The sequence below is a fragment of the Lontra canadensis genome, unplaced genomic scaffold (genome assembly GCF_010015895.1).
Source record: "Lontra canadensis isolate GAN:19392208 unplaced genomic scaffold, GSC_riverotter_1.0 scaffold15, whole genome shotgun sequence".
Taxonomy (NCBI): domain Eukaryota; kingdom Metazoa; phylum Chordata; class Mammalia; order Carnivora; family Mustelidae; genus Lontra; species Lontra canadensis.
The window spans coordinates 23,196,177-23,267,804 of NW_022631009.1; the positions used below are offsets into that span (position 1 = coordinate 23,196,177).

Sequence of the window (71,628 nt, forward strand, 5' to 3'; positions counted from 1 at the left end):
GAGGTGAGCCCTGCTCTGCAACAAAGCTATGGGACGTCTGGAGAGTCTGATGCCGGGAACAGTGTAGCCTGGCCCTTGGGAGCCACGAGCTTTGGAGTCGCAGAGCTAGACTGAACCAAGGCTCTGCTCCTCACAAGCCGCGGAGCACTGGAACTTCATCTGACAAACGGGGATGATGACAATATGTCCCCCATAGGTGAGAAGTAAGATAATACAGGCGACACGGTCAGAATGGTGCCTGGAACACAGGAAATGCCAGCCTTCATCTTTTCTTCTTGAATAAACGATAAAGAGGGGGTTTCCAGAAAGAGAGGAGAGGCTGGGACAGCATTCTAGGCATCAGTGAAGGGAAGGCAGAAGTACAGAAAGGGAATGGGGTGTCTGGGGTCGGGTCTAAAGGACATGGCAGCAGTAGGGGACCCGGGACATGTAGGGGGAGCATGGGGAACTGGCCTGCAGAGGCAAGTGGCGCCAGGCCTTCACAAGCCCTGGGGGTGCTCCGAGGGGTGTGGGCTCCCCCCAGAGCATCAGGGGAGTCAGTCATGGAGGTGAAAAGTTTGGAGGGTTAGAGCACAAAAAAGTCTCCAGAAGCTTCGGGAAGGTTGGGCTGAGGAAGGGAGACAGAGGAAGGGAGACCCTGGGGGAGAACTCTTGCTGTCCTGTCCTGGGAGGAGATGAGAGGGTTGTGGCAAGGCCCTGCCCGTACCTGTGTGTGGCAGACTGCCGCAGGCCACAGGAATGGCAGATGAGAATCCTCCCCAGTCAGCCCTACCCTACCACCCCCCCATATAGTCTCTTGAATGGAAGACTCCTCAGAATGGCCGTAAGCAGACTTAGAATGACGTTGGCATGGGAGGTGGCCTAGGCTTAAATATGCTGCTCTTAATTACGAGCCCTGTGCCTCAGGCAAGTTACTCAACTTCAGCCTCAGTTTTCACAACCACAAAATGGGGTTACTGAGAATGCCTGCCACATAAGAGAGCTTTGAGGATTAAATGAGTCACTCTGTGGAAAGCACTAGCCCATGGTGCTGAATAAGCCTTTTTTTGGCTAAAATATGTAAAATGATAATAATTGCACCTACTTCAAAATGTATCGTGAACATTAAAGGATTTAAGGCAACATCTGGAACATAACAAACCCTCAGTGAGGTTAGCTGTGACTATTTGTATTCTAATGGATGCCCTGAGCCCAGGGAAAAAGCATGGGGCAAAGTAAGGGTGTGAATGGAAAGGACATTTCCCCCCATTTCAGTGAATCTACTTGCACATGAGCCTTGCCTTGTTGTATTTCTAGTTTACTTTGGAGATGTTTCTTTGTTAATCGCTTTCTGCGTGCGTAGATTCTCACCTGTACCATCTTTCTCCGAAGAGATAGGAAGCCCCCGCTCCTTGCATCACATCAGCCCTGATCCCAGTGGAGTGCCCTTCTGTTGGGAGGCAGAAGGATGGGCTACATGATCTCCTCCTGTCCTAAAGATTCTTTTTCTAGAAAGGACAGGTCAGATTTCCCTGGCTATCCCACCCAGAACCCTACCTTTCATCCCATTCATCTCAACTGCTTTGCAAGATCAATGTGGGATTGGGTCCTCAGTCTCCTGGGGCACCCCACTCCCCCCCAATCCTGCCACCCCAGCTGGGTTTGGAGAGAGGAGCCACAGGGCTAGAATCTCAAGAGAGAAGGCGGACATTTTGCAAAAGGGCAGAGAAGAAACCAGGCACATAGAAAGCTGGGAGACTCAGGATATCCATGATCCTCTTCTATGCTGAACAGTAAGGCCGCCCAGAGGAACAAAAGTGGTTTAAGGGATTCATAAAGTAACAGTCTTCTTTCTGTTTCTTAGGTGTGAGAAGCTTGTTCCTGGGGCAGCTGTTCCCAGGAAGACCCTCCCCCCAACCTTTTGTGTGACTACTTTCTTTTTAGCATTTAGGCCTCAAAGCAAGTATCTTCTCAAAAGGTTTTTTCTCACCACCTGATCCAAAATAGCCACCCCTGACAACCATATCCTGACTTCACTTTATTATTTACATTTGTTTGCTTACTGGGCTAGCAGCTGTCTCCCCAGACTAGCATGTTAAGTCCCACAAATACACACTCACGGCCGTGGGTTACATGCTAGGTGCACCAGATTGGTAAATCATTTATTATAAGCACCTGTATATCCAGCACCTAAAACTCTGATGTTATTCTTGTTACCTTGATTTTCCCAGGAAAAGGCGTCAGTTTTACCGTTCTCTTGTTTTATTTCTGACAATCAAAATTCTCTAGGTTTTTATCATGGACAATAACTTCAAACTGCGTACTCTTTCTAAAAACCCATCTTGGATGAAAATTACCTCTAGAAGCATGCTGTTCTGTCATTTTCCTAAATATTCCAGATGCTATGCCCTCAGGAAAACTCTAAACTTGCCCCATTCAAAAGAGTGGTTTAAACTGGGTTAAATGTTTATGCTCTGCCCAGGGCTTTCACTGAAGAATGCTTTGAGAAACTACCTTAAGAATCATCAGCTATTTGAATAATACAAGAGAGATAATACATTACAGCCCTAGGAGTCACTATGAGAAACCCCAGTGTGAGAAATTCCTTTCAAGTTTCAACCCTTTGGGGAACTAGTATGTATTTTGTCTTCAAGAGTGGAGTCCAGGCCAGGTTTCCCTTTTCACTTCAGCTGCCAGGAAGCTCAGGGCCAAATTTTCAACTCTTATAGCAGCTATGTAAGTTTTCCTGGTCTGCATATTTGCCTTTCTCTTTTTCCTCAGTCTTGTCTTCTTGCTTTATATTCATCTTCGCTATGTTTAATCTCTGAGAAGAGAAAAAATTTGGCTTAGAAAAGGGCAGGTATCAATGAGGCTGGGCTGTCAAAACTACAGCCTAAACATAAGAAAGGGACAACTTGGGGAGGACACTGCTGCCAGAGCCCCCAGACGTGGGTCTCTGCCACTGTGGATACAGAGTCCTGAGTGGGAACCCCTGCTTGGACAAGATTAGTCTCTGGTGGAGAGGCTCACAGCCAGGGGAGCAGGGCTAAGTGAGTCTCTGGCCTTCTAGGCATCTGTATGAGGCATGACCCTGCCTCCCTGCCAGACTCCAACAGTAGGGGATTCCTCAAACATGGCAGACAGGTTCAGATCTTAGATAGCTACTCTGCGCCGCCCCCCCAAATAAATATTCACTAGAGTTTGTTTTTGTTTGGATGATTTTTTTTTCTCATATACTTCAAAACCTTTGTGGAATGAAGTGGGATAGGAGATATCAATAAATACATAAAACAGATGTGAATTGATCCAGGCCAATAGGCAAAAGAAGCCTTTCACTCCCTTGCTTTTGTAAATGAAAACCTGTTGGGGTGGGGGGGTGGTGCCCATTCTCCAATGTCTGTGAGAAGTTCATTGTCAGTTCCTGATCATGGCTCCTTTCTCATTTCTTGGACCACCAGAGCCCAGGAGTCATATTCTCAGAAAAACTGAGGGGATGGCATCCATTCTCTCTTGTGGTTGCCAGGGAGATGTCCTTGTCCCTCTGCCCAGGCGCTCAACGGGGGGTGGGCAGTTCTCCCTGTAACAGTCACTCTCTGGGCCGAGCCCCTGGGCTGCCGTGGTTGGTAGCTGGGCCTCTCTGAGGTGAAAGCACAAGTATCTTCCATCCATCTGAGGGTAGGATCCCCTCTGGGTGGGAGGAAGTCAGGCTGTTCAAGCCTACGGAGCCCGGAACACCGTGGTGGCACCTCCATGGTGCGTTCTTCTCTCCCCACCCCACCCCGGTCCCAGTGTCCCCACGTTCAGCCGTCTTCCACCCAACAGATTGGCGCCCCCCTCACACGTTCTCTTCACCTTCTGCTCCATCTGTGTATGGGGGACACACTGAGTGTGGGACAGAGGGCACTGTCCTCCCCAGTGGGAAGAAGAGGGGGACGGTCTCTGTTTTTAAACATAAGGGGAGGCTGATTTGACCAGACTCCTCACAGCCAGCAGATTCCCACGGCTACCGGCCGAGTTTCCAGGTCAGCAGTGGGCGAGCCCTCCCCACTCCAGGCCAGAAGAGCTGCTCTGCTGGCGGGGGAGTAATGTGCCCTTGTCCCTCCCTGGAGCTCCCGGGATGCAAAAGGCTCACGATGCCGTCCGAACACCAGAGGGCGCCATTAGTCCGGTTTCTGGATTCCTGTCGCTGTGCTGACCACAATAAGAACCTGACCCGTGTGTGGTGGTAAAGTAACACCCAGTATTTTAGATCCATTTTATTCCATCTCAGTTTTTTTAGATTTTATTTATTTATTTGCGAGAGTGAGCAAGAGAGAGAGCCCAAGCCGGGAGGAGGGGGCAGAGGGAGACGAGGAAGCTGACTCTCTCGCGGAGCAGGGAGATAGACGGGGGCCTGGCTCCCAGGACCTGGAGATCATGACCTGAGGTGAAGGCAGACGCTTCATCAACTGAGCCACCCAGGCGACTCTAGGTCCATTTTAGAGCCAGTAATAGGTTACCAACAATAAAGTAGGACCGAACCTCCTCCATTCCTTTCTGCCTAGCCTCAAGATGAGTAAGTAACTGTGGTGTAAATTATGGTTTAAATGGTTTCCAAGGGAATGATAATTCCAAGCACAGGGGCAAGTAATAGTGATTCTGGGCATGAGAGGCATCGGGCATTCTATGAAAGATGAAGAAGGCTTCCCCCCCCATTTTATTACCATATAATTGATATACAGCACGGCTTTATGTCCTGAAGGTGGACAGCGTAAGAAGAAATCTTTTAACTAATTTCAGTGAGAAGCCTTTCCAGGTTCTGCCCTTGTTCATCTTAAAACCAAGTGGTAGATCTTCCTTTCTCACTCGGTAGAGCCACAGCTCCCATCAGGCCTCCCCTTGTCCAGTATTTTCCTCAGAGCTTCCACTGGCAGGCAGCCATCCTACGGGGACAATATACAGCCATCTGGGTCTTCCATGGGCAGTCTGTCACCTTTTTGAATCTGGCCTGAGCCAGAGTAGGCTTATGGAGGAAGTGCTTGGTAAGCCAATGAAAACTGAAGATTGAGGGGGTGGGGCTGTGATCGAAGCTTTTGGTCCGTGGCTTTTTTTGCTGCGTGTAAATAGACTGAACTTATTTTAAATGAGTCTCGTGGGGCCATAAAAGCTGGTCTCAGCAGGGCATTCACGTGAAAACACTGGTAGCGGTTATGGTTTTGAAAATAATAAAAATGCACTTTCAAAAGTGTGTGAATTGTAAGAAATGCACCTGTCCTGATGAGCACTGAGTGATGTACGGAAGGGCTGAATCACCCTACTGTACACCTGAAACTAATGTCACACTGTACGTTCAGTAACTGGAACTAAAATTAAAAACTTAAGAGAGAAGACAAAAATCGTAATTCAGACTCTGTGTATTCGTTCATCGTTCGGCTCGTTACAGGCTCTTTGCCACCGGGTCCCACAGGTGCCCCACAGGGAGATAAATGCAGGGTGGCCCTTTGCCCTGGGGCTGTTCGCTGTCTTGTGGGAGATAAATACAGGTAAAAGGTCGTTGCTGTCTGATGGATAAGGACTGGGATTTAATAGTGTCCCAGGAACCTAAGAAGCAAACCTAAGGAGGGTTAAAGGTGGTTTCTCCTTCGATAGTTCCCGATAGTTCCGTACGTAGCCGTGCACCCCTTCATTCCCCACGGATTCATCACGAGGCGTCCAGGGACCGACCAGGCACCGTGAGGCAGCGAGGAACTGTAGGCGTGTGCAAAGCCTTCCAGTACAAGGTCCCCATAGCCTGGAGCAACTGGGGTCTGAAAGCTGGACAGAAAGCAGTCAAGGCTCTCGTGTAGGATGAGGCTCACAGCGAGGAGAAGCTTCTGGGAAGCTCTTCCCACCTGCAGGAGCTGGCACGCTCTGATTCTATATATCACCAATGGGATTTACAACAAAATGCAGCTCGGAAGAAGCCTGGAAATCTGGGCACATCTTCCCTTGCTCAGCAAACTCCTTCAGCCTGGTCGGTTTGTACAAACTCTAAGTGCGACGTGTTCTAAAACCCGGTTTCTGGCGCGCCTGGCTGGCTTAGTGGGTTAAGTGTCTGCCTTCAGCTCAGGTCATGATCTCCGGGTCCTGGATTGGAGCCCCTCATTGGGCTCTCTGCTCAGCGGGGAGCCTGCTTCCCCCTCTCTTCCACACTCGTGCTCTCCCTTGCTACCTCTGTTGCTACCTTTGTCTCACTTTCTCCGATAAATAAATAAATAAATAAATAGATAAATCTTTTTAAAAAATCAGTTTCTGAGTCAAGAAAATTTAATAGATGAAATTTATTCCTCTTCTTGCCTAGTAGCGGGGAGAGGAAATATGCGATTAGAAGCCAATTTTTGCAATATGATATCTATATCATTTCTGCCTTTAAAGTTTGGGCAGCGTGTTTCAGGTCAGGGTAAGGATGCCTCACCCAGGAATGTAGCCTGATTCAAAAAAAGCATAAGCTTCAGCATCCCCATGTCCGCAGGCTTCTCTGTGTAACGAATGGAGGCTGACCATCATTGGTGACTTTGTTTGCAAGACATTGTAATGGGGCTCATGTCTTTCGAGCACCGGGAAGGGAAGAAACAGGAGGTGATTTGATTTATATAATAAAGTGGTATCCTGAGATTCCCAAGACATTCTGTGGGGAAAGGGGGAAGGTGGGCGAGGAAAGTGTCAGGAAGTCAGGGGGATGATGAGGAGAGAGGGCCAACAGGAAGGTCTCTGAGGTAACGCCAAAAGAGGACCCTTTAAGAACAAAGACATCTGATGCCTTATAGGTCGTCTTGTGGGCCATCTCTGCACCTTTAGTACCAGCTGCCAGATGTGGTGTCCTTGTGTACCGCAGGGAAGTAGAGGTCACAGGACACTATTCAACTCAAGATGGCAAGAGACAGTCCCAGGACACCAGAAAACTGAGACCTCAGCATAAATAGGGTATTGGAACAAGAGGAAGCTGGGGGAGACATACTCCTCCAAGACCCCCAGAAATGTCAGGAGCAGGAACGGTGCTGGTTTTCCTATGTAAGATGCAGGTTCTAGATATTTTAAGGTTAATTACTAAAGAAAGGATGCCCGGGGCACCTGGGTGGCTCGGTGGGTTAAGTGTCTGCCTTCAGCTCAGGTCATGATCCCATGGTCCTGGAATCGAGCCCCACATCAGGCTCCCTGCTCAGCGAAGGAGTCTGTTCCTCTCTCTCCTTCTGCTGCTCCCCTAGCTTGTGCTCACTCTCTTCTCATTCTCAAAAAATTAAAATCTAAAAAGAAAAAAAGAAAGAAAGAAAAGAAAAGAAAAGAAAAAAGAAAAGAAAAGAAAAGAAAAGAAAAGAAAAGAAAAAGAAAAGAAAGTACGCCCCCACACGGCTGCAAGGTGAATCAGCACCCAGATGACTGGTCTGTGAGTCACACCCCCACCCTCTCTCAGACTCTATGCTAGGGTTTCCTATGGGCTTTTTAATTCATTTCCTTATAAATATTCAACTACTTGGTTCTGAAGCACGTTGGTGTCCCATAATAAATGGCATGGACTGAATTTTTCTAAACTAATAAATTTAAAAAACTGATCTGATGGGAGTGAGGGAGAGGGCGAGGAATCATTGAGTTGAGTTTGCTTTCTATGTATTTGAGTTTCATGAAAGAGAGTTCTCAAATGGAATAATCGCACTGAACAGTGGCCGTGAAGTGCTCTTTGTGGGGGAGAATGGTAGCTTGAATTAAGTGGTCCGTTTCAGGGTTTTTCTTTTTCTTTCTTTCTTTCTTTCTTTTTTTTTTTTTTTTTTTTTAAATCTCCAGCCATGTAAGAAAGATAACCACAGGACTGTGGTAATTATAGACTAACCAGAGTGATTTGTTAAAGATAAACCGAACTGGTGGTACTAGGGATTCTGTAAACACTTTGTCACTTTGCACATTTTGCAGACAACTTTTCAGGGAGCATCGCTTATTTAACGGGCTTCCTTCAGAACCACTGACTTCAGCTTTTAATCTCTCTTCCATCTGAGCTGATGCCTTTCATATTTCTTCAGCCATCAATTATGTAGCCAGTGCAACCTGTCCTGCAGCCACTGTTCCTTTGCTCCAGCTTTCTCCCGGTTCTTCCGCTGGGAGAGACTGACGTCACTGCAGGAGGTGGGCACGTGGTTGTGGGGTGAACAGAAAGGGCCTTTGCTGATGGAGCCATTTATTCCAAAAGAATTAGGGGGGTTGTTATTCCTCACTGGTTTCTTATTTTCTAGCTAGACGTTTCTTATATTCTAGCTAAACAGTGTGAGAGAATCTTTCTGCAGAAGAGGATTTTTAAAAAACTTTAACCGCATCCCTTAGTATGTTTATGGGGGCAACCCACAACGTACACACACGTACATATGTACACATCCGTCAAATAAGTTTTCCAAGAGATTTTTTTGTACAGAATTCTGATATTCTATTCTATTCTATTGTTTTTTCCCTAAGATTTTATTTATTTGAGAGAGCTGGAGTGAGAGGGAGTGAGAGCATAAGCAGGGGCAGGGGCAGGGGGAGAAGGAGACTCCCCACTGAGCAGGGAGCCCAATGTGGGGCTCTTGAGCCCAGAACCCTGGGATCATGACTTGAGCTGAAGGTAGATGCTAAACCCACTGACCCACCCAGATGCCTCTATTCTATTCTACTCTATTCTATTCCATTCTTTCAGTTAAAAAGCTTCTGGTCATTATTTATTGTTCTGATGTCACTACCCACAACAATATACTGCAATCCAGAGCATTTCATATTAGGTCACAATAGTAAAACTGTCCGTTTGTTTTTAATACGACATGCTTGGAAAGTGGTTAGAAGATGGCATTAGTAGTAATCTCCACTCTCTGATCAGTCCTATTTCTGATCTATTTAACTATCCTTAAAAAAAAAAAAATCACTATGAACTTCATGAAGGGGCATCCGCCCTTCTCTTACCTGGTTACCTGGGGGTCAGGAGGACAAGGTTTTTCAACCCAGGTCTTGTCCCAGCTGTACCACCAACTGTGAGAGCCCTTTACAGGATCCAACTCACCCTCCTATCTCTTGCCTATAAAATAATACTACTAACAGTTAAGATATTTCTATGTACCAGGCATTATTCTAAGTGTTTTACATGAATTCATTCACTTAATTGTCCCTGCAAACCTGTGAGTTTGATGCTACATTGACTCCACATTGTAGCCCAAAGTCAAGACCTGGAAAGTTACATGCTATGCCAAGGCCATAGACCTCCAATGCTAGAGCCAGGATCTGGGTCTGGGTAGCCTGGACATTCTTCTATGCCACCTCTCCCGGGCCAGTGACGCTGGGCGATCTCCCAGACCTTTCTCAAATCTGAGTTCCTAGGATTCTCTCTGTCATGGTGGTTCCGAGTTCCTCAAAAGTGAGTCTTGCTGCATGATTCTCCCTGGGGCTTCTCAGGAAAAGTTCTGTGCTATATGGCTGTAGAGAATTACAGCTTCTCTAAGAAAAACCCCAACCAGTGCTTCTACTCTAGCAAGAGGTTTGTGTGTGGAAACGGTCAGAGAACATGGAAGGCCTGCAGCTTGATAAAAACACCCAAGCAGGGTTTTTCCTTTGTCCTTCACACCTACATATAGCACGTGCTCCCCCCTTTCCCCTCCCAGGACGCATCAGGAACTGTGGGGAGGCCGGCACCATCAAACCTGCCTGTTACAGCTAAGAGGTTAGGGACGAAGCAGGCAGGTCCAGAAGAATGCAGGGCACACATAAACACTGCTGCCAGGCATGCGCTCAGGAGTGATGGAAGACAAAGTTAAGGCTGAACTGTCACAGGCCTTGAACGCCAGGAGAAGCGGACACGCCTCTTGAAAGGACCTTTAGCATTAAAATGATCCTTCCAGGTACAATCGTGTCATACTCCTGCAGTGATACTCTTGGCACGCTGGGTACGGCCTAATATTGCTAAAATATGAACTAACTTCTAAGAGAGGGTCAAACAATCCGTGACAGCCTTTTAAACCTTCAGAAATAACGCAGCAAGGGAATCATAGTGTTGGCTCCACACAGTCGTAAAAATGCCCCCCATAGGGAAGGAATCAGTATTTATTTGATGCTATATTTAAACAAATATCAAATAATAAAATCCTTATGGGGAGATAGTTTTTTTTAATACCCGTCTATCAGGGCCACTGTGGAAAAATAAATCTATCAAGGGACACATTTAAATAAAAAGAAAAGTAGAGTAGTTTCAAGTAGTAGGGTTTGGGGATTTTTAAGGAGGAAAATATAAGATTCAATTCACTTGGTGCTTGCATTAGTATCAATCTGAAAGCAAAGTTTTTAAATGAGCTTCAGTCCCAAATTATAGCTGGTTAAAGGAGAGGACTAGAAAGAGAGGTGGGATGAGGTGGGGGGGGGGGACGGAAAGAGAGGATAAGGGACCAGGCCTGGGGACAATGAGAGCCAGTTCCTGAATAAACTCTGAAGGTTGCTGCGATCTCAGTCTCAAGGAGTCCGGAGAGCGGGAATGACTGAAGGTGAACTGAAGGGAATCTTATCCGAGGAAAAAAAAATAAGAAGAACCGAGGATGGGTCACGTGATATCATTGGAGCAGTGAAGAGATGGATTCTAATTCTCAAAGGACTAATACGAGTTTTCCATTTGACATTCGTGTGGATAGGTATAAGTTGACCCTCAGTTATGCTTACTAACAGAGACGGTACAAAGGGGCTAAAAAACTATAATTGTCTGGGCACCTGGGAGGCTCAGTTGGTTAAGCGACTGCCTTCAGCTCAGGTCATGATCCCAGGGTCCTGAGATCGAGCCCGAATCCAGCACCCCATCGGGCACCTGGCTCAGTGAGAAGCCTGCTTCTCTCTCTCTCCCACTCCCTCTGTTGTGTTCCCTCTCTCACTGTCTTTCTCTCTCTGTTAAGTAAATAATATCTTAAAAAAAAAAAAAAAGCTAAAATTGTCAACAAAGTTGTCTAGAAGTATCTGTCTTTAAAATTATTATTTTACAAATGGGCATTTCTTGAATTGTTTTATTAAATCTTTGTACTTTTTTTGCAGTGGTAAAACATACACAACAAGAAAATTGGCCATTTTAGCCATTTTTAAGTGTACAATTCAGTGGCATTAAGTATATTCGAGATGTTGCACAATCATCACTACCGTCCAACTCCAGATCGTTCTCATCTTCCCAAATTGAAACTTTGTATGCATTAAACACTAACTCCCCAACCCTCACCCTGCCCAAGCCTTTGGCAACCTCTATTCTACTTTCTGTTTCTGTGCTCTTTTTTTTTTTTTAAAGACCAATTCATTGTAAATGTGACATCTCTCTCTCTCTCTCTCTCTCTCTCTTTTGTAGCTGTGACTTTTCATCATCTCAGCATTTAGAAGCAAAATCATGGAGAGAAGGCTTTTTGAGGAAAGGTAGGTCTTAACACTGCCTGTTCAAACCTTAAATTTCGTATTTATCAATTTCAAAATGAAATTTCAACCATTTCTCAGATTTAAAGTGTTCACTGAATTAATTCATTTGTCCTTATTTTTACTGATTCCTAGAAACAGAGATGTTGGAGAATTGTTTTTAAGAAGTCCATGAAAGTAAATAGTTGCATTGATCACTTCTATTTGACTAGAATATGTTGAAACTAGTCAGTGTAGGTTCATGTCCTAAATATTAACATAAAATATATGAAATTTTTTCTCAAATGATTGAGAAAGCATCCACCACTTTTGATGGAGTAGTTAGCTCTTCTTTGCAATTTCTTTTACAAGTTAAACCTGGTGTATCAACAAATTGACAAGAGAGCAATAAACAATAGATACTGCAATCATTTAGTTAATGCTATTTAGAGAACTGAAGCAAAAATAGATTATGATAAATTGATAGTAAATGTGATATTCTCAGTGCATGTAAATAAACCCTGAATTTGAGAACCTTTGTTTTCCCAGAGCCCTAGTAAATACACTTTTAACAGAGATCTCATGTAAAGTAGCCATATGCTTATAATTATCCAAATATTGTAGATCCCCTGTGTGAAATTTCACATCTTTATTGCTTCTATTTTAATGTTTACAAAGTTGGTAGTAATTTTTAAAACCAAATCTGATCCTAAACAGGAAAGACAATTTCCTACGTAATTGTAATTTTCTATGCAAGATTTGGCAAGGGTCAAATCAGTCCTAGAATTTAATCGTCTTTACTCTTATAACCATCCTCTACGCTTATTTGAGAAGGCACTTTGTCTGCTCAATTTAAGTATCCCCATACCTATTAGCAAACTGCAATGTGTTTTTAATCTAGAATATTTGGACAAACTTAAAACATGTCGAATCATTACAGAAGAAAAGCGTTGCCACAAATTCACAGTGAGATACAGTAAAAGCTCACTATGTCAAACAAATTTAGCCTTTGGAGAGGAGTTACTTAACAAAAAGAAATTCTTAAGAGGGTAGGAAAGCTAGTTAGACTGAAGTTTTAAGACATAATTTCAGAGCAAATGTATAAAGATTGAGAACTACTATAATTGGCAGAGAATTCTTTGATACTTAAAAAATCCAAATTGTCAATGATTAATGACCACTATAGTTACTAAATATCTGTAATAAAAAATACATATGCTGTTGTATATGTGACCTGCATTAAAAAACCTAGAGGCACGGGTTTTCACCTCCATCTGAGGGGACAAAATTTGAGTTAGAAGATTATGGTTTCATGTAGCTAGAGAGTGAGACAGAGCTGAGATCCAAACCAACAGCTCCGACACCCTCCTCCTTCTTTCACACCCGTATGTAAGATGTCAACAGCCCTTTTTATTCTGATGCTTTTTGTCTCCCCTCCAGGTCCAAACAGGCCCAGCCCTGCTTTGAAAGAGATCTGACCAGATGAGGCACATTTGCCTGTAGGCAATTAAATACACCTGGTTTGCATGGGGAATGAAAATTATTTGCTCATTAGGAATAAGAATCACTAATTTAAAAATAAAATTGCATACTATGCATTTCCTTTACAGCTTTCTCTTAAAAATCAAAGCATTTCTTAAAGTTCTTGGCAGGTAGATTGCCCCTATCTCAGGGTGCAGACCAAAGGTTCTCAAAGCCCAGCATGCATCAGAATCCCCTGAGGGCTCACGGACGTGGGGACACGTTGGTGGCTGGGCCCCAGCCCCAGAGTTTCTGATTCAGTAGATCTGGCTAAAGGCCTAGGAATTTGTATTTCTAATGAGCTTCCGGGTAATGTTGATGCTGCTGGTCCACGGGAGTCCCTTGGAGAACTACTGGTATTGGCAAAGTATAACATAGCTGGTCATCTATATGCCCCGTGGTGCCACCAACAAAGGAGGGTAGTGATTGGGTTGATTGGATGCCCCAGTGGGTCTTTGTGCTTCTTTCAATATTCAGAACAGAAACTCAACATTCCCGGCCAATCTCAGTACTGTCACAGCGGTGGCAGGATGGGACTGACCAAGTCGGAGGGAGCTGATGGAGTGGGGAAACCGAGGCCCAGAGAGCTTGTGAGTATTAGATCATCAGGCACTACCCTTCATTCCATTTCATTTGATTTGTCTGTGCGTCCTTCTGTGAAAGGATGGGAGTGCCAAAACCAACAAGCAAAGAAACAGAGGAAATGGAATTATCAGTCTGCATACAACTGGAGGAAAGCGGGAAGAATCACAGAGCTGCTACCTCCCCGTCTGAGCTGTGAAGGAGAAGTGGTAGTGCCCTTCCCTCAGCGATGTCTTTCGTTCTTCCCGTTGTTTAGTGTTTCCTTTGTTTTTGTTTTGTCTTTTCCTCTGCTTTTCCCAGGCAGAGTCCTGAACTTTCTTCCTGCTGCAGCATTTTTCACTCTTTTTGAGGAACATGGCCCAATACAAGAAACCAATGGCTTCCTTTTTCCTTTTAGAGGGACCTTGTCTGCAGATACATTTTTATGAAAATGTCAAAACCGTAAGAGCAGGGCTGCTCAGGTTGGAGTAAGGATGGGCATCGCGAGCACTGCCTGGTTGGCTGATTGGTCTCCTCAGAGAGGAGTTTTAAACCTACTGCTTGGGTCCTTTCTGTGATTTGCTTTCTCTTAATCAACATCTACCAGTGTTAAGTCTCATTTTTCTTGGTCCAATAGGCGATGATTTGCTTGTCTTATCAAATCACCACATTATCAATTTATTCAGACAGTGTAATGGAGGTCATAAACCATGACTGGGGATCCTAGTCAAGAGCATTTGTATTTTAAGTAAGACTTTATAAAGATGGTACCTCAAACAAAAGCAGTCATTTCATTTGTGCGAATATTTCACTAGACTGTATTTCCAGAACCTTTAAAGAATGGTCACCTCCTCTACAGGTAGGGCACACACAAAAAGTCAGATCTCCTCATTCACTTCTATAAAAGCTGCCTTTAGAGTGGTACTTGAATGAAACGTGGCATAATAAAAGAGATAAACTCCTTTATTTCTTCTAGAGAATCTTTGTCCCTGGGTAACTATGAAATAATAACTTGAAGATAGTAGGAGCATGGATTTCAGATAGGAACAAGGCAATGCTCTTTGCTTTGGGTCCAATATTTCGGGCAGGTTTATCTCTCATATACGGTTGTTTTGTGGTCGACTGCTCCACACATCTCCTAGGGACTCTCTAGTTTCTTAAAATCATGCTAATGGATGTCACTCTCCCTTGCTCATCTTGGCAAGCTCCTGTAAACACTGAGTCCAGAACTGGTTTGGGGTTTGGTTCTCCACCGATAACTCCCTCGTTGTCCACAGGGGGGCAGGGCATACCATACTGCTCAGTGGTTCCTATTGCCTTCTATGTGGGGGAAAGATCCAGCAGAGGACAGAAAGCCCAGGGGAAGCAGTCCTGGTGCCTATGCAGGCCTCAGTTCAGCTCAAGAACCTCTCAGCCTTTTTTAAAGGTTCTTCATAGTTGAAACTATTCAAGAACTTATAAGAGAATCAAAGACTGGACTGAAAACTTAAATTCTATATCCTAGTTCAAATTCTCAAAGTGCGAGAAGATCTGAAAGCATATGTTCACTTGTAGTTTTTTCTCTGTGTCTTTATTTGTAACACAGGCATGTGTGCACGCACATGCGCGCGTGCACACACACACACACACACAGAGCAAAGTCCTTGGCAAGGCCTCGTTAACATTGGGGTGAATTCCTATTTGAAACATTTCCGTGAGGGAGGAAGAGATGAGGCTTTACACATTGCCATGGCTCATTGTCACAATATCGGAAATATTTAAGTCAGAAAGCCTTGCTGCCCCGTTCCGACTGGACTACTGACCAGAATTTGGGCCTTGGGCCCAGCCGCTGAAGTTTGTTTGCTCACCTGCGAAGCGAGTGGCTCAGCCCGTCAGGCAAAGGGCAGTGCGCTTTCCTTGCAGAGACCAGAGGCTGATAGCCATGAAAGGGAGGAGTATCTGCCCTAGGGGCATCCTGGATGCCCGGACAGACCACATCCTTTGTGGTCCCTGTCCCAGTGTCATTTACACTAGCACATGGCTCTGTCTAGTGTGCAGAGATCCCCAGCCACAGCAAATAGGCTCATTACTTTGTTTCCTGTTTACCGATAACTTGTAGCTGATAATGATTGCTGCGAGCTAAATGAAGAAAAAACACGCTGGGCCACAGCTGCGGGAAGGAAACATTCGTATTGGACGGACACTCTGAAACCATGAATCATCATTAACCAGACTCCATCCTGATAGAAATTAAAACACTGATAACACAAACCACAAGTGTTCATTTCCCCGAGGGAAGGGATGGAGAGAGACCACAAGGAGGAAGGCTCTCCTAGATGACATTGGGGAGGCAGATGAACGGAGCCAGAAGGCTGGGCCATGTGCATCTCAGGGGTGACAGGTAGACAGAAGGGGAAAGGTTGCTTGTGCTGGTGAGCAAGGAGTTCTGAGCCTGTGGTTAGGCAGAGATGGCCTGTGTGGGCTGGGAGGGGGTGGTGAAGACTCACAGAGAGGGGCACAGGGGCACAGTGGAGAGATGTTAAGGACAATGGACTTGGCAGTAATACAAAACCAAACCAAAAAAACCAAACAAACAAAAAAAGAAAGAAAGAGAGAAAGAAAGAAAGAAAGAAAGAAAGAAAGAGAAAAGAAGGGCCAGCAGACATGCTTTGGGCATCGTATTAAGTGACAAGGGCAGGACCCAGAATGGTATCTATCCCTGGATAGCAAGGATAGGGAAGCGATGTGCTTGACAAATAAAGAAGGAATGGAAGCAAACCCACAAAGATCAAAACATTTTGATTTGGTGACTTGTTGGAGTAGTAAGAATCTGAGAAACAATTTTGTCCCATTTCAGTTCCATTTCCTTTTATGTTGTTAATTTAGGAAATAATAAACAATTTTAAAGCAAAAAAAAAAAGAGCACCTTTGAGTGTAAGATCAGAACCTGCCAATCATGAAATCAAAACTAGGGGGTATACATGGGATTGGGATAGTTCCACTGGGGCATCCGTGGAGGAAAGGAGGAAGACAGCAGCCAGCACAGACTCTGGAGCAGTGTGATCTTGGGCCTCTGTTTCCCTACCTGTAAAATAGGGATAGTACAACACTTATAAGACTGTTTTGAAGATTAAGTGAAATAATGTATGTAAAGGGCTTACAACCCTGCCAATACACAAGTTCTCTTAGGTGTTTGCCATGACCTGGTGTAGGCCTAGTGTCTAAGACAGAAGGCATAGCCTAGACATTAAGGAATTTAAGCCATGAAGAGAGCAGGGACAGGGAACTTCCTTCCCTTGCAGTCAGGTGAGTGGACCCTGCAGGGACAGGAAAAGGGCAGAGAAAAGCAAAAGTAAGAGGGAAGGGGGTAGAAGACTGGGAACACACACGCATGAAAAGCAGTGTGGGAGGAAATCATCTGAGATCAAATAAAACCATAAAGAAAAAAAAAAGGCAAGAATGAGGGATACTGGGTGGGTGATAGATTCTTCTATGCTGGAATGGGAACCCTCGATTTAGGGGCAGAGCCCTGGGCTTTGTCAGGGCTGAATATCCTCTTGGCTGAGTGTCCTTGGAAAAGTCATCTATCCTCTGTCTCATTTTTTAAATCTGCGAAGGTGAAAACAGTAAGGCCAACTTCACAGAGCTGTAGGGAGAGGAAAGGAGAGCATTTTATGGTTGGTGGCTGGACACCCAATAAACAAGGAGACTCCACGTCTATAGCATTCCAGGGCACAGAGCACTGTGGAAGAGAAGCAGCCCTCCGCCTTGACTTCCAGCGCTCAGGCCCAGGAATGAGCGAGACAGTGGGCGGGGAAGACACGCACGGGGAATCTGGGGACAGATAAAGGAAACTCGTGATGGGGCGAGGCTGGGCTGAAGAGAAACAGATTGGGGAAGAGCTGCAAAGGGAGGGGTCCACCGAAAGAGGAGGGGGAGGCCGCAGAGGGAGAGGGTGGGAAGGCAGAGATGGGAGGGCAGTGCGAGAAGAAAAGCAGGCTGGGGAAAGAAGGATTGGAATGCAGAAGGAACCTTGGGAAGGAGAAAGTACTGAAGGCGGGAGGGAAAGAAGAGAGGGAAAATGGGGATGCCGTGGAGGCGGGGGCCAGGCCGCGAGAGGAAGGAAGACCCCGGGAGCCGACCGAAGAGAAAAGCGGCTAAAGCCAGAGTCAGAAGAGGCTGGGGATTGCGCGAGAAGAGAGGCTGGGGCCTGCAGTAGAGTGCGGCAGCTTTTAGCATCCATCCAGACACCAAAGACTCGTGGCCTTTGCCTGACCTCGAGGGTCGGGAACAGACGCCCTGTCTTTGTGGAGAGCGGTACCCCACCGAGAGAATGGGGCTGTTCTGGGCTGGGCCCTGCGCCTGGGACGTCGCGAGGCTTCGCTGGCCCCGGGCTGGCCCTTGAAGGCAGCGAACGGCCGGCCTGGAGGCTGGGGCCGAGGAAAGAAGGTACCACCACCACCCGGAGCCAGAGCGCAGTCGGCTGCAGAGGCGCCCGCCGGGAGCCGTCTCTGGGGGGGACGCCGCCGCCGCTTCCCTCCTCCCGGGGCCGCACGCTCCCGGGACAGGGGAGGCGACCGGCGAGGACCTAGGGCCCGCGCGGCGTCCCGAGGCGGGGGGGTGGGGGGAGGGAACCGAGCTTCGGACAGTGCTAGGGGGACTCTGGCGCTGTGGATGCTCCTGGCCTCCTCGCCGCCCCGCGGCCGCGCTCGCCTTCCCCCGCCGGGCGGTCCCGGCCAGCTGTGCTCACGCAGCCCGGCAAACCCCCGCGCGTCCCGCGGGGGCGCTGCGTCTCCCAGCCACACCGACACACCACGGCCCCTCTCCCCTACACCTCCTGGCCGCACCACCGGCCTCTCCGCCCACCCTCCGCTCCCCTCCTCTCCTCGCCTCTCCCCTCCCCTCCCCTCCCCTCCCGGCGAGGGGCGGGAGGGGGCGTGGCAGGGCCGGAGTTTGTGTGGCTGGGACCCGGCTCCCTGCACTCGGAGTCCGCGCGAGGAGCCGGGCCCCGGCCGCTGTCCAGCCGCTCCGCGCCCCTCGCGCCCTGTGCTGCCGCCTCTCTGGGAGACGCTGCCAGTCGCTCGCCATGGATACTCCTAGAGTCCTGCTGTCGGCCGTCTTCCTCATCAGTTTCCTGTGGGATTTGCCCGGTTTCCAGCAGGCTTCCATCTCATCCTCCTCGTCATCCGCGGAGCTGGGCTCCTCCAAGGGAACGAGAAGCCGCAAGGAAGGGAAGATGCCGCGGGCGCCACGAGACAGTACCACGGTCCGGGCGCCCCTGGAGCGCCAAGAGCCACTACCGCGGCCACAGGATGAATCCCGGCGGCGGCTACCGCAGGAGCCCCAAGCGCAGGAGCCTCCTGGCAGGGGCCCGCGCGTGGTGCCCCACGAGTACATGCTGTCAATCTACAGGACTTACTCCATCGCCGAGAAGCTGGGCATTAACGCCAGCTTTTTCCAGTCTTCCAAGTCGGCTAATACGATCACTAGCTTTGTAGACAGGGGACTAGGTAAGTGGCAAAGAAGATGCCCCACTCCTCTCTCCCTGGAGCTCCTCAGCCGCGGCGCTGCTCCTGCTCTGGCAGGAGGTTACATTCGAGAATTCCCTTCCCGCTCTGGACTCCTCGCCCTTTCTTTTCTTAAATTGTTTTTCTCCAGCCCAATAAGTTTCTGAATGCGGCTGCACATTTTATTCCAGTTTGCAATCTTCCCTTCCTCGCTTCCTTCCTCCCCTCCCTTCCTTTCTCTCTTCCTTCCTTCTTTCTCTTGTCTTTTGCAGAAAGCAGCGCGGTGGCCGCTCGTCTGGTGGCTGGTGGAGGAAGCGTGGAGGACGGGAGGTGGCAGGCAAATGACTGGGTCTGGAGAGGGGACGCGGCGGGGACTGACCGCACACTTGCCACGGGGGTCTCGGGTTGTGCGCGGTGCGCGGTACAAGGCCCGAGTTACCGTGGCGGACCGGGGCGGAACCGCGCGGGGCGAGTGACCCTTTGAAAGCCCGGAGTTCCCATCCGCTCGGGGCGTGGGGAGGGGGTGGGAGAAGAGGGGAAGCCGGCAGTTGCAAGTCCCGCGGTCTGAGGAACGAGTCCGCGAACGGCGTCTGGCTATGCCCTGACCCAGCCGCTGCACTGGTTCCCAGCTCCTCCCTGCGCTGGATGTGGGGATCATCAGCCCGGCCGGAGTCCCGCGCCCTGGGGCGCTTTTTGCTCCTGCAGCGCGCTCACCGCAGCTCTGAGGAGGCAACCGAGTAATTTCTGCTAAGGCAGCGGCAGCAACTGGCAGGGCGGGGCAGGGACAGGGGCAGGGCAACTAAGTTTAAGGATTTGTTGGTACTTAATCCATATGGGTGCGTGGATATGCTCATCCACCTTTCCCAGCCAGGCGTCGCCCCTCTCTCTGAGCTTCTCCCAGGGGCCCTGTCCCTGGTCCCCTCTGAGGGCGTGGGTGCGAGCCTCGGTGCCCGCGGAAACTCCTGCACTCGCTCCTTGCCACCCGCCTTGGATCGCGTGGTGAATGCCTTCGAGAGACCCTCGCGCTCCCCTTGGTCCCAGAAACTGAGGAGGGATGCACAGGCAGGAGGAACTCCGTTCCTAAAGAGGGGAGACAATAATGTGGAAGGAGACAGGAAAGGAAGAGAGAAAAAGGAAAGAAAAGGGAAAGGGGAGGAAGGGGACGTGAAGAAAGGAAGGAGGAAATTAAAAAAAAAAAAAATTAAGGCAGCTGTCCACCATCCTGCCCAGACTTAGGTTCTGGGCTTTGACTAGTTCCCCGCCTCCCACTTCCAGGTCAGTGAAAGTGGGGTCGCTGGAAACCCGCGAGCTCCAGGGTTCAGGAGGACAGGGCTGGTCCCTCCCCGCCTGTCTTGAGTACACTCTAGCCCTCGGACCTCTTCGGAGGACGCTAACTGCCCCTAAACTCCGGGCTCTTCCAGGGCTTCAGACCCCAGCCTCCACCACCTTCCTTGCGGGCCAGGGTTCCAGCCCACGCTGTGTCCGCCGCTGCAGCCGAGGTCAGCGAGGTTCATGAGCTGCTGAAAGGTCCGTGCGGCAAATTAACGCCTGCTATTTTATGGTGATTTTAGGACTCCTAAAGTCACCTCTGCAGATACTCATGGCTTCTTCGTAGCGCTGCAGCTGCATCCCCAACCTCCATACAGCCAGCGCAGCTCGACCATCCCTCCCACTCCCCAAGCACAGTCTCTGTCCTGCCTCGGTTGTCTCCCTCCCTCCAAATCCTGTTTACCGTCCCCCTTATAGTCAAAGTCTAGTCTAAGACTACCCTACACATCCCTAGTGGAGGGACTAAGGAAGCTCAGAGAAAACTTCTCAAGAGGCCTTTTCCCAGGGGAGGAAATCCCGGAGGCCCAGGCTGGTGGGCCGTTGGGCGCAAGTTTTCTTTTCCCCCAAAGGAAGTGGCAAGAATCTCCGCCCCTCCCCCCAAGCAAGCACCCCCTAACTCGTAAGCTTCGCCCTGCGAGTTTGGCACGGGACCAAGAGACCCTGCAGGCTGTTGGGAGGTGTCTACGGAAGCCTGAGGTGTGCAGGCAGGAGAGGGAGGTTGGGGGGGGGGGGGGGTTCAGGTCCTGCGCAGACGCGGGCTCGCTTCACCCTTGTCGGCCCTGCAACCTCTCCCTGGGCACCGCGCTGGGCATCCCTGGGCGCCGGAGGTGGGGAAAGGGACTGGCTGCGAGCCCAGGCCCAGGGAGCCTCTGTTCCCGAGCCAAGGTTTCCAGGCTAGCCCGACCAAGAACCAGACGTCGGCTTCAACTCTGGTACGCGGTCCCCAGCCGGAGGAGACACGGAGTGACCACTTGGACCGCAGCTTCGAAGGCACGGTCTCCTCCACGCTCTCAGGTTCCCAGACAACGCGAAGGGCAGTTAGTTGACTGGGAAGGCTGCGCGGCTCGCCGCACGCCGCTCGGGGGTGAAGGAGTGCGGAGCCCAGAGCAGGAGGGAGCGCGCAGAGGAGGGGGTTGTGTTGCGGGCTACAGCGCCAGCTTGATAAAGGGAAAGCCTCACTTTCCCTCTCACTGATTTTGATTTGATGTGTCACCGGCGGTGACCTCGGGCTGGACCTTCCGGGGCTTGCTTAGCATCGGGCCCCTGATTGGAGTGTTTCAACTCAGCGATCTAATTGAGGGTTCATGTCATAACACATCAAACGGTGTCTAGTCTCCCGTGATGGAAGGGACCCGCCAGCCGCGCATCCCCGGCTCCTGGCGAGGACTTCCGCCCCTCTCACGTGGGGACTCTGAACCGCGCCAAACCCGCCTACGTCCCCTCCCCCACCCAGTGGATGGCGGGGCAAGGAGGAAAGAGCAGAGGCCAGCCGAGAGCTGGGCCAGCCGCGCTAACTTGGCGCCTTGCCTCGGGGATGTTTAAATCGCCATCCAGGGCGGCAGGCTTGACTTGGCGGAGCAGGGGACCCTCAAGGGGGAGGAGCAAAGAAAATGGAAGGAATCCTGAAGCCGGTTCAGGAGGCATGAACTCCGTACTCACGTACAGTATTTGTAAAAAGCCTTCCTCACCCGGGAGCCCCGGAACCTCAAAAGTTGCCCCTCAGGCTTGCGATTAAGAGTGGGCGGGCAGGGCTAAAAATCAATCGGAAGTGAATGAACAGCGCTTTGGGTCCATAAAGATAGCACGTCCTCTATAACCTCACCCTTGCCACCTTCTCCCCGCCTGACACCTCCCCCCGCCCCCGCCAACACACTGCCATTGGGGAGACTTTAATGCAAGTTTTATTTTTTAAATGTCCCTCCTTTCGATTTGCTCTTCAAACATCCAGGGGTGATACTAACCAACATATATTGAGCATTTACTGCATACCAAGTACTGTGCTAAAATCTGTTACCTGAATTATTTCATTTAATTCTAACAACCACCCCTGGGGAAAGCACTGTTTTACAGGTGAATTAAGGAAGACAAAGAGGTTAATAAGCAAGTTGCTGAAAGTCACACAGAGGGGCAAAGCACATATCCAGTTCTAGATCTTGCATGCTTAACTATGGCACTACACCGGTAGGGTAAAGGGCGAGGAAGCAGAAGTTTGAAAAAGGAGGGGGAGGGCAGATTTCCCACCCGGTCTAATATTCTTCTATATTTTCTTAAGACCCAGTTTGGAGTTGGAGCGGAACTTCGGATTGGAGGGTCGGAATCCATGTTGCGCTTTGCTTCCTCTTTGTGCTCTCTGTGAAGGCACATGCTATCCCGATCTTTAAATATTCCTCCATATTGTGCTTTTCAAAGGATTTTGAATCCATAGAGATAGAAAGTATGTGCAGGTGTGTGTGGGTGCAGTTATAAGATCAGAATAGATCAGGTTGGATATAGAGAAATTACAGTTAGCACATCAAAAGGCCACTAGTACTGGAGCCCTAAGTCCCCAACTCTGGGGCCTGGGAAAGGCAGACAATTGGAACTTCTGTGAATTCAACGTGGCTGAGAGAAAGAGGGGGAGAGAAAGAGAGAAATAAACCTCCGACTCTCCCTGTCCGGAGTGAGAAGTGATACATAATTCCAACAAGGGGTGGAGGGAACCTCCCCCTTGGTTTTGGAAGAAACCAAAATGAGTCTAAGAATACTGCTCTGAGTTCAGTTTTCAGATGATTTGGAAATAATAAGACTCCTAATTTTTTTTTCTCTGTTTACTGTTGTTGTTAGAATAGCCTATTCAGAAAGGAGGCAGTAGGGAAGAGATAAAAACCAAACACGAGATGAGAACATCCTTGAGGAACTTGACACCCTAGAAATGAATCACTGGAAAGTTTGCCATGGCTGATTGTTGGCTTCTTGGTTTACCTTCTGGGTCGTGGTTATCTGGGAGCAGGGCAGGACAGTTGGGCTAGCCCGTGCTGTGGGGAGGATATTCTAAGAGCTGCAGAGTCGCCTCGCGATTGAAGTTCGTTTGGAAAAGCATGTTTATGCAAAAGAGCGAGTTTCTGGGTGGACCTGGGCCGCAGAGTGGCGTAATCTACGCAGCAGTGCTTTTGCCCCGACCCTGTTGTCGTTGGCAAACGGAAAATGAAATATAAGCAGGGAAGTATTTTAATGGGGACGGAGGGAATTCACAACTGTTAATTATTTGGTGACCTTGTATTCGATTTGTTTGAGTCCCTTATAAAAACACTAATGCAGACCAGACGGCCAAGTGAGGAAGCCGGCAGAAGGTTCCAATCTAGGCTTTATTTCCCCGGAAAGAAGGAACAGCCTTGGAAAAGGATTGCTGAGCATTCAAGTGTGCGTGTGAGAGCGCGCCCGCGTGCGCGCCGGCGTGGGGTTTGCAGTGCTGTCCCGGTTCATGATCTTCCATCGGGCGGGTAGACTGGAAGGTCCTGGAAAAAGGCCTGGGGCGAGGGAAGGAAACCTTAAGGAAGAATTTTGTTCTTCTCTTCGGGTTGGAATGATTAAAACATTTTAAAGGCCACAAACCAGAAACGCCTTAGCCATTGTCTTGTTCAATATCGGTTACTGTCACCCCCATCCCTAAGGCCTTAAGGGTTGCTTACAAGACTCGTACCATGGCCACCTTAGCAAGTGAGCTAAGAACACCGAGTGCGTTCTGCAGCGAGAGTGCAAGCGGGGCCAGAATTCAGGGCGAGCTTCCTCTGCAGGGGAGGCTAATTTGAAAAGGACTCTGAACATTTTCCCCAGCGCGGGAGACACTTGGGCTCAGGGAGTTTGCGCTGTAGAGTTGCTGGTGGGGGAGGGGATCGAAAAACGCGCTCAAACATCCTTGTCTTTTCACCAAATTAAAAAAAAAAAAAAAAAGTCACCTAAGCCGCAGCCCACGACAGGCCTTGAGAATCCCTTCTTCCGCAAACTGAATGAAGACATGAAACCTTCCCCCACCCCGCCCCCAAGACCTGCGAGTTTGCGCGCCGCGGGAACCCGCGGGGATCTCCGGCATTGCACAGGAGGAGGTCCGAACGCAACTGGTTTTTTGCCCACTCGGAGTTCTCCGGATTCCGCCGCACACCTCCTAGAAATGGGGCAGCGTGTGGGGGAGGTGAAAAGAAGGGGACGCAGAGGTGGGAGACAGATGATATGATAGAGACAGGACAGAACGAAAACTGTCTCCTGGCACTACTGCTGCGTGCAGTAAACGGCGCAGAGCACTCCAACAATGATCCCTGGGGGCTTTTAAGTAAAGTGAGGGGCATTAGTTCAATAAATCGTCGGGTATGGACTAACCCTGGACAAACGATGCTCTCTGGACCTGGGGACCGTATCCCAGCCGAGGCCGCGAGGTGCGGTCAGCGGGAATGTGGATCCTCCGCGTCCTTTCGTTGCTTGGCACCAACCGCCTCCCTGCCTGCCCCTTCCCCCTCTCCCCCCGCCCCTCTTAAAGCCCAGGCTGTTTATTTTTAAGCTCAATGGCGGTTAAGTGGTGTCTTCTGTTTACAGGAATTAAATAGGTCCTCGTCGGCCTAATGCGTTCCAGGGTTGCTGTTCTCCGCCTTCCAGGACAGTCCATTAGCGCTGCTGGGGGCGGAGGGGTGGGTGCGCGTGGCGTGAGCCGCTGCAGGCGCTGGGAGGGACTGGCCAGGAGCCGCTGGCCGAGTTGGCCCGCTTTCCAGAAGATGCGCGCGCCGCGCCGCCAGTGGCCCGGGTGTCTGGGGGCGGGGTACGGCTTAGGGACGCGGTGGTGGGCGTGATGGAGGGGAGAAGGGCGGGCTTCTGGCCCAGTCTGAAGCGGCTTTAGCTTACCGAGCCCAGCAGAAAGTGGGGGCAGCGCGGAGAGGTTTGGGATCCCCGTGGTTCACACGGTCCCCTGCCCTCCCGAAAGAACGCAGGAGCCAAAGAAAATCCGTGCGCCTGCTTTGCAAATCGGACTTCCAGGCCCTCATCCCACTTCCCAGCCGAGTCTTGGTCCCACGCCCCGTGGGAGGGAAACTGAATGATGTTAGACGACGGTCCACAGCTGCCACCGCGAATCTCATTTTGCTGCGACGTTAGTCAGAAGTCAGCTCAAGGTGAGCGCAGCGGCGCGGAGTTTCCACTATCCCTTCTTCAGAAGCCGCGCCCGGCCCAACACTTTAAAGAACCCACCATTGAAGTTTCTCTGGCGCAGGACCCCTGGGCACTGAGGTCCTTTCCTATCCATACATCGCGCCAATTTGAACCCCCTCTCCGCACCTGCAACCTGAGAACTGGTCGGGGAGGAGAAACCAAATAAAATGGGAACATTTTCTTCTACTTTTGATCTCGAAGCTCTCTAGTCAGAAGGCCCCATCCTGTTCCAACCCTGAAGGCTGCTTCGAGGCATCATTTCCTCCTTTCCTCCGACCCTGGGCCTGTGTGGCTCCAGTGGGCTCCCAGTGACCCTACTGGTGAGCAGTGCAGCAAGAGCGGCACTGGCACGTCACCCCATCCGGGCCCTGCACGCACAGCTCCCAGGTTAAGGCTGTGACCTTCAGAGGACATGGGCCCGCTGCGGAAATGTGGGGAGAGAGGGGTGCAGCATTTGGCCATGGTACCATTCCATTTGGATTTCACTTGCAGTGGTGTCAAATTAAGATTCTGGATGCCCAGGGGTAAGACTTCAGTGAAAAGAGACCCCCGTGAAGAGTTCTTGATCTCGGCCTCCAATCACTGGTTCTTGAACCCCCCTCTAAGAACGCGCGGCCACCAGCATTCGCACTAAGATCTTGGTCACCACTTTCAAATGAATCCATTTCATCTTAGAGAAACGAAAGAATCTCCTTGAAGCACCTTGGGAGTCCTTCTGCGGGTGCACAGTGTTCAGGAGAGAGGGCTGGCCTTCAGCTCCTGCCAGAACTGGTCCTTACTGCCGTGGAAGGCTGTGCTGAGGCTCCGAGGCCATGGGAAGCTCACCTTTCACTCCGGTGGCATCTGGGGTTTTCCTTCCTTCCCCTGCCACTCTCCCTCATTTGCCTCTGGCTGGGCTGGAGCTTGGTGCAAGAACACTGGGACTTCTGTGTGGAATCCAGGCGGGCCACCAAACCTGCTTAATCATGTGGGGTTCACAAGGCCCAGGCTCTTTGCAAGGAGGACAGTGTGGTCTGCCAGGCTTGGGAGAGAAACTAGAAAAGCCTCTCCAGGTTCTGTGGAGGACCCGCCTTGGGGCTCTCTGTGTTTTGAAAGGAGGAAGGAAGCTGAGAAACGCAGGGCATGCTATTGGAGAAAACACTGGGGAAGCCAAGAGATCCAGAGAGAAGTTGGGTGGGTGAGTGTGTGGTGAGAAGACACACACAAACACCTACGGACTGACTGGGCCTTTTCAGGAGACTTGCTATGCATGGGGCCTTGTGCTCAGCCTAAGGGGCCATTCATTCCTCCTTCCCTCAGTCCTCACCTCTCATTGTGGAGCCCTTTTGGGGCGGGAGGTGGGGAGGCACCATCTGTCCACAGAGCCAATCTGGGGTGGAGATGAGGGTGACATTCTGGGCTAAGCGCTGGCCCTGAGCCCACAGAGGAGGGAAACTGCAGGGAAGGACCTGTCCTTAATAAGGTTCTGGCTGGATCTTGCTTGTTCACCTGGAAGTTGTGAGAGAGATCTCAGTAGTGGATGATGTAATGACATAAGGCACTGAGAAGGATCAGTTTGATGGCGGTGAGGACACAACCCCTATGGGCCTTGCCCTTCACTGACCCTCAGGTGAATAGGAACTGGAGGTCCTCGTTTCTCTCTTTACCCCTCTGCCCAGCACCTTTCCTTCATTCACTTCTGGAAATCCTGCAGAAATAAGTGGGTTGCCTGTCCTCAAAGTAGGCCAAGAGGAGTACAGGTGCGTCTTCTGCCTACCTGGATATAGGTAGTTATGCTGATAGTGACTGCATTTATTGGGTGCTTCTGTGTGTCATGTCCAACCAGCCCTGGGTGCCTTGACTCTGACCTTTCCAATGACTCAGCAAAGTGAGGGATGGCTCTCCTATTCTACAAAGGAGGCTGGAAGAGATTATGTGACCTTGAGTATCCAAGGTCCCAGCCAATACGTCACAGGTCAGGATTCAAATCTATGTCCCTTAGACTCTAGATTCCTGTGCTAATTCCACGTTGTCAGTAGTAACCAATATTTGCACACGTCTTCAGATAAATGTCTTTCCTACTCTTTCTCTCATTTGCTGCTTCTCCTTCAGTGACTCTGTGAGCTGGCTGGCGTTATCTTCATTTTGTAAATGAGAGAATTGTTTCCCTGTAAGTTCTCTTTCAAAAGTCCAATTGTCAACATCCCCTCAGTTCTGCTGTTTAGGAAGTGATTTTCTTTAGGGGACCAGAGATTGATGCCTTTCCCCCAAGCATGGGTTGCCTGAAAGAGCAGGAACCTTCTCAGGGTTTCTACCAAACACAGTTCAAGGCCAGGATGTCCAGGGTGGTGGCACAGATATTGGAGTGGACTGTCATGTCTACCTCTTAGTATCTTGGGCAAATTACTATTCAGCAATCTGTATTTTAGGCTTTCTGGTCTGTAAAATGAGCATAGTAGTGATATCTTTTTCTTTTCCACAGTTTTGAGGCTTAAATGAGTTAATGAGAACTCAGCTCATGCACAGCAGCTGGTAATTGCTACACCAGTGTTTGCTATTATGATTTTTATTCTGGATGGTCAAGCAAGAGCACCCTGTAGAGGCTGAGTTGTGTAGACTGCCTCCTGAATCTGCCCCTCAGTGAGGATGCTTAGCGAGCTCAGCAGCTGGCACCAGATATCGACAGAGGCAGGACTCAGGACAAGAATACAGGCGGAAAAAATACAGGGGGATGGTCATGTTATTTCTGTGGCCCAGGAGAGGGTAATCGTTGGAGCACAGATTGCTCTTAGGCTTTCACACCCCAAGGGAGAGGGCTGATGGTTCCTTTTTACTCATCCTGTACATCCGACTTTATTTCCAACCTGTAGACTTTCCCACCTCAAGGTAGTGCTGAAGCTGGGTGACATAGGGAATAAGCGACTCCAAATTTAGCTATGAAATCCCTGCGTGGAGGTCTTCTTCCTTCTAGTAAAGGAAGAAAAAAGAAGATCCTGCGAGAACCCAGATGGCCAGAAGTTGATGGCATTGGTGATGTACGTGTGTCGTGTGTCCTCCCTCCCTCAGCACCATCGCCCAATCAGAGCCATGGGAGAGGGTGTGGCCGCGGGTCGGAGGGCAAAGGAACTAAGACCTTCAGATCCTGCCCTTCAGTAGCTGCAAGACATTGGGCGAGTGAAGATACCTCGCAGGACCCCAGTTTCCTCATCTATAAATGAGTCTAACTCTAGAACGGGCCTCACACCCCGCGGTGAGGATTCGGGGACAGAGCCCATCGAAGCCCGGAGCACGTGCCTACCGCAAAGACGCGTCCCAGAAGCTTGCGTGCTGCTGTTGGCTCAAAAATGACGCGGGTTGGGGGGAAAGGCTTAACTGCGAAGACGTCCGGGAGTTTTCTATGTAAAGACGGGTGCCGATCCCGCCCCTCCCATCCCTCTATCTGTGGAAGCGGGCGTGGGAAAGCCCATTATCATATTGGCTCTCTGAGCCACTGCCTTGTCGCAGGATCTGTGTCTTCGGAGGACGTGGGGCAAGACGCGTGGAGAGGTGGCGGGCGGGTGCGGGTGCAGGCCTGCCAGACGCTTGGCCAGTGGCCGTCCAGGGTCACCGAGAATTAAAAGGATGGGAGCCTGACACGCACAGGGGAGCTCTCTGAGAGACCTGGAGCCCCGGGGGAACCCTCAAGGCGAGGATTCTCAAGAGGGACCTCAAGCTGCCTGCATATCTCAGAGATGTCTTGGAAAAAAAGGCAGTGCAAGACCTTCTCGCCCCAAACCAAATGAAGTTGAGGGTTTTCGAAAACCCTGGAGGGGTGGCCCCAGCAGGGATAGCCCTGGGGGACCCTGGAGGCACATTTGCAGCCGCTGAATGTCCCTCGATAAGGCTGTCCTCCTGGGACTCAGGTTCTCTGGTGTCTGGTCTTTGGTGCCATGAGCATCCTTTTCCTTTCCTGTCTGGGTTTGTTTCTTAGCTCCCTCCAGTCAAGCACTGTAGCTCCAACCTGCGCTGATGACTCTACCTTCCTAGGCCAGTTTTCTCATTTAAATGGGTGTTACAGTCCCTGCCTTGGAAGTGACTCCTTCTTTTTCTCCTGTCCTCATTGGCTTCTTTTTAAAATTGTTTATCAAATTCCATACGAGGTGTGCATATTTGAGGTGTCCTCACCTCAACCTTTTGCCAACTTACTCTTACTTCAAAAAAGGCTGACCTATTTATGAAGACTTTTCTTCAAATATGCAGATGGTTTGCTTCTTCCTTCTCCATCTCTCCTCCCCCTCCTTCCTGCATCCACCTACCTGGGAAAATTGATAAGGGCAAATCCAGCCATTGTAACTTGAAAGGTTTGTACCTCCCTCTACTACTCTACAAGCCCTGAGGTAACTGGGTTTGAGCCAAGTGGTAACAAACCGGGTTCATGCAAATTAAGACCAAAATAAAAATTCTCCCCCCGATTTATTACTGACTGATTTCAATATAAAGGCCTAAAGCTTAGGATTCATTTCCAAGATGTAAATAAAATGCCACAGACCCAATGAAAGGTGCATGTTTCTAGGGAGGAGGATGGGAGAGAGGGTCATCTGATGATATCAGACCTCATTTATACCGGACTTAATGGGAGAGGAGACCTGTGGAAGAGAATGTGAAGGGCTGGTTTCCTACCTACAGGTGGTCTTGGTGGCAGAGCCAGGCTTTTTGATGCCAGGTCATCAGGCAGAGTGTCTTCAGGGTCACAGGGGATGGTGGTGTTTGCACTCCCCAGGTCGGATGCCTCCTCTGGGCTATTTCTGTGATGCATGGCTCCAGAGCAGGTCCAGACAGGTGGGGAATGTGGTCTGTAGGAGGGCCACGCAGAGTAGCCACTTTCTTGGACCCTCTGTTAAGGGATTAGGGATTAGAGTTCGCAGAGACCTAGTGGGAGTACACGTGGCTGAAAGAGTAAAAAAAAAAAAAAAAAGTGGGGGTGACTGTGGAGGGGGGACAAAAAGGAGCTGGGAGAAATAGTGACTTGGTTCTGGTGAGTACCGCCTTAGACCCTGCCCTGGGTCCTGTGTTTTGGTGGACACTGTTTTGCCCCAGCTCCAATGGTGCCCTAGCCAAGGGGACAAGCTCATCTGGGATTAGTGGTTATTACAGTGGGATCCCAGACCAGCAAATCAGCATTACCTGGGAACTAAGACAAATGCAAATTCTGGGCTCCTACAAACCCCTGGGTCCTGAGAGAATTTCTGTTTCTAACAAATGTGATGCTGTATGATGTCACATTGATCTTGCAGATTTAGGGATCTTTAGGTTCAGTGGCCTTGAGAGCTACTACTCTACTGTGGTGCCCCAACCATAGAGCCCTTCCCCAAATAGTCCCCTTCCAGGGCCCGGCCAGCTGCTTCATTGGGTCTGTCCTCCTAAGAGTGTATCTACACCACTGATACACACCTGGGAAGCCTGGACCTGTGGTCGAAGTTGTCCACAGTCATGTGGGCGCTGCTAAGTGGTGGGTTGGAGCTGGTATGGAAAGAGAAGGGAGCAGGTTACTGACTGAAGTTCCCATTTGCATCCTTTCCTTGAGCCTTGGGCTGGCTGGTCTTGCTAGAAAGATCATCAGAAATCCCAAGGCTGCAGAATCAGTAGAGCCCTCTTTCTACAGAGGCTTTCCTCTGTTTTGACCATTCTTGGGGACCAGAGAAATGTGACTCAGCTGTAGAGACTAACCATGACTAGCCCACACTTTTTTTTTTTTTAAGAGTAAAAACCAAAGAAGGCGGATTGCTCCATGTTTCATGAGGGAGAAATAAATAGATGACCCATTACTCCTTCTTATGCTCTCCAGCCCGTGACAAACTATCTCAAGAGTTATGTAAGCAGAGATGGAAATGATTTCCTTATGGCATCCATGTTTGATTCCCAGCAAGCTCTGTAAATACAGTTTGGACTGTATCCCCCATCCCTCATCCCCCAGCCATTGCTGGTTGCTTTTAAACTCTAGTACCCGCACTCTATTGGAGAGGCAATGGGGCTAAATGCTCCAACTCTGGAATTAAATAGACTTAAGTTTGGATCTCAACTTTTTTCACTTACTAGCAGCCAGCCTTCGGTAATTAACTTCATTTCTCCAAACCTCCATTTTCCCACCTGCAAAATGGGAACTACCTTACAGAACTGGTCTGTGCTTGTGGATAAAGTAAGGGTGAAAACTGTCAGCCCTCCCAATACTTAGCTGGTGCAGCAAATGCCTTCAGTCCCTCTCATTACATCCTTAGTTTGGGGAGCGAGAAATATGAGAGGCAAGAAAGTGAAGCCTAAGGCAATAGGTTCAGAGAGCTGGGTGGTGGCTGAAGGTTGTCAGACGAAGGTTTCTTTAAAGGAGGAGAAGAAAGTGTGCTGAGTTCCCACTGATTTTAATGTGACCCTGGTCGGTTTGAAGGTCTTGGCTTCCATAAATCAACCGCCTCCAGCAGCTTTTCCCTCTTCACCTCTCTAACCCTTCCCACAGCTCGATCTCAGGTTGGGACATGTGCCTTCGAGGGAGGTAGCCAGCGCCGCAGTCAGCCCAGAGAGGGGACTGGGTGTGGCTGAGGCTCCAGGTCCAGTGCCCTGGGGCTACATCTGAACAGGCAGTGAGGGTTGGACTCAGGACCCAGTGACACTTTTACCATTGAAATCGAACCAAACTTTACTAGCTTCTGGGGAAAGCTGGGGGCTTTGGGGATTTTTGTATTTGCTGGGTTGTAAATATTTTATGAGAAGGCAGCCCAGGAAAATCTGGTTAGCTTTCCGCCTTGCACATTGAAGTGGGGCTGGTTTCATGCACAAATGCGTCAAAAAAGAAGTCAAGTTTTGCCTTGGTCCCAAAGAATTCATCTTGGGTTTTAAAAGCCCATTATTCCCTGCACCCCCCCAATTATGTTCCCTAATTTTTTTTTCTTATTTGTAACCCAAAATTTAATCTTCAAGATGAGCTGCAAAGCAAGATTTCAAGTTGGGTGGGTGGGTGGAGGGGAGAATGTCACTGTGTGTGTGTTTGAGGTTTTCTGCTAACTGATGTATTTCTCATTGATTGCAGGATCTTCTCAATGGATAGATGCCTGGGGTGTGTGTGTGTGTTTATTCATTTGCCACCCCTCCCCCCCCTTCTGAAAGCTTTGTTGCTCTTTTGTTTGTGGTTAAAATGGTGAATTTGAAAAAGCAAGGAATCAAGCAATCCCACAGAAGACCCTCATTCTGTCAGCTTTGTGCTGGGCCTAAATACTTCAGCAAAAGTGTCTAGTGGGCAGCAACGTTCCCCCAGTCTATACTAGGGCTGCATCTTCAGTCATCTTGGAGCTTAAAAACAAAAACAAACCCCAAAATGAACAAACAAAAAACTAGCAAAAACCCAGTACCCAGGCTCTGTTCAGAGACCTTGTTTCCGTTGGTTAGAGCAAGCCCTGGCACTGGTAATTTTTCAAGTCTCTGGATGATTACAAGGGACACCCAGAGTGAGAATAACAACTCTGGAAGTTTCCAGCTTACTGACCAGCATGTACTCGAGGTCAGGCACAGCTGTACCGGCTGCAGTAGGATGGACAGGACCGGGCAGGGTCCTAGCTCCTATGGGCCATTGGGGCAGGGTGTTGCTGGGAAAGACAGACCACTAAGGAGACAAATATAAACGAGGTCATGGTAGATAGTGCTAAGTGCCCGTAAGATAATAAACCCGGGTCCTGTGATAGTGACCGAGGGAGGCTACTTTAGATCAGGGTGGTCGATGATGGCCTCTGGGAGGAGATGACATTTGAACTGAGACGTGAATGATGAGAACGAGCCAGCCAGCCAAAACGAGGGCTAGGGGGAGCGCGGCCCAGGCACACGACCACAAAGGGCACATTAGTGGTTACGCAGGCTCCTGGGGGAAAACCCGGGAGGCTGCCGGCGCGGCCGCCTCTCCCGCAGCCACCAGCCACCGACTTCCGCCCTCGGAGTCCCGGGCTGACGGGGAGGGCGGGAGTGGTGGTGGTGGGGAGGGCCCTATCCTGGTGCTCCCCCTCTCCTAGCTGCGCACCGGCGGGGCGGGGAGCCGGGGTGGTCAGGCCCCCGGCTGGCCGAGCTGGACTCCCAGCCGGCCTGCCCCGCTCCCCGCCCTTTTCCTCCCGGGGGCGGCCGCAGAGCACCGGGCTGATCTCCCCCTTAAGTGAAACTGACTGTAATTATTTTTTATCTCGCAGACGATCTCTCGCACACTCCTCTCCGGAGACAGAAGTATTTGTTTGATGTGTCCACCCTCTCAGACAAAGAAGAGCTGGTGGGCGCGGAGCTGCGGCTCTTTCGCCAGGCGTCCGCAGCGCCCTGGGGGCCACCGGCAGGGCCGCTCCACGTGCAGCTCTTCCCCTGCTTGTCGCCCCTGCTGCTGGACGCGCGGACCCTGGACCCGCAGGGGGCGCCCCGGGCCGGCTGGGAAGTCTTCGACGTGTGGCAGGGCCTGCGCCAGCAGCCCTGGAGGCAGCTGTGCTTGGAGCTGCGGGCCGAGTGGGGCGAGCCGGGAGCCGGGGAGGCCGAGGCACGAGCGCCGGCGCCCCAGCAGCCGCAGCCCCCGGACCTGCGGAGTCTGGGCTTCGGCCGGAGGGTGCGGCCCCCCCAGGAGCGCGCCCTGCTCGTGGTGTTCACCAGATCCCAGCGCAAGAACCTGTTCGCCGAGATGCGCGAACAGCTGGGCTCGGCCGAGGTCGCGGGCCCAGGTGCCGCTGGCGCCGAGGGGTCTTGGCCGCCGCCGTCGGGCGCCCCGGACGCCGGGCCTTGGCTGCCCTCGCCCGGTCGCCGGCGGCGGCGCACGACCTTCGCCAGCCGCCACGGTAAGCGGCACGGCAAGAAGTCGAGGCTGCGCTGCAGCAAGAAGGCCCTGCACGTGAACTTCAAGGAGCTGGGCTGGGACGACTGGATTATCGCGCCCCTGGAGTACGAGGCCTACCACTGCGAAGGCGTGTGCGACTTCCCGCTGCGCTCGCACCTGGAGCCCACCAACCACGCCATCATCCAGACGTTGATGAACTCCATGGATCCTGGCTCCACCCCGCCCAGCTGCTGTGTGCCCACCAAACTGACTCCCATCAGCATCCTGTACATCGACGCGGGCAATAACGTAGTCTACAAGCAGTACGAGGACATGGTGGTGGAGTCCTGCGGCTGCAGGTAGCGGCGCCTTCCCCGCCGCCCTGACTGCAGAGAGGTGGAGGAGGAGCTGGCCTCGGAGGAGGCCCGGGGTCGGGGAGCAGCCTGGATATGGCAGCCGGGTGGGAGAGGAGGGAGCTCAGCCTTCCCGGAACCTTCCACCTGCCAGCCCAGAGGGAGATACTGATTTTCACACCTTGCCTGGCCACCCCGGAAAAACAAGCCAAGGAGGATTTATTTAGTTTCCCCCCCCCCCCTTTATTATCGTGGCTTTGGATTTCCGTGTGTGCCTCACAGGTTTTGATAGGAGGTGGGGGGGCGGGGAGACTCTCAACAGCTCCATGGATTGAAAAATTTATAGTTTAAGAGGAGAAACAGTGTGGGAGGAAGAATCACCTTTGACCACATCTTGGTTTGATTGTTTTCTACCCATGTAAAGAAGGTGGTTGTTTTTTTGTTTTTGTTTTTGTTTTTGTTTTTTCCTGGCCATGTCATAGCCTGTGCCTTGTGACCTCCCAAGCAGAGAGTGTTCAAATAGAGGAACTAGCAGCGAGAATAGGAAAGCCAGGAAGGGCCCTGCCTTTAGAAGAACTTGCTCCTGTACGGACTGGGCCCTGGCCTCTCCCAGTACAGAGAGCTGGCAACCGGCATCTCACTGTTGGGGGCTCAGGTCACTGCCTTTACTGTTGCTTTTTCTGGTAGGGGAAAGGGGAACTGGTATGGATGGAATGACAAGAATGAGTCCAAATGGAACCCCCCCAAAGGATAATGAGAAACCACAAGGTCTGCCTCTGAGGGGGCCTGACACTGAGGTGTATGAACCAGGATAGAGGTAACCCAGGAAAACCCCTTCTGCGGTGTCTGTTTCTAATTGATTTTTCTGAGCAGAGTTTGCCAAAATTCAGACATCCCCTTTTAAGGGGAAGGTGATTTTCCAGTTAAACAAAAAGCAAGTAGGGGTGGGAAGGTGAGATAAGAGGTGCAGAGAAGGGGAAATGAGCCCAGAAGCAGAGGATGAAGTCAGGAGGGAAGGTGGTGGCCCCCTTGGAAGGATGGGGAGATGGGGCCAGTCCAGAAGCAGGCAAGGGAAGGATGAAAGGGGACTCTGGTCCCTGTGCCCAGAGATTTCTTTCACATCTATGTTCCCTCCCCTCTCTCTAACATTCCTGAAAGATTACCAACCAGCAATAGCCCAGGGCTCCCCCCAAAAGAATTGTTTCAGATTGTAATTACCAGTTAGGCAATGTTTTTAAAACTTAGTAATGAGAAACTGTGAAAAGAGCAAAGTGTTACATTGAGCTCTGGGTGGGAGATGGGGAAGGGACAGTGAGGAGGGAGGCAGGGGTGGCATTCATCTTCTAGAAGGAAGCAGGAGAGAGCACAATGCAATTAAATACCCATTCCCAGATTGTTGAACCCATGAACTCCCCCACCCCCTGCACCAGTATTATTTTCAAACATTGTCCATAAGTAGGCCCTTTGCAGAGTTCGTTTCCTTCTCATCTTTGACCATGAAATGGTGTACATAAGGGAACTTGTACCAACCATTAAAGAAAATTTTTGTTTTTCTCAAGTGGTTTTGCTCTCTCAATCTAAACCTGTTGCTTGTTTGGTTCAGAGAACTACAAACTGTCCAAGAAAGGGTGAGAATGATAATAAATGCTAATATAAAATGCTAAGTAAAAAAAAAAAAAGACTTGGCCAGGAGAAATAATTTAAAATGCACATTTGCTTTGGATGCACTGTTGTTCTGTTAAGGCTGTATATATTTGTTTATTTAAGGTGACTGAAAGTGCAAAGAGAAAGTGGATAGCATGCAATTCATCCTAATGTACAAACGTTATATGCACTCAAATGTTATAATTTCTAATATTTTTAAAGTTTATATTCGAGTTGTACAAAGTTAAGCATTAATCAGATATTTCATTCTTTCATAATGTTATCATTTTCTTAAATATTATTACAAAATTTTAAGTCTGTCTAATGGAGAGTTTTTTTAAACTGTCTACCTCACTATAATACAAGTATTACAACACTAAAGTTATCAGAGGTCGATTTTATATTCAAAGCATTTTTTACAGTACACTTTTCCTGGATGATACTCGATCTAATACTGTATTATTAAACTCATTTTCCCCCTTAATCACGCAGCCTGGTTTATATGGATTTATTTAGAAGAACCCCTTTCTCGAAGAACTACTGTCCATGGTATTTTGGTCCAGTACAGGACTGAATGTCTGAAAAGGCACTCATGATTTCAATGTCCATCCCTGAGAGCATTGCACTTTTTCTTCATAACTCTTGCATGAGTCTTCATGAAATTTTCCCTCACCAGATTAAAGCCAAATCCTTGCCAACTATTCGAGAGCAGTGCTGATAAGCCTGTAACTCATTCCAGCATCTCAAGACCCCAAGTAAGAATTGGATTATTTTCCTGGTTTCTTTAATGTTGAAAAAAAGCTGTAAATCACTTAAGCCAACCAAGCTGCCAGGAACTCCCATTCCCATGAATGGCATACAGCAGGCGGAAGATAATGCGCTCTTTCTCTGTTCTTGCTGTAAATTAGGCTCAGACTTGCTGTACAAGTCTGAGCCTTCCCTATATGTCAGGTCCAATGATGTACATGCATTATTTCACGCAAACCCGTCAGAAACTCCAAGCGGTAGGTGTTATTTTTACCCCCACTTCGCAGACGCCGAAACTGAGGCTGGGAGAGTTTAAGTAACTTGTTGGTGGTCAGCCAGCCAGGGTATGGCGCTTAGGTTTTAAACCAGCTCTTTCAGACTCTGGACCTTTTGCGGTGTTAACCACTGCACAGTTCTGCCCCAACATCATCTACCTGCTCTCCACCTGGTGCCGAAATGTCAGCGTGGGGAATTTGCAGTTAGTCACAATCATGGGGTGAGGGGGGGTTGGGGTGGGTGAGCTGTCATGGGGCCACCAGTGTCACTTACGGTTTTGGGATATATGACTGCTGGAAAGCTGAAGTACAGGTATGGATTGTAAAGCTCAGTGAGCTCTTCCCTTAGGCTCGCCTCCGGAAACCCAGAGTTTTAGGTCATTGCTGGAGGTCTGTAGAGTCTCTGCAGTTTTCTGGAACTGCCTGGGTGTGGTTTTGTGAGTTCGGGTTCTCAGAATAATGATCAATTTACAAATAAGTTGTGTTTCAAAAGACTGGTTGTAAGGCCTCTGTGTAGAACCGAGAAACGTTTTCCTGAGGAAACAATGTTGGTTTGAATTTCCAGGTCATTTTGCATAAGTTTTATTGACCCAAATGGAACTTTTTAATAAAGCAACTTTGACTTCTGGATTTGGGGAACAGATAATCACCTGGGAAAGAAAAAAAGAGGCTCTCGCTCTTCTTTTTCCTGGGTTGAGGCGGATTTTGAAACAGTTGAGAATTCTTTGCATTTTTCTATCACTCTTTCTATATCCCTCACCCAATTCCCCAGCCTCCCAACTGCCCCGGGGACTCCCAGCCCTACACTATAAATCCAGATTTCCCTTTTCTGCATAAGTATTTCCAGCCCCAAAGTTATTTTCCTCTCTTCCCTCCATCAGAAAGTTTATTCCTTCACTCAGATGGTAGAGGAAACACAATCTGGTTGAATTACATGAAGATGTAAATATCTTCTAGCTCCTTAGCCTTGGAGACATTTGCATTTTAAGCAAAGAATCTTGGTTAACTCAGATTTCTTGTGAGTGATGTGAAAGACAATATGGAAGATTCAACACTCAAGCCACACACAATTTGAGGAGTTGAATGCGATCTCGGCTCCAGTGGTACAGGGTGACTGGAGAGCCTTGCCAGTGTGAATTTTTTGATGTCCCCTAGGGTATATTTTGAAAAGACTACTTATAGCTGACCTGTTTTAAAAATTAATATCCAATATATTAAAGCAAAACATTTAATGACTTAGTTGCTTTTTTCTAAAGCTCTTAAATTTAATGAATCTGGGCCCCATAAAGAGTTTGTTGTCCTTGATTTTGCACCCAAAAGAATGCCCAACACACAGCATAGGCTCAGTAAATATGCTGAATGAGTCGTTTTACAAATCCTATTTTGCTTGTTAATTTAATCATTTTAACAAGCACTTTGAAGGGAGGCTTAGATTTATGTCTCTTCGCCTCAGGTTGAATGGATCAATCTCCCTTAATCAATTCTGGTTATAAACCTAGTTAATAAACTTCCTTTAAATATTGTACTGCTTTTATCAATTTACTATATTAATTTTTCTTTTAAAGCTCTTCAAATTTCTCTAAGAGAAAAACCTTCCTATGTAAACCACTCCAGGTAAAGCTAACAAATTAAACTTTATAAGATGGTGATTCTTAAGTTCTGGTAAGCATTTCAGTACTGTTTATGTCATTTAGCTTCACATTAGGAATCTAAAATTGATTACTCAATTACACATTTAAATTGATTTCAGAGGCTAAGCTGTTAGATACTTAATAAACATTTTTTAATGCTTGTCAATGTTTTATATACCAAATATATACAGATTGTATTGTGGATTTAAAAAGCAAACCTATTTTTGAACTTAGTACAACAGCGCTAATGATTTAGATTCAATTTACTTAATCTTTGTACTCTATTCTGAAATTTCTATGGGTTAAAAACATTAACCCGGTCCTGAAAACCATGGTGTCACACACAAGTGGGGAGACCATTTCAGCAGACTGTGGCTGTAAATCTACCGTAGGCTTCAGCTGAGAAAGGAAATGGATTCTCCCTGGGACACTGACCACATGCCAACTCCCTTTTAATACTTATTGTACAACATGAACCCCAAACTCCTATATTTTATGAGTTGGTCTCTCTTGGTTTCGAGATAGGTCATTAACTCATTTTTCCTCCTGATTTGAGTACATTGAATTCCACATTCCTCATTAAGATTATGGCTTTCTTCATTGATCACTTGGATTTCACATTCATTTAATGATCTTAGGACACATCTTTATTTTCACCTTTGGCCTTAAAATTACTTTACGGTCAGGGTGCCTGGGGGGCTCAGTCACTTAAATGTCTGACTCTTGGTTTCGACTCAGGTCATGATCTCAGGGTTGTGAGATCGAGCCCTGATTTGGGCTCCAGGCTCAGCACGGTGTCTGCTTGGGATTCTCTATCTCCCTCTTCCTCTGCCTCTCTCCCTGCTTATAATCTCTCTTGCTTTAAAGTAAAATAAAAAAAAAATTTAAAGATTTTTATTCATTTATTTGACAGACAGAGATCACAAGTAGGCAGAGAGGCAGGCAGAGAGAGGGGAAGGGAAGCAGGCTCCCTGCTGAGCAGAAAGCCTGATGCAGGGCTTGATCCCAGGACCCTGGGATCATGACCGTAGCTGTAGGCAGAGGCTTTAACCCACTGAGCCACCCAGGCGCCCCTAAAGTAAAATAAAATCTTAAAAAAAGAAAAAAAAAAGCCCACTTTACTGACATTTTACCGAATTACCCTGCCCTTCCATAATTCTTTCATAACCTCTTCCAACCTTATTCTCTCTGGTAAACAGAATTCTGTATTTTTTTTTTTCTTGTAATGTTCCTTTGTGGAAGAGCTACAGCTCTTACAGATATTAAAATGGTGTCTGACGAAAGCTGCACATGTCTTATTTTGGTCTAGTTCTGTAGTTATGGTACTAAAATCGTATTAATGAAAAGACAGTGCCTATGTTTGAGGAGTTCACGGCAATATTATCATTATTACTACTATTGTGTTATGAGGTACTTTATGAAAACTCTAGTTATTATCACTCTGCTTGACAGATGAGAAAACTGAAGCTGAGCCAGGGTCAGTCACTTGCTTGAAAGGAGTTAGGATGGAATCTGGTGGGATCTGGAGAACATTCTTATCTGTTCACTCATTTGGCAGATAACTCCTAAGTTCCCAGAGCATGGCAGGCATTCTGTGAGGCTCTAGGAAATGTTACACATTGAACTAGAGATAAAGGAAATTCCAAAATTGAGTTCCAGGACCAAAGGCAGGCTGTTCTCTTTACCTATATTCTGCATTTTTATAGCTTATTCTTTCCCTTTCCAAATCATAAATTCCCTGAAAGCTTCATCCATCTTCCTTCATAGCTTTATAAAAAAATTTAAAATTTTTTTCATTGATCCAAAATTCATTGTTTATGCACCACACCCAGCGCTGAATGCAATACGTGCCCTCCTTAATACCCACCACCAGGCTCACTTAACCTCCCCCCCGCCCAAACAAAACCCTCAGTTTGTTTCTCAGAGTCCACAGTCTCTCATGGTTCATCTCCACAACTTTTGAGGAAGCAGGGAGAAAAGGATTCAGCTTGAGGGATGGGGAAACACAGCCATGAATTCTCTACCATCCAGATATCTGAAATTATAAAGGATGTAATGCTAACCCTTCCAAGAAGTCCAAACTTATTAGGAACAAAATGTGTTTGATTTAAAAAGTTTAATAAATATTTGTTATGTATTAGTGTCATTGCTGACTAAAGGTGGAACTGACCAGATGTAACTGAGAATGATCATGTGAGTGGAAAATAGAACCTCATGCCGCAACTTTGTTTTTGAAAATTTGTATTTCCAAGTGATTATTCTTTTACTTCTGTGAGGAGTCCTCAGTCATGATAATGATTCAGTAGCAGGAATGTGAGACTAGTTAGTATATATTTTTTTTACCTCAGAACAGCCAGGAAACCAACAGTATGTGTTCAGAGGATTTTGAAATACGTTTAACAGGATTATGTACTCTTGACCTAGGGCAATGACCAAATGGGGTGACATCTGTGATGTGATTTGGCCATCCACAGCTCCATGTTTGGTTGTCCTTCTTCAGAACAGAGAGAATCCTGTGTTTCCATCCAGAAGACCTGATGATTTCCTGGTGAATGCCAGCTGACATACGTCAGCCAGTTGTGCCCTAATCGTTTCTTTTTTTTTTTTTTTTTTAAATTCTTGATTTGACCCTGACTTTGTTTGAATTTCTATATTTTCTTGGGAGATGATGGGTTCCAGTTTGTTGGAAGGAAGGGGCCATTGGACTGCCAAATGTCTTCCTTCCTTTCCTTTGAAACTAATTTCCACAGGGGAATATTTCCCTAAGTTGAGATAGTCTCCAACTAGTTGGAGTTTCAGTTTTAATTTGGAGACTTGCCTTATCTTTAGTTTTATACCCCGATGAGTTCGTATTTTTACCCTCATTAGTGATTGCTGTTTATTAGGCACCACGAGCATTCAAATCATGGTAGAAGACTTAAATTTATTCAAGGCCCTTGGTTAGAGGACTCAGTTCATAGCTTATTCACACCAGAAAGAATTTTAATGTTGCTTACTTTAAAATTGCTTTCCAGAGCAAATGGACACTTACCTTCTGAGAATGTTTGGTTTAGGCTTAAACAAAACTATACATATTCATTCTATATTTCAACTCTTGCCCAAACCTGACTGCTGACGCTTGTTGGGAATGGGTGGCCAGGGAGCAGGAACTTCTGTTATTGCAGTGAACAAATGGTTCTTCAAAATAAATAGATAATAGTCGCATTAAAAAACAATTTTCTGGTTTTTAGATTCCTTGTATTTGTAGGAAAGTGATTTCTTAGCCAGCACATTGGTAGTTGTTGTTGCCTAAGTGTCAGTGGGAGTGCCTGGAACTGAGCATTGAGATAGCATTGTGGTTAAAAACCCATTTGAGGCATGATCTGAACAACCACTGTATCTTCGAATTCCTCCAAATCTTTGAATTTGGGCTGTTTGTCCAGCAGTGGGGTACAAGAACAGGCATATTTGGCTCCTTCATATCAATGTCTCCCAATCTCTTGATGTGACCCAGGCTGTAGGTGCTTATCCTACGATCACATTTCCTGGGTCTGTGTAGGTCCACCCTTGTTTTCTAGCAGGGAAGTAGCAAGGAATTTGTACCTTCCCTAGAAATTCAAGAATGTGAGGGAGACATCCTTAGGGCAGGAATTTTGCTCACTCTTGCTGGAATGTTGGTGGCTTTTGTGGTTGGTGGAGACATTTGATTCTCTGCATAGTTATATAGTGTTATAGACAATAGTGGTAATGGTGGTTGTGGTGTCAGTCATTTTAACCATTAGTAATTAGAGATAAAATGTTGACGATAAAAGATAATTGTATCACTTAGACCTTTGTCCAGTTTTATTTAATAGAAACCTCGAGGTTAAGAGTAACTTAAATGTAAAAAAAAAAGTTTAGTTTTCACACATAAAAAGAAAAAGTTCAATGATAGACATTTCCAGGGCTTAATAAGTGTTTCACAATGTCTTCAGAGCCTGAGATTCCTATCTTTTTGCTCCACCATTCTAGTTCATTGCTTTCATGTTCAAGGTTGCCTCATGGTCCAAGATGGCAGCTGAAGTCCAACCATCATATCCCAGCTGCAGGCAAAAGAAAGGGCTTCTCCCAGGTGGGTCAGCTGCCTTTAAGCAGCCCTCCCAGAAGTCCCAGACAACATTTCTCCTGATTTTTCATTGGCCAGAACATACCCACACCTGGCTTCCAAGGAGACTAGGAAGTGTAGTCTTACTCAATAAAGGATATGATCGTTTTTTGGTTAGGGAACAAGTAGCCTAGGGTTTTAAGACATGGGCCCAATCTTATCACTTACATTTCCTCTTCCCTGAAGGTGTCCTAACCCTGAGAGCTCCTCACAGAGAGAGCACAGTTAGGTATAAGGGAAAACAAGTGTCCCTAAAGTGATGGTGGAGAAGCACAGGCCTGCCAGTAAAAGCTTAAATGGAGAAACAAGTTGAGGCTTGCAAGACAAGCCTTTTGTTCTCTCCTTCCAGAAAATGTCTGGATCTATAGCGCACACTCTGATCTAGAGACTTCAGTGTAGAAACAGAGGTTAAACTGAAAGAAGAGAAACTAAACAAAGGTGAAACTGAAGGTGCATATTAAGGGCAGTGTTGCCCGGTAAGGCAAGTGGTAGCATTGACCAAGCAGATTAGGAACTCCTCCTCCTGGGAGAAGGTGGGAGGCAGAAGGTAGAAGATCCCATCTGGCACTTAGGTTTCCTACTGCAGGTGTTCTTGTTAGGCTGTATGTGTATCTAGACTTAAATACTTAAAGATGTACAAATAATCCCATGATTATATACACACAGAAATATTCTGTATCTTTATAGATTCCCTGTGTATACATAATATGCTGCATAGTCTTGCAACTCTGAGATCTGCAACCAACGGGCCTTAAGATTAAGGTGTGCTTAGATATTGGGCTTGGGGAAGCCAAAACCTATAGCAGCTCTCGTCTACCCAAGAGCAGACTCTTCTGTTTGCCCCAATGTGGTCCATCAACATTACCACTTTTAGTGTGAGCTCTGGCCCCCCAAATGCTGTAAATTAGTTTATTCCAGACAATCTCATGGTATGTGTCACAAGAATATCACTTGCATTGTCATTTATCAGGGATGGAAAGTAAGTAAAAACTCGTTACTTTGTAGGCATCAAACCCCATTTATTCTGACTGAAATGAAATGGTGATCTGGGATCTTAAGTGGTGGATAGAGGTAAGAACTGGTCAGGGTAACCATAGTGAAGAACCAAAACCTCCTTAGCCTCCAGATCAAACATCTTCAATGAGATAGATGAAAAGACCAGGTGACTCCAAGAAATTATAACTGGCTCCTGAACAAGTTAGGGGTTGAGGTCCTGATGATTAACATATATTTTGTATGTGATATGTATTATCTACTGTATTCTTGCAATAAGGTAAGCTAGGAAAAAAATGTTATTAAGAAAATCGTAAGGAAGGGAAAATACATTTACAATGCTGTATCTATCAGAAAAAGGTCACGTGTTAAGTGGACCCATGCAGATAAACCCATTATTCAAGAGTCAACTATACAACATCATAATATTTGTGACATTTTCTGTGATAAAAAAACAAAACCAAAAGCAGTATTTCACTACCTGGGTGTTTCCAGGGGGGTTTTGTGATTTTGTGAGGCTGTGCCATTCAAATGGCCTCTTTTGCCTCACCCCTAAAACATTCTACATTGTTTATTATTTAACACTAATCTTCATTCCACAGATGGGCAAAATGGTAAACTATGTGAATGTTAACAATTGAGTTCCTTTCATGGACCAAGCTTAGGTGGCCAGTAATGTCATATATTATTTTGCTTCCTAAAGGTAGATTACAGAACAAATATTTCTCTCTCTCTCTTTTAATATTTTATTTATTTATTTGACAGAGAGATAGAGAGCACGAGTAGGCAGAGAGGCAGGCAGAGGGAGAGAGAGAAGCAAACTCCACACTGAGCAGAGAGCCTGATGTGGGGCTGGATCCCAGCACCCTGGGATCATGACTTGAGCCAAAGGCAGACGCTTAATGACTGAGCCACCCAGGCACCCCCAGAACAAATATTTCTTATAAAAAGTATGCTCAGGAAGACACTCAGAAGCCAGTTCAGGCTCTGTGGATGTGGAGTGGTCTCTGACTGGGTCACAGCACCAAATTCCATAGCTTCTTTTGAGAGTATGTGTGGTCTGAAAGCATGGACCACAGATAAAGATAAAATATAGAAATACACACACACACACGCATGCACACACACACACACACACACACACACATTTAGTGCTCTTACAGAGCTTTTTCAAGCTTAGCAAATGACCTCGTATGTAGAAAGTTAATTATTGTTGTCATTATACTTTTTAGGTTGGATTTTTGAAAGCTACATTAATTTTCAACTGGTGATAGAAATGATAGTTCAGATGACCCTCTAGTAAGGGACATCATTCATTCCTTAAAGATTTGTGACTTTTGGGGCATTTATCATTTGCTAGGTGCTGTACTTGGCACTCAGAACACAGACTTAAATAGGAAAGTCTCTGTAAAAGAAAAGACTTGCTAAAATCATTGCAGCACAACATGGGAAGTATTCTTCGAGATTTGAACATCATGGTGAAAAGGAGAAAGCAGAGCTCCTTCACAGAAAAGTGACATTCGCTTGAGTTTTTAGGGAGCCATTTGCCCTGATTGGTAATCTCTCATGCTGGTGAAGTGGGTTGCCAAGTTAGTGTGCAAAGTGCGATTACAAAATTATTTTTTCTCTCTACCTAAAATGAAACAGCCCTTTGAAGAATCAAAGTTTTGACATACATCTTATTATCCCCACTCACCTGGGCTTTATATTTTAGTAAGCTATCTTAAATGTTACAGGGTGGGTAGTGTAATAAACCTTGCTATGTTATCTTGGGTAGAACAAACTTTGAGAACAGATATTCAGATAAGCCAATGCAAAGAATTCATCCTGGGGCCAAAAAAAAAAAAAAAAAAAAAAGGCATGAGGGTGGGGGGAATAAGTGTGTCAATAGGGTGGAGTTCATCTACATAATACGGAAAGCCCCAAACAACAGTGGCTCAGACCAGATCAATTATTTCTCTGCTATAATTTTTTTTTTTTTTTTTGGAATTTGACATTTCAGGATTGATATGGTGATTTCTTAAATTTTATCTTCAAGTTTACCACATAGTCCAAGATAGCTGCTGGAGCTCCTGTCAGCTCATCCACATTCCAGTAGGCAAGAAAGAGAAAGAAGGAAAGGCAAGAAGGGTGCACTCCCATCCTAGGAAGTGTCAGTCCTCTTTATGGTGCCTTTATGAAGTTTTGCATAACACATTAGCTTGTATCTCATTGACTAGGACTTAGTCACAAGTCTTCACCTGGCTACAAGGGAGGATGGGAAATGTAGTCTTTTGCCTGGGCACATTATTGATGGACATAAAGATACTCGCAGTCTCTGCGATAATAGGTATGAAAATAGATTTCAGGATGTAAGGTTTTTAAGAGGAATGTTGGCCTAACATAATACAAGACATAGATGAAATACCCATAGTTAATATCATACTCAATTGTGGAAAACTGAGAGCTTTTCCCCTAAGATTGGGAAAAAGACAAGGATGTCCACTTCTACCACTTTTATTCGACATAGTACTGGAAGTCCTAGTCACAGCAATCGGACAAGAAAAAGAAATAAGAGACATCCATGTTGACAAGGAAGAAGTAAATTTTTCACTTTTTGCAGATGACATGACACTGTATATACAAAGTCCTAAAGACCACCAAAAAACTACTAGAACTAATCCACGAATTCAGTAAGGTCATAAGATATAAAATCAATCTATAGAAAACTGTTGCATTTTTATACACTAATAATGAAATAGCAAAAAGAGAAATTAAGAAAATAATACCACTTACAATTACCCCCAAAATAATAAAATACTCAGGAATAAACTTAACCAAGGAGGTAAAAGACCTGTGTAGAACACTGATGAAAGACATTGACAATGATACCAACAAATGGAAAGATATTCCATGCTTACAGATTGGAAGAACAAATAGTGTTAAAATGCCCATACTACTCAAAGCAATCTACAGAGTTAATGCAATCCCTATCAAAATATCAACAGTATTTTTTAAAACAGTACTAGAACAATCTTAAAGTTTGTATGGAACCACAAAAGATGCTGAATAGCCAAAGCAATCATGAAAAAGAAGAACAAAACTGCAGCATCACAATCCCAGATTTCAAGATATACTATGAAGCTGTAGTGAGCAAAAGAGTATGGTACTGGTGGAGAAATAGACACTCAGATCTACAGAATAGCATAAAACCATGGTTATATGGTCAATTAATCTTTGACAAAGGAAGAAAATATAGGCAACGGGAAAAAGAGAGTCTTTCAACAAATGGTGTTGGGAAAACTGGACAGTAATATGCACAAGAATGAAACAGGATGACTTCCTTACACCAAACACAAAAATAAACTCAAAATGGATTAAGGACCTAAATGTGGCACATGAAACCATAAAAATCCTAGAAGAGAGCACAGGCGGCAATTTCTCTGACATCAGCCATGGCAACTGAGGCAAGAGAATCAAAAGCAAACATAAATGATTGGGACCACATAAAAATAAAAAGCTTCTACACAACAAAGTAAATAATTAACAAAACTAAAAGGCAACCTACTGAATGAGAAGATATTTGCAATGACATATCCAATAAAGTGTTAGTATCCAAAATACATAAAGAACTTATACAACTTAACACCAAAAACCCCACAAATAATCCAATTTAAAAATGGACAGAAGATATGAATAGACACTTCTCCAAAGACAGACATCAGATGGCCAAATAGATACATGAAAAGATGCTCAACATCACTAATCCTCAGGAAATTACAAATCAAAACCACAAGATCTCACCTCACACCTGTCAGAATGTCCAAAATCAAATATACATGAAACAAGTGTTGGCAAGGATGTGGAGAAAAAAGAACACTTACGTAGTGTTGGTGGGAATGCAGCCACTGTGGAAAACACTATGGAAGTTCCTCAAAAATTAAAAATAGAATTACCATATGATCCAATAATTCCACTACCAAAGAACACAAAAACACTAGTTTGAAAAGATATATGCACCCATATATTTTTTTAAAGATTCGATTTATTTATTTGACAGGCAGAGATCACAAGTAGGCAGAAAGGCAGAGAGAGAGGGGGAAGCAGGCTCCCCGCCAAGCAGAGAGCCCAATGCGGGGCTCGATCCCAAGACCCCGAAATCATGACCTGAGCCAAAGGCAGAGGCTTAACTCACTGAGCCACCAGGTGCCCCATATGCACCCATATGTTTATTGCAGCATTATTTACAATAGCTAAATTATGTACCTGCCCAAGTACCCATGGGTAGATGGACAGATAAAAGAAGATGTGGTGTGTGTGGGTGTGTAATACACACACACATACACATACAATGGAATATTACTCAGCCATAAAAAAGAATGAAATCTTGCCATTTGCAACAACATGGCTGGATCTAGAGAGTACAATGATAAGTGAAATAAGTCAGTCAGAGACAAATACCGTATGATTTCACTCATATGTGGAATTTAAGAACTAAAACACATGAAAAAAGAAGAAAGAGACAAATAAAAAAACAGACTCTGAACTACAGAGAACAAAACTGGTGGCTGCTGGGGGGAGGCGGAGGGGTTGGGTGAAAGAGGTGAAGGTGATCAAAAGTACACTTATGGTCAGGACTGACCAATGTACAGAATTGATGAAGCACTATATTCTACACCTGAAACTAATATAACTACACCTGAATTAATTAAAAAGAATAATAAATAGAAAAAATAGAATAAGATAAAAGACAGTGTCGCATGAATTCTCCCTAATAGTATGGGATATGTTAATGGGAATAGAGAAGCAGAGGAGCCCGCCAAATAGGGTGAGGTTTCAAAAAAAAAAAAAAAAAAACAAAAAACAAAACAAAAAACCCTAAAGCCCCCAAACCAGAAAAAGTTGCCTATTTTCCCCAATTATGAAGAAGATTTATCTTGAATATCATTAAGTGGTATTATACAATATACAGTTAAGATATTGTTTTCTTTGGGCCCCTGAGAGGCTCAATCCGTTAAGTCTGACTCTTGATTTTTGCTCAGATCTGGAGCTGAGAATTGTGAGTTCAAGCCCCGTGTTGGGCTCTGCCCTGGGTGTGGTGCCTACTTAAAAAAAAAGAGAAAAAGATATTGCTTTTTTGAATTATCTGGAAAACTATGATCTTGTGAGGAGAGAAAGCACTTGCCATGGGAGATGAGGGTAGAATGTTCACTTCTGTGTCCTACAGAGCAGCGGCAAATGGTTTCTCATTCACTGGACAGCGACGGAAGGGTTAAGCGTTAGTGCCGACCCAGGGCTGGGAGATGAAAACCAGTAGGGTGGGATATTATTTTTATTGTGTTGACACAGATGCATTTTCGTAAAGATCTATAAGAAACTTCTAATTTTTTCAAAATACTCTGCTTCTTGCTTTTCAAATTCCATTTTACTTATGTATGTGTCATCTATGCTACAGCCTCACTGGGGGAGAACAACAACAACAAAATATTTCTCCTTTCTTTGAGGTTTTACATTCACGTGGAACATTTTCCCCAAGTCAATAAATCGTTGCTTACCAGTGAGGGTTCCCCAGAGGCACCAATCTTCAGAAAATTGTCTGAAATTTCAGCAAACCAGTCATCATTCACCAAGAGGAAACAAACAAACTGAACCTATTAACTTCCAAGAGAAGCAGGAGGATTTGCATGAGAATATCACCGCTATCAATAATCACAAGAAACAGCATCCAATATAGACCACTTGCTCTGGGACGGAAGCAATGCCTAGTGCTTTCCGCACAAACCGAGCCTCCCCCACTTCCTCCTCTCTACTTGTACTATTCCCAACATTCAGGCAAGAAAACTGAGGCTCAGAGAGGTTAAATAGAATGCCTGTGGATACAGCAGAGGTGGGGGTAGGGGAAGGAAGGCTGGGAGCCATACCAGGCAATCTGATCTCCAAGTCTACAGCAGTCTTAACCACTGTGTAATACTGTCTCACAAACATGCCCAGAATCTGCTCCATCTCTTATCACCGGCAAAGCCTTGGATTTGCTGGGAGAGAAAAAAAATGCTTGAAATCTAACTGGGCTCCTCTAGTATCTGTTTTGACAGCCGAAATTAATTGTCCATTTTCTGAGCACTTTTTGGCAGCGGCTCTGTAATGACCCGAACTGCCGTCCCCTTCCTTTTCAGCTTGGCAGGGCTCCCCGGTGTCGGGCTGATGGGGAGCGGGTGGGCCCGCGCGCTCCAGCCGTGGTGCCTGGCGGGGTTGCAGGCTTTGATGAGAAAGGAAGCGATTGTTCTCACTCCCTGGAGTTGCCGGGTCCCATGGTGGGCATTTTCGGACTCTGATTAGAGCGAAGGCCTCGCAAAGCCGATTAAACCGAAGGTGATAATTGAGTGGAGCCTATCTCCCATCTTTGCGTTTGTCTTGCCAAAGTTAAGACGAACTGTCTTTCTCACACTCCACCTCGGCGTCCTCCCGGGGAAGGGAGAGCGGTCCTTCCTCTGCGCTTTGCCTCGGCGCTGACCAGAAGAGGGAGCCGCTTCGGCTGCAAGGTGAGAAATGTCCGGGCACATGTCAGAACGGGCACCCGTCTGCAAGGGTGCTCTTGCTTTTTGGACTAAAAATATTCGTTAAATTGAAAAATGTTCCTGAGAACAGAAAATTATCAGCAATTTTTTTTTTTCTTGTAGCTCTGAGCCTCTAAGTACCGTTTTGGCAACTTTATGTTGAAGCAAGCAGAAGCTGCCCCCCAAAGAGCATTAATCATTACTTAACGTCTTTGATAATGTTATTGCCGAGATACGCATGCGCTAGTGTTTGAACTGCAGAAGGCATGAGTCCTAGTGCAAGGTACTTATAGGGTAAAATGTGAAAGAGATTGTGTGGATAAACACCATCATCTCCACGGCCCCCCCACCCCCTTGATTTTCTCTGTGTTTCTCCGTAAATGGGGAGGTCGATGTTTGGCTTTGGATTTAAAAATATTTTCTTCTCTGATTCTTCACCATCATTCCAGACGAAGGGGACCTTCAAGCTGGGATTTAATTAGGAGGAAAAAAGTAGATTGGAACTGTGGGGGGAAGTGATTCTTCTAGATGGAGACTGCCCAAAGAAGAAACGGAGAGGAAAATGAACGAAGACCAAAAATCACCTGTGCCTGCTTGACCACACAAGGAACAAAGAATTTGGATTAGGCAGACTTCCAGCAAACTGCAGCAGGAGAATGAATTTGATGCTAAACACAGGGGAACTGCTGGGACATTCCCCTGAATTTCCAGCTTCTTGGACAAAAGACAGAATGTATGGACTCATTACGTGCAGAGATACAGAAAAAGACAAAAACAACAGAAAGATTAAAAAAAAAACAAACATTATATGATTCCAGTTGAGGCTGGAATCAAGAGAGAGGTGATGCTGGCATGCTCAGGTACCAGGAGAAACATTCAAAAACAGTGGATCCTGAGATGCCTGGGTGCCTCAGTTGGTTAAGTGGCTGCCTTTGGCTCAGGTCATGATCCCAAGGTCCTGGGATTGAGCCTCACATTGGGCTCCCTGCTCAGTGGAGAGCCTGCTTCTCCCGCTTCCTCTGCCTGCCGTTCTGCCTACTTGTGCTCTCTCTGTCAAATAAATGGATAAAAATCTTTAAAAAACAAACAAACAAACAAACAAACAAACCCCAGTGGATCTTGCTTGGGGGGGCGGGTGGGTGGCACTATGTCAAGTAAGAAGGGAGACCACATGTACTGATTGGCCAGGGAAGATCCCAGTTCATACCTGTGGAAACTATTACTAGCTCCTTTGTTCATGGTCCAGGTGTCCTGGTTTGGATGGTAAATTATATAGTCCCCTTAACTATATTCCTATATGGTCCATGGTCAAGGGATAAATCACATACTTAGCTACACATATGGAGGGAGAAGAATAGATTTTGGAGAGATTGCTGTAGGACAATCAAACAGACAAAGCAGGATGACTAGAACAGGGAAAAGCGACTTCACTGGTGATCTCCTGTCACAAGGGGACATGTGGGTGACTGCAAGGGAGCAATACATTGCTCCTTGTGGTAGCAAGCTCCCCAGAGACAATGGACCTGTATTCGATGAAAGTGTTGAGCAAATAATACACACTTGTGAGGTGGATGAATTGTGCACGGGTGGAGGAAGCAGAACCTGATGTGAAGAAGGTGAGACAGAAGCCCAAAAAGGAGCTCCCAGAAGCGGAAGTGATTTTCCAGGGAAAAGATGTCTAGGGAGAAGTGTGGGGAGCTCTGTGGATTCTCAATCCTGGCTGGGCCAGAAATAGGGGGCAGAAGAGTAAATGGAGAGACAATGGTTTGGGGACTGAAAGAGACATATGGTAGAAGATGAAGCTTCCAGAGGGGAGGCATGGGGAAGATCTCACTTGCCGTGTGTGCCAGGAGCCCTGCGAGGCATGAGAGACGGAGTGGAGTGATGTGTGGAGGCAGCCCTCTTAGCGTTCACATACGGAACTCTAAGACAATCACCAAAAAGGAGTTACAAATCAAAGGGATGATGTCAGAGGGACTAAAGTCAAGAAGAGCTTAATCCTGCTTCAAGGTGGGATGAAGGTCCTGGGGTGGGGGAGGGGCCGAATTGTTGGAGATGGCTGATGGGGGCCTCAGAGAAAGATTAGGAATTTTCTAGTCGTGGGAGTGGCAGAAGGGAGGATGAGAACTTCATTCCAGGTGGAGCCATCAGGGCGAGCACGTGCGGGGAGGTGCCAGCTGGAGCTCAGGGTATCTGTCAGATTAATACCACAGATGAGGGCACGTGAAGAGCACCCCAGGTTCAAAGCTAGTGCGTGCAACTTTTGTCCCACAGCTCACCATGAAGACTTGTACGAGAAGGGGAGTGTTTCAAAAGTGAACTCTGAGCCCCGGATGGAAGGACAGACTGAAGGAAGGCAAGACTGGGACAAGGGAGAAGGTAAACCACGAGAGAACTCTTGTGAGAGGACCAGAGAGGAGTGGAGGGAGCTAAGGGACACCTGCACGGACTGTTCTGTTCGCAAGGTATGGAGGGTGATCTGGATGTAGAAGGTGAGGGAGAGAGAAGATGCAAATATTTTGACTATGAGGAAATCTCTGAGGGGGTGGTGAAAGGAGGCAGCTCTAGAAACAGAGCCTCAGGGAGGTGAGAAGCGAATTTGGTGAAAGAAAGCAGAGATGGGTGGGGAGAGCCTAAGTCTGGAGGGGCTGAGCTGGGGTGACTGTGTGATGGGGAAAAGGAGAGGAGAATGGTGGGGGGCGGGCACGCTGCCAAGGCTGGAATAAAGTGGTTAGTCCTATTTCCTGAGATGGATGGGAGAAGCTTGGGCATATTTGGTTTTGATGGGTTTATAGAAACAGAAGGAAAAAGCTGATGAATAATGAGGGAGATTTCTGTGCTCACTAGAGAAAGCAAACAGCTCCAGCCAGTGTCACAGCCCCGGTACTAGGCTCACCACCAGCAGGTACTCTAATTCTGGCAGGTGATAGCGATGAGTGCAAATTCAGGTGGAAATCGGCGGGCAGGCAGGAGAAGAAACATGGCTGAAGAAGGGGAGAGCCCCCAGGACAACATGGCACTGCTCTTGGTGTTTGACGAAGGGACAAAGGTATTAACAGAGCTACCAGTAGAGAAGGCAAGAGAAAGCCATGGAACGTATGGACTCGGGTAGGTGCAGAGACACAGGAAAAGACAAGAAAACCAGAAAGCAAGTTTAGGATGGTGGTAAGCGTTTGTTCGCTTTTGTTATTTCTGACATTCATACCTCCTTCTTGAAGTGAGAGGGTCCTGAATTTGTTTGGGGGGAACCACCCTTATTCAGTGTTTAGCTCAAGTGCTTAGAGTTTAGTTGATTCCACTGAGCTTGGCACCGGCTTGTGAGGCTGGGTCCGATCCTGCACATTGTATTTCACCCCCGGGGCGTAGTGACTGGTACACATGTATGCACTTTGCTCAAGTCAGAGCTAGGGGAGCTCAGTTCTGGCATTCATTATTGAGCTATTGAGGGAGAGCACCCTTCCTTTCTTCCTTCTTTCCGAAGATTTACTTGAGAGAGGGAGAGAGAGAGAAAGCACAGGGGATGGGCAGAGGGAGAGAGAATCTTTTTTTTTTTTTTAAGATTTTATTTATTTGATAGAGATCACAAGCAGGCAGAGAGGCAGGCAGAGAGAGAGGGAAGCAGGCTCCCTGCTGAGCAGAGAGCCCAGTGCGGGGCTCGATCCCACGATCCTGGGATCATGACCTGAGCTGAAGACAGAGGCTTTAACCCACTGAGCCATCCAGTCGCCCCAGGAGAGAGAGTCTTAAGGAGACTCTGCGCTGAGCGCATAGCCGCACGCAGGGCTTGATCGCATGACCCTGAGATCATGACCTGAGCTGAAACCAAGAGTCTATTGCTTAACTGATAGAGCCACCTGGGCATCCCAGGACCCTTTCTTTAATGCTAGAGTAGAACCTAGAAGGATATAAGCTGGAGTGGCAACAGACACTTGACAGCTTTGAGGGGAGAGCCTGTTGGAGAACATGGACAGCCTAGTGGAGAGCACAGCTTCTAGCTCAAGAAACTGGGTCTTCATGATATCCTCTGAGCTCCACACCTGAAGCTGGCGTAGCACTAAGTGTTCAGTTGCCCGAGCAATAGACTGCTTCTCTTTCAGTTTCTCCCTTGCCATAGAAAGAGCTACGGCTGATAAAGGATGTGCAGGGATCTAGGGTGGACGCACAATAAGGTGACAGAAGAGAGAAGAGGGTTGAGTGTAGGAATGGAAAAGAGGCAGAAGCAAAGGGATTGTTGGAGGTTATAAAAATAAGGCTGATCGGGATTGAGAGGAAAGGCTGACCTGACCAGGACTAGCCATTTACATACGAAGGGCACTCTCCGCATATGGTGTATTTCACTAGCTAGTATCAGCCTAGGAGTTGAAACTGCCCTGGACACAAAGAAAACAGCTTGCAGGGATGATATTTACACCCGGGAATACAGACAGAAGACAATTCATTCATTCATTCATTCATTCACCCAGTAAAACTTTATTAGCATCTGCAAAACACTATGGTAAGAATCAGAGGCAAAGACATGATCTTCTCTGAAGAAGCACTTTAATGAGACAGGGCAGCAGGCAGAGGTCTTTATAATGCTGGGTCCTCTGCAGACAGGGGGGTAAGTCCGAGAATTGGCACTCAGAGGGGGCCAGAGAGAGGTCTCTGCATGGCCAGAATAAGTTAATAGAAGTAGGGCAGCGAGCAGATGCCTCAGAGGACTGCTGGTTGGGCACTGGTGGTCTAGGTGAGATTTGTACTTCTTGGAGTCTCAGTCCCACACTGGGAAAGAGGAACCAGATGATCGTGGTTCTCTCTGTTTTCCTGCTCTGTTTCTCTTAATGCAAGTGGACGCTTGCTTATTCACGGTGTTAACCTCTGGTTATTGTAGGATGCTGTTCATTGAGGCAGTCAGATGTGGATTTTGAACGTCTTGACTTTCATAAACCGCTTGCATTCGTACAGTTGCCACTGGTTTTTTAATCAGGATCCTGACTATTTTGTCCACACGGGTGCCTCTCCGAACAGCGTGTCTGAGCAGCTGCAACACATATTTGATGCAATGAAAAAGCAATTTTTGTCCTTAAAATAAACAAATTTTCTCCTTCTGTAAGCCTGTCCAGATGATCAAAAGCCAGATAAGACCTTCAAACAAATTCCCTTTTACCATTTGTGATGTAAAGAACTCCTTGATTCCCAGCGAACCCTCCCCTTTCATTAATGGAAGCGCGGCTCTTATCTTGATGTATGTGTAGCTGGGGCTTCTTCAGTTCTGACAACAGGAAAAGTGGGCCACGGAACATAATGGAGCCCTGAAAAATTGCTGGCCTGATATCATTGAAATTTCTCCTTGTTTCAAACCCACTGCGCCCTCGTGTCATGTTTGAGAAATGAAGAGCTGGAGAGAGCTTTGTAAAGTCGACAATCCACAAAGCTTTTTTTCTTTTAAACAGCCCCTGATTACTGAGTCCCTGGCTGGGGCTCGAACACTCTTCGAGGTACACTGACAGTTAATGGGACGGAGTAGACGCTCTCTTTTGCCCTTCAGAAGCTTCTAACCTAACACGGGCAAAAAACAATTAGAAAAAGAGATGGAGTTCAAGGGCTGCGGAGTCGGAGGGTCTGTGGACCTGGAGGCAGGGTCTGCAGCTTCTCCACCCATGTGCCGCTCTTCCCTGATAAGCAGGAAAAAAGTGTACAAATCCAACTTTCTTGTTCTCTGCCTACTTTGTGGGGAATAAAAAATAAAAATAAATTCCCCCACAGAGGGGAACCTTGCCTGTCCAAACTGCGCCATATGGCAGTCATGGGTGGGGGGGGCACTGAGATCCAGGTGGTGTTGGGTGGTAAATGTGACCTTGGACCGGCCACCGCTCACGACGGAGCAGTCAGCTGTAGCTAGACAGACATCCCCAGAGGTCGCAATGAAGCTACTGGAAGTCGATATTTTCGTCATGTCATCTCCGATGATTAGAAACCTGTTTGGTTTCTAATCTATGAAATAATGTTTGCTCAAGTCCTTTTGGTTAGATCTTCTGACCATCTTGCCTTTAATCAGTTTGGAGCAGGTCAGGGCCACAGAGGGGAGAAAGAAGATGACAAGCTCCGTCATGATAAGGGAGCTAAAGTTATCTGAATAACCACCAAGACTCCCTCCTGGGAAGATATCCAGGGCATGTAAAGGTGTTACAGGTGTCAGGGTCTCCTGCTGACTCTGTGTGGGGGATGTGGGCTCTGAGATGGTCACCCTTCTCATTTGAAAGGTCTGTGACTAGGACCCTGATGACCTCCTGATAACCGTTAGCATGGTACCTTCACCTGAAGTCCCGGACAGCTGGCCCAATATCACTTTCTTTGTCACTGGTTGGTGGAGACCATAAATAATGGAGTACTCTAAAACTTCAAGCTGACCACTTTGAGAGACAGCGACCCAAGTGTTAGGGAATGCATGTTTGTGTACCCTCTAAATCCATATGTTGAAGTTCCAGTCCCCTTAGGGTTGGTATTTGGAGATAAGGCCTTTAGGAAGCAATTAGGCCATGAAGGTGGGGTCCTCATGATGGTATTAGTGCCCTTATAAGACAAGACAGGAGAGAGCTTGCTTCACTCACCAGGACCTGTCACCCTTCTCTGCCATGTGAGGATACAGCAAGGAGGCATCCGTCCACAAACTGGGCTGTGGGCTCTTACCAGGAACTGAGTTGGCCAGCATTGTGACCTGGGACTTCCCAGCCTCTAGACTGTTAGACATAAATATTCCTTGCCCAAGCCACCCAGGCTGTAGTATTTTTGTTATAGCAGTTCAAACTAAAACACCCGAGCCACTTCAACTCGGTCTGCTTGCCTTCATTTCCCCGGCCAGTTTAGAACTAACTTCTATAAGCTGGTGGGCTGCCTGGTCCCTACCTCTTACCTAACATTATTTTAAAGATTTTATTTATTTATTTATTTGAGAGAAAGAGAGTGCACAAGGAGGAGCAGGGGGAGAGGGACAAGCAGATTGTGCTGAGTGCAGAGCCCAGTGCTGGGCTGGATCTCATGACCCCAAGATTACCTGAGCCAACATCAAGAGAAGAATGCTCAGTTAACTGAGCCACTCTGGTGCCCCACTTATCTCACATTTTTATGCCGGGTTTTGCCTCATCCACCAGCCTAGGCAACTGGTAGTACTGAGCTCTGATTGAGCCAAAGCTCACCCAGGAACTCCTCAGTGCCAATGCAAGATGGCAGCATGTGACCCATGTCATGCTTCTAACACTGTTGCCATCATTTTCTTTTCTTTTCTTTTTTAAAAAATATTTTTATTTACTTATTTATTTATTTATTTATTTGACAGAGATCACAAGTATGCAGAGAGGCAGGCAGAGAGAGAGAGAGAGGAGGAAGCAGGCTCCCTGCTGAGCAGAGAGCCTGATGTGGGGCTCAATCCCAGGACCCTGAGTTCATGACCTGAGCTGAAGGCAGAGGCTTAACCCACTGAGCCACCCAGGCGCCCCTTGCCATCATTTTTTGAGGGCAAAAGTCTATGAAGGAAGTGGATAAAGTTGCTCACTAGCTCCTACAAAGAATACATCCCCAGCAATATCAACACAACATCTACAACTTTCCATCCAATGGGCTCAAGGTAGCCATCAATGAAATTTACTGTCTAAGTACTCTTCATGGACATCTCCTTGTCTGGGCAGTTCAGTGCCAAGTCCTGTCTGAAAGCTTCATTCATGTGCCCATGCTAGAGCACAGGGAAAGGAGTGAATGGAATGGAATTTCTGGAGGATGAGAGCAACAAGAATACCCTTGTCTCAGAAAATCAGTGGTTATGGATACTATGAAGAGAGGAATTTCATGAAAGAGGCCAAGAAGGAGGCCTGAGGGAAGACATCCTCTCCCTTAGTTTTCTCAGTTTACCTAGCTTTCATTCTGGCCCCACCTCCTCCCTACCCTGCATCCCCCTTAAAGCCAGTAGACTATTTCTATCTAGTACTTTTCCCACCCAAGAGTCTACTGCTAAGGACCTGCAATTCAAATGGACTGATCTGAGCCCAGACTGTGGCCAAGAGAAAAAGAAGACGAGGATGATGGACTCTCAGCAAGTAGAACCACAGGGTCACTCCTGACTTTCTCTCTCATGTACCATCTCCAGGTGTTTCCTTGGCTCTCCTATGTTCTCTTCCCTTTCTCTTCTACCTCAGTTTCAAGGCTAGGTGTTGGTGGCATTATTGCCATTGTTGAGTTCTCCCCTGAGTTCTGCTCTGAGCTCTCATTTTCTTCTGGAGGAGAATTGACAACTCTGTTGAAGCAGTCACCTTATTTTATCTCCTTCCTTGTGGCAGCCAGAAGGCAGGGAGAAACTGCCTGATCTAAGCCCCTGGGAGGATCCCCCTCCTCCTCTTCCCTTGCTCATACAACCATAAAATAGGGAAAGAAATGCATTGTCAGCTGAAAAGTGTAACATTTTCCTTGATAAGCGTGAGGGGTCAGAGGATTTCTGTCAATTTCTCTTTTTCTTCCATTGCCGGGGCTGTTTTATTCCACCTCCTGCTTTCCTGTTCTGTCACTTAGTTTCTGTTTGTGTGGAATTTGCTGCTTTTTGAAAAGCTAGTGTTGTCCTATGAGCCAAAACCAGACGGAAAATGGAAAAAGAAACTGAGCTAAGGTGCTAAGACTCCCTCGTTTGCTTCCAGTCAATACATCTTCATCAAGCAGCTGGTCTGTGCCATGCACTGTGTGGGGAGGGACACAGCTGTAAGTCTTGCTTCTTCTCTGCAGGGACCTGAGCTGGATGGGAGCTAAGGAACGGCCACCCTTTGTGGGGCAAAGATGAAATGTGGATGGAGGAGCTAAAAGTGGCTGACCAGAAGTGGAATGATGGAAAGTGTGTTGGGATCATTTTCTGTGACATGTAACTCTTAAAAGTCCCTCTGGGAGTACTGAAATGTTCAGTTTAAGGAAAACTACCTTTGCCCAGTGGGGCATAGCCATTGAGATGCACACTTGTATTATTTTTGTGGCTTATTCTAAAGTTGTGGTTCTCAACCGGAGGAAGTTCGCTCGCCCTTCCCCCACCCCTTTTCAGGGACATTTATTAATATCTGGGAACATTTTTGACTGTCGTAATTGGGGTGGGGAAGCCATGGTGGGGAAAGGAAGGATGATCGTTACTGTCATCTAGTAGGTTGAGGTCGGAAATGAGGTAGATACCCTTCAGTACACAGACAGCCTCCCACAACCCAGGATCATCAGACCCAAACTATCGCTAGTGCTGGGGCTGAGAAACCCCATCATAAAGGAGGAGACCCCTGTCCATTGGCTAACTGTGCAATGAAAGCGCTAAGTAACACTGCAAGCACTTGCCACGTGTCAGGAATCACTCTTAGGGTTTTAAGTGTTGTAGCTCCTCCCTTCCTTCCTTCCTTCCTTCCTTCCTTCCTTCCTTCCTTCCTTCCTTCCTTTCTTTCTTTCTTTCTTTCTTTCTTTCTTTCTAATGAGAAGAGTGAATCCTGGAGAAATTAAGCCTTGAAATCAAGGCTTGAAAGGCAGCAGTCAGGATCTGAACTGCGACAGCCCGAGTCCAGTGCACCTGCCCTTGACCACTTCACTGTGCCCCTCTGACAACAGAGCTACTGATGTCCATTGTTCTCAGGGGGAAAGTGTAGTTACTCCTTTTGTTTGTTGGCTGGGTGGTTGGGTGGTTATGGAGACTAGAAGAGGGGGTAGAGGAAAAGGGGCAACCTCAACAGCTTGTCTTTGTAATGGAAATGATCGGGGTTTCCTGTCTTTATAGGGGGTGGGTGGGTCCCGGTGAACGAGAATGAAGACACACGCCTGACTGGACAGGACCCACATTTAATGACAAGACACACGGCTCCTCTTAAACCATGCTCACCCTGCCAGGCGGACGACCCTGCGTCCGAAAGTAGGTCCGCAGCCTCAGCCAGACTTGGAACCCTTTGAAATACCACGTTGGAAACTTCTTGGCAGAGCCTAACAATGGAAACCGTAAGCAGATTCTAAATTACCATTATCATTAATCGGGGTTGACATTTAACAACCCCCTCCTAAGTACTGCTCAATCATTGTCCTTTTTCATTCCTTTCTCCCAGATTCCCACAGGCCTCCTTAGAGTGAAGGGTACCTGAGCCCTGCCCCTGTGTGTGGTCCTCGACGGAACAATGGAGGCAAAGTAATCCCTGACAGAGCAGCCTGGGACCTTGGACATAAAGCAGATATGGGGGCCCAGCAGGGCTCTGCAATCTGAGAGAGGGCCATAGGGAGCAGTGCAGAAAAGGGAAGAGGATGTGGGAGAGAGGCCAGGCATTCAGGGGTGGGTGGGAGTGAGGACAGCCAATGATCCGGGGTAGGGAAACGGAGCCAAGAGCACGTTTGTGTTCATACATACCCAGAGCTGTCACTTTAATGGATTCCGAAGAAGGAGGCAAACACGCTCTACAGGTGGCCTGGGAAACCAGCTTCGTATGAAAGAAGAATTTTTAAAAATCCTTAATTCAGAAAACCTACTTATTAATTGCTGTTTTAGAACTTTTTCTTTAATAAGTATTAGTTATGTTTCAGATTTTTATTTTACTTAATTAATTTAATTTTTTTCCAATGCACGTAGGTTTTCGAAACTGCAAAAGGTCTGGGCCACATCTCTGATCTGTCCATTCACTCCTTCATTTATTCTGCAAATATTTGTTGAGATTCCACTAAGTGCCAAGCATTGTTTTCAGCATTGGGGCTACAAGTGTGGGCAAAATAGACATGGGTTTGCCCTCTTGGAGCTCACATTCTAGAGGGGGAGACAGAACAAGACAGTGAACATTACAAGTAAGTAAATGACTTCTTTGACTAAAAGGACACAATCCACAGAGTGGAAAGGCAACATGTGGAATTGGAGAAAACTTTTGCAAATCATATATCTGATAAGGGGCTACTGTTTAGAATATATAAAGAACTTCTATAACACAACAACAACAACAACAACAACAAAACCCAAATAACCAGATGAAAAGATGGGCAAAGAACTTGAATAGAGATTTCTCCAAAGTTATACAAGTGTCCAACAAGCACACCTGAAAAGATATTCAACAGTACTAATCATTAGGGAAATGTAAATTAAAACCACAGTAAGATACCAATTCATACCTATTAAGATGGCTACAAAAAGATAAAAGCAAACAGAAAATCACAAGTATTGGCAAAAACATGGAGAAATGGGAACGCTGGTACACTGTGGCAAGAATGTAAAATGGTGCAGCTACTGTGGAAAACAGTATGGCAGGTCCTTAAAAAGGTAAAAATAGAATTACACTATCATTAAGCAATTCCACTTCTGGGTGTATAATATGCCTCATAGAATTGAAGGCAGAGTCTCAAAGAGATATTTATATACCCATGTTCATAGTAGTGTTATTCACAATAGCCAACCCAAGTATCCACTGGTGGATAAACAAAATGGAGGACATACATGGAATATTATTCAGCCTGAGAAAGGAAGGAAATTCTGATACATGATACACATGGATACAGATACAAATTCTGATACACATGATACAATATGGATGGAGCTTGAGGGCATTATGCTAAGTGAAATAAGGCAGCTACAAGAACACAAATATGGCATGATTCCACTTATACGATGTACCTAGAATGGTCAAATTTATAGAGATGAGCATAGGATGGTTGTTGCCTGGGGGTGTGGGTGGGGTTGGGGATGGAGAGTTGTTGTTTCATGGGGACAGACGAAAAGGTCCTGGAGATGGATTGCACAACAATGAAAGTACTTAACGTGAATACACATACACTAAAACATGCTTAAGATGATAAACCTTGTTTATGTGTATTTTACCACAATCAAAAATTAAAAAAAAAATAAGGTGACTGTTATGGAGACATGGATATAAAGCAATGTGATGGGGAGTGGGTGTGTGGGATGGAGTTAGTTGCATCTTAAACACCGGGGCCTTTAGGTAGACCTCACTGAGACAGTGACATCTGAGTGAAGGCTTGTAAATGGTGAGGGAGTGAGCCAGATGGATCGAGGCAGAGGGTGACTCTAGGGCAAAGGCTTTAGGTAGCTTGGTGTGTTTGAGGGACAGGAGCCCAGTGAGGACTGAACCAGGTGAGCAAAGGGGAAGAGAAGCAGTGGATTGTGCTGGGCCTTGGAAGCCATTGTAAGGCTCTAGCTTTATCCTGAGTAAGGGTGAAGCCACTGGGGGGCTGAATAGGGAAGCTCGAGGAGCTGGCTGTTGTTTTAATGGGATCACTCCTTTGGCTGTGCTGAGAAAGGACTGTAGAGGGCAGGAAAGGAAGTTGGGAGACCAGGTGGAGGCTACTGTGTCACCTGGAAAGAATGAATTACGGTGGCTCCAACCCAGGTAGGAGCAGCAGAAGTGTTGAGAAGTGGCTAGATTCTAGATAAACGGTGAAGGCAAAGCCAACTCAATTTCCTGCTGAACTGGAACGTGTGTGTGAAAGAAAAAAATGAGTCAAGGATGATCTCAAGACCTTTGCCTTGAGCCCCCGGAAGGGTGGAATTAGTGTTAACTGAAATGGGGAGAGCGGCAGGCAGAGCAGTTTGGGGAGGAAGGGCTGGTGTTTGATTTAGACATGTTAAGTCGGAGATGATGATCGCATATTCAACAGGGATAACTGGGAGGAAATGGGTCAGGAGTTCAGAGGGGAGGTCCCAGCCGGAGAAGTCAACTGGGAAGCTTTCAGAAGGTAAGTGGTCAAAATTGAAAGCCATGGGTCCAGAGGAGATCTCCAGAGTGAGGGTAGGTAGAGAAGGGAGGAGGCCCTCAAATGCTCCCGTGAGGACCTAACGTTTAGAGGTTGAGAGGAAAGGAGGGCCCAGAGCAGGAGACTGAGAAGCCCAGACAGCAGCTGCGGTTCAGAGCCCACGGAACCCGTAGAGAATCTCCACATGAAAGACGCACTTCTGTATGCTGGGCCTGAGGAAAAATTAAATCTTAGAAGGGAGAAGTGACATACTCAAGTCCCACCATGAGTCAAAGCCACACTGGAAGTATGTGTTCCTCTTGGGACCCTGTCTACTGAGGAGTCAGAAAGGAAACACGTCGTTGTAAGGGGGTGCAGACCAAAACTTCAGTCAAGTAGAAAAGTTCTTTCTTTAAGCTCCTCTGGACCAGCGCGTAATTAGATAGTATGCTACAAACTCTGTGAAACTGACAATCCACAATAAGCAAAGGGGAAGGAAAAGACCAGTGAACTATGGCTCCTGTTGACTTCATGGGATCGTACAGTTAATAAGGTGGCAGCGTTCACCCGGTTATCAATTTAACTTTCAAATTGGCTTCCTCAGAGACATTCTCTGCTCAACCCTATCAAAAGCTTCTCGTTTTCTTGAAACTCTTAAATCACTGGACCCATTGGAATACCTGGGAACAGTTTGGACACTTGTGTTAAGAGACATTTTCACAAGAGTCCACCAGGTAGAATAAAGAGAGCTTTGCAACCAGATGTTATCTGTAAAATGATGTCTGAGGAGATGTGAGCCGTATATTCTGAGACAGTGCAGTCCATGACGTGGCGGAGCTCAAGAAGTTTTCCCTACATCATCACTTCCTTGGCACTATTAATATGGTGCATATTACGCCTTAGCCTAATCTGTCTTCACAAAGACTTTAAAATTGACCAAAAATACCCCAAAACAAAAAACCCAAACAAAGAACTCAATGATATTTTTTCCCCACAGTACACATACCTTTTCTTAGATCCTTCCTTCCCTAATAGCTGCTCCATATCTCATCCTTTCTAAGCTCGGATTTTCAGAAAAACTTAGAAGAAGGAAGAAAAGAAAAGGGTGTGTGCTGTGGTGAGTGCTGTGAATTGTGTAAGACTGATGAATCACAGACTGAAACAATGCATTATATGTTAATTAAAAAAAAAAGAGAAAAAAAAACAAATCACCTGTAAGACCATGCTTCAGAATCGGTAGCCACTACTAATATTTTAACATGTTTACTTCTGGTGGATTTTTCCTCCTGGTGTTTAACTTATTTTTATTTATTCATGGTTATATAAGCATAACCCTTTAGGTTATTCATGCTTCCCAACCAGCTGGATTGTTCTGGGTTCATTGCTTCTGGAGAGATAGGTGACTGATGTGTGCTCTCTCTCTCTGACAAATAAATAAAATCTTAAAAGAAAAAGAGAGAGAGAGAGAGATGCCTGAGTGGCTCAGTTGGTTAAGTTAAGCATCTGCCTTCGGCTCAGGTCATGATCCCAGGGTCCTTGGATCGGGTTCCCTGCTCAGTAGGGAGCCTGCCTCTCCCTCTGCCTGTTGCTTCCCCCACTTGTGCTGTCTCTCTCTCTAATAAATTAATAAAATCTTAAAAAAATATATGTGACTGATGACCAAGCAGAGAGCAGAGAAAATGGGAATCTCTCCTGGCTTTGGAGTTTGAAAAGCCGATGTGCTTAGTGGTATAGAGACCATAGACTGCAGTTCTGAGAACAGGATTTGGGGAGTATAGGACCTTCTCCTTTGCCCCAGCCCCCTAATACGCACACACACACATACTTTTCCTGCGAGAAGGAAAACAACAACAACAATCTAGTCGTCCTAAGCACTGTTCTCCAGGTTTGCCTCCAGGAAGATTGGCAACACCTCAGGACAGATTGCCAGTGCTGAGAGCAGAGGAGCTAGTGCCTGTTTTCCAAGTGGGACCTGGGAAAGTGGTAAAAATTACAGAGAAGGGAAGAAATGCCTGTGGGTGTGTCCAGGCAATAAAGCCTAAACCAGTCTCATGGAAAGTTCTGCACCTCACTGTGGTTTGGAAACAGCAAGATGACCCAATTGGGGTTGACTTAGGCTGGAAATGAGGACGATGTCCAGACTGGGGGCTGAGCTTCCCCACGGATGCTGGAAGGCCATGCGGATACTGTAGAGCAGGCAGACACCTGGATTCTGAGGTTCCGTTTCTAGAGTTCCAAGGTTCAGATATCAAAAGGAAATTAAATTGTCACGACAAAGATTTTTTTCACCCTCACTTTAAGTTTGATTCCAATGTTTAGCAGTCAGGACACTTGGAGGAGACTAAATATCACTATTCTTGCCTACCTTTGTCTTAGGGGTTTACTGGGTGACGAGAAAAGGAATAGGAAATGTTGTAAGTCTGACATCTTTGACCTGTAGAGTGTGTCTCCACAACACTTTATGTTGAAAGTCACAAAACCCCATGAATTAGTTGAGCCTCGAGCCCAAGACATCATTTCTGATTTGGCATCTCAGGGCCTTCTCCCTCTCTAGTCATTGTACCCAAGTGCTTGTGAGACGTAGGGCCACTAGTATGGGATGACCACTAGTTCCTAGATACCCATCTTTTTTTTTTGTTTTTGTTAAGAACTGGACTAGAACAGAATACTTTTTTTTTTTTTAAGACTTTATTTATTTATTTGGCAGACAGAGATCACAAGTAGGCAGAGAGGCAGGCAGAGAGAGAGAGAGGAAGAGAAGCAGGCTCCCTGCTGAGCAGAGAGCCCAGTGCGGGGGCTCGATCCCAGTTCTTGGGAGTAATTGCCACGTCCTCTCGCTTTTACACAGGAGTGGCCTGCTTAAAAGCCTGTCCCACGAAGTGGAGCAGCTTCTGAATAAGCTGCTTTACATTGAGGAAAGTGATCGTGACAAACCCCGGCCAGGATTTGCCTTGCAATGTGCGGGTGCTTCCAGCTGGGAGGCTCGTACCATTTAACAGGAGCTCTCTGACCCAGCTTGACACAACTCGCGTGGTCCATTTCCTCTCCTCGTTCAAGGAGATTCTCTCTTTTAAGGCCTGGCTCCTGAAAAATATGTGAGTGACCTGAGGGGAGAGACCCAGGGCCCCATCCTTATTCAGACAGATCTCTGGGAACAGGATGGGTCTAACCGATCATGTTTGCGGTTTAGTATTTTAGCAGCAAGATGTTAATTTGACAGGAATGTTATCGTTCAGACTTATTCTATTTATAAGATACTTGATTCATGTGGATGCTGAAGAGTAAGACTGAATTATTATTTAGCAAATACTTCAAAAAACTTACTTAGAAAATTTTATTATTTTAGCTCTCCATGTTTCCACAAATGAGTCAAAAGACTCTGCCAATGATTCCCTTAATACCTTTCAGAAAATCAATTTAACTTTGCTTTACTTTAGTTTCCTAGACACAAAAACAAACATCTGGGGCTTTAGAATTTCTTGAAACCTTTAGAGAAAAGAGGCCTTTGAGAATATTCAGAGGAGGAGGGGAAACGGGAGGGGAGGAGAGCGGGGGTGAGATCTACTTTGCTCTTCGAGTTACAGGATGTGTCCCCTATAGGAATTTTTTCTTCTCTCCTTGGTTGGTGAAATAGTCCGGGTCACTGGGAGAACTGAGGTTTCCTTAGCTGCTGAGGGGAATTTAACTGTGCACTTCCCTGCTCTTGGCATCTAAATGTGCGTATCACACACACACACACACACCTACGTGCATACATATGTCCACTCTTGTGTGTGTACATACTTGTATTCAAGTGTATTCAAGTGTGTGTACGTAGCTGTATTCAAGATTCAAGGGTTTTGGAGATCAGACATGATTGGAAAGACTCCTTAGTGAACAAGTAGAACAGTATTTATTGGATTCTTATTATGAATTGGGCCCGGTTTGTATTATCTCATTTTATACCTTATTTTACCGTCCCCCCAAAAACCATCACCTGAGGTGTTTGTTATACTTGCCTCCTTTTCCAGATGAGAAAAGTGGGACCCAAAGTGATTATGTTACTTGCTTGTGCTCACATGGCTATTCTGTGCCAGATCAAGAATTCAAGCCCAGGCCTGGCTGACTCTGGAGTCAGAGCCATGCCAGAAGGTCAGAGCCTGAGGGCTCTAGCATCTTAGAGATCTGACCTTGAAGCATTGCAGAATTACCTCAGGACCCTTAATCTCTCACGTGGTGTGGGGTCTGTGAGGACATGGGGTGGGCACTATAAGCCCTGGAAGTGCTGATGTAGGCTCACACCCCTGACATGGATCATCTGCTCTCATTTCCTCTTGTGAACCTGTTATGGTTAATTTTATGTGTCAGCGTGAGCTGGGATTCAGTGCCCAGATATTTCCTCAAGCATTCTACGGGTTGCTTCTGCAAGGGTGATTTTTTGGATGGGCTTCAATGACATTTTTTAAAAAGGTTTTATTTATTTATTTGACAGACAGAGATCACAAGTAGGCAGAGAGGCAGGCAGAGAGAGAGGGAGGAAGCAGGCTCCCTGCTGAGCAGAGAGCCCAATGCGGGGCTTGATCCTAGGACCCTGGGATCATGACCTGAGCCAAAGACAGAGGCTTAACCCACTGAGCCACCCAGGTGCCCCTTCAATGACATTTAAATTGGTAGACTTTGAGTTAAGCAGATTGCCTGCCATAACATGGGTGGTTCGTATGTAATCAGTTGAAGGCCTTCCTAGAACAAAGACGACCTTCCTTTTAGCAAGAAGGAATTCTACCAGAAAATTGCATTTGGACTCAAACTGCTACCCTTTTCTGGGCCTCCAGCCTGTTGGTCTGCCCTGAGGATTTTGGACTCAGCAAGGCTCCATAATCACATGAGTCAATTCCTTAAAATAATCTCTCTTTCTCCCTATATATGTGTTTTTGTGTGTGTGTTATGAATACACACACACACACACACACATCCTATTGGTGCTATTTCTCTGCAAAACCCTAACCAGTACAGAACCTGTCCAATTTAGGTTGGAATCCTTTTAAAACTGATGGTGAAAAGTTAGATAACTCTTCCTCTAGGATTCCCTACAGCTTGTTTGTTATTTCTTTCCTCCTGGAAAGCTCTGTCCAAATGCTATTGAACATCCCCAAAACTTTTTCTTTTCTAATTTTTAAAAATTACAGCTAGCCCCTACTTTCCCTTTCCTCAGCAGATTGCTTTTTTTAAAAAATTCCAATTAATGTATTTTTATTTTATTTTTAAGGTTTTTTTTTTTTAAAGATTTTTATTTATTTATTTGACAGACAGAGATCACAAGAAGGCAGAGAGGCAGGCAGAGAGAGAGGGAGGAAGCAGGCTCCCGGCTGAGCAGAGAGCCCGACGCAGAGCTCGATCCCAGGACCCTGAGATCACGACCTGAGCTGAAGGCAGAGGCTTAACCCACTGAGCCACCCAGGCGCCCCAGCAGATTGCTTTTTAAGTGTGAACTTGGTGGGGCCAGGAGTTTTGGTCCACAGTGGTCACCCCACCCCTTACTGTCCACTCTCACTCTAGGTGCGCTGACCTTCTTGTTCCTTGACGGTGCTCCTTCTGGGCTTTTCATTTGAGGGCTGTGTTGCTGGTAACAATATCCTGCCAGATGCTCCCTTCCGTTTTCCTCTTCACAGTCAGGCTCTGGCTTATGGATCAACTCCTGGAAAGCTTTCTAATGTTCAGGACAGAGCAGCTCTCCAGTCTCTTTCTAGCACCTGCTTTGCTTTTTTGTTGTTTGTTTAATTGTTTGTTTAAGAGCGAGAGAGAGCACAAGCAGGAGGAGCAGCAGAGGGAGAGGGAGAAGCAGGCTCCCCAGTGAGCAGGGAGCCCGATGTGGGGTTCGATCCCCTGAGATCATGACCCGGAGCCAAAGACAGACGCTTAACACACTGAGCTGCCCAGGAGCCCCACCTGCCTTGTTTTACTGTCTTCCTTGCAAGTATCATTTCTGTTGTGTCCTGTTTCTTTACTTGTTTAGCGTTGGTCTTTCCCCCACCAGAATGTCAACATGGTGGGAGTCTGCTTGGCCTTTTCTGTCTTCTCCCTGCTGTGTTCCTAGTACCCAGAACATTGCCAACTCTGAACGGGAGCTCCGTGAATAGTGGGCTGAGTGAGCGGATGAATGAATGAATGAATGAATGAGTGAATGAGTTCATGTTATCGAAGCACTCAGCTAGTGAGACACGGGTGTGCAGGTGTGTGATATCCTACCGGTGAGAAGAGAGTAAATTGCTCATTTTGGAAGGTGCATTAACTCTTCCAGGCCCCTAGGGTATCATTTAGTTCACTGGAACCGTAATTTACCAAACAGTACCTTAGGGGCTCAAAAAAGTTAATGCACCTCCAAAAGTTTCTCATTTACACCAGGGAGTAGTTTATTTACCCAGCAGGGTTTGACCTAATAGGTCTTAAATTCATTTAAGAGAGTCATAAGGACTTTATCACTTTTCCACCTTTACGTTTCCTACCCTAAACATCTATCTGTTTGTGGAATACTTGTGCCGGTTGTTGGTGTGTACCTGCATGTGTGTGCGTGCACACACCCCATTTCCATATTAAAACCAAGACCGAAGGACGTTGCCATCTAATATAAATACTTCATGTATATTTTAGTTTGCATAATTTAAAAAATCTGCATATTATAATCTTTCAGATAATGTTACTTTAGTGGCTTCTTGGTATATATAACAAGTAATTGCTTAATTAGTTAACGTTTTGTTTTTTAATCCAATAATTCAGTTACGAATATTAGAGAATGTAGAAAATTCTATGCATGTGGGTTACCAAGATTTGTCTGTAATACGCAGTCTTATTTTATGTTATGTGATGTTATTTTATTTTAGGTTTTTGCTGTTTCAAATAACAAAGCTGTCTCTACTCCTAGTCTTGATATGTTTGTTCTGAGATTTTCCAGATTTTGCCTAATCTTTCCTTTTTTTTACCAATTACTGTCAATTTTATACTGTTAGAGCATGTCAAAAAAATTTCCTCCACTCCTGGGTTTATTTTTTAAAAGATCATTCTTATGGATTGAAACTGTGGAAATATCTTTTTAAAAAATTGTCAAACTGATGTTACTGGACTTGGTAAAATGTATTTCTCAACTTCGGGGTCAAATCAGGTAGGATTATTACCAGGATTCTTAGCTACCCTGCTACTAGGGTAGCAGACTTTTTGATAAAACAAGTTGTGGGCAGAGATTTCCAAAAATGGTAAAAAAAAAAAAAAACCCAAACAAAAAACTATTAATTAAGAGTTCCCTAATTTAGACTGTGATAATTCATCCTGAACTGGGTTTAAATATGCCCTTGCTGCGGAATGAGGGGGTTTGCTAAGCAAATAATAGTGTAAACCAGATCGTAGAGAACAAACTCTTTTGAGAACATTAGCATAGTATGGAAAAATCTTGATAGAGTCATTTAATTTTTTGCATCACAAAGTTCTGTTGTTGTTAAACACTGTAAAAATATATCCCTTTTTTTTTGTTTTGGCTAATGTGGTAATTGAATTCAATGTATAGATATTATATTTCCTTAGGGATATTATTCTGGACAATAGTCACAAATATGCATAAGTCAGTAGTTGTTGATAATTAGGATATTGGATCTATGAAGGATTTATTTATTTATTTGTTATACAAAGATTTTATTTTTAAGTAATCTCTATACCCAACATGGGGTCAAACTTACAACCCCAAGATCAAGAGTCCTACTTTCCCCTAACTAAGCCAGCCAGGCACCCCTGGATTATTGATATTTTAAAAGATATTTTCTGATGCAGACTTAAGGTTTCATGAATTAATATGTTCTTTAAAAGCTGCTTATAGCAAAACATCAACAGAATCTGGAGAAATGGAAGTTTTCTCTTTAAGATCGCAGAAATTCTCTAATTTCTAACAGATTATTTATTATAGCAAGCAGTTTATGTATTTGAAATAAACAGATTTTATTTTAGTATTCCATCATTTCAGACTTTTCACTAGTTCAGAATTTATTTTTCCTGTTAATTAAAGTGGTTGCCTGAATTATTACTGCACTGGAAAAGCATTTTTAGTGAAGTGGGCTTTGCTACAATATTTCTTTTGTGTCTTATTTAAAAAAAAACATTAAAACTGGACTTTATAATAGAAATACAGACAGTGTTGGAAAGGGGTTTGGGTGAGTGCTGTTGCCATGACAACCTTTGTTGGTGTCCTCGCGCAGAGATTTTCCTACCTCTGTGTTATCAACAGGTGGTAACGATATTTAAAAGATCAAGGGTCTAACTTTACTAACTTGACCCTGGCATTCTGAACAGCTACCCCTTAAATTCCTAGGTCCTTAATGGGGCTCGCACTTGGCTGTCAGGTTGTAGAAGTAGCTGGTGCCCTGTGTTCTGATTCTATTTCCTAGCCTCAGGTTTGAAGGCTGTACC

General features: G+C 46.4%; 1 protein-coding gene across 1 annotated transcript; it reads left to right on the top strand.

Moving 5' to 3' along the window:
• The first annotated feature begins 18,366 nt into the window (after positions 1–18,366).
• On the top strand, positions 18,367–34,581 carry GDF6 (growth differentiation factor 6). Its single transcript, XM_032858658.1, has 2 exons — positions 18,367–18,929; positions 33,605–34,581. The coding sequence occupies exons 1-2, from the start codon at positions 18,506–18,508 to the stop codon at positions 34,567–34,569; spliced, it is 1,389 nt and encodes a 462-aa protein (XP_032714549.1). The 5' UTR covers positions 18,367–18,505; the 3' UTR covers positions 34,570–34,581.
• The last annotated feature ends 37,047 nt before the right edge of the window (positions 34,582–71,628 follow it).

Bases quoted from the DNA above. Each gene is read 5' to 3' on its own strand.
- GDF6 (XM_032858658.1), top strand. From the start codon at position 18,506: ATGGATACTCCTAGAGTCCTGCTGTCGGCCGTCTTCCTCATCAGTTTC. The intron at 18,930-33,604 runs GTAAGTGGCAAA...TTTATCTCGCAG, and splicing joins CTTTGTAGACAGGGGACTAG to ACGATCTCTCGCACACTCCT.